The 70695-nt window shown below is 38.4% G+C and overlaps 1 protein-coding gene across 1 annotated transcript; it reads right to left on the reverse strand.

Moving 5' to 3' along the window:
• Positions 1 to 36099: 36099 nt before the first annotated feature.
• POLR2M (RNA polymerase II subunit M) lies at positions 36100 to 58748 on the reverse strand. The gene is made up of 5 exons (XM_020981746.2): positions 58730 to 58748; positions 58040 to 58141; positions 53076 to 53720; positions 38364 to 38571; positions 36100 to 36520 (listed from the first exon to the last, which is right to left on the reverse strand). Exons 2-5 carry the CDS (start codon positions 58138 to 58140, stop codon positions 36380 to 36382), a joined length of 1095 nt encoding a protein of 364 aa, XP_020837405.2. The 5' UTR covers position 58141; positions 58730 to 58748; the 3' UTR covers positions 36100 to 36379.
• Positions 58749 to 70695: the final 11947 nt, after the last annotated feature.

The raw sequence follows: 70695 nt of genomic DNA on the forward strand, positions 1-70695 counted from the left end.
TCCTAATGAGCATATTTTGCTTTTTTAAAGTACTACCAAAGGGTATATATAGCTGATGCTTTGAGCAGCCTATGACCAGTCTGCCTAAAATTCCATCAAGCCTAACTGCTGTAATTCTTGACACCTACCTATTTGGTCAAGAGTTTAAAATGTGCAGAAACATGTTTGCATAGAAGCATCATGGTGATACAATGGACGAAATGCTGGGGGTCAAGAAGACCTGAGTTCAAATTCAGCCTTAGCCACATTCTAGCTGTGTAACCTTGGGCAAGTCACTTAACCTCTATTTGCCTCAGTTTTCTCAATTGTAACATCAGGATAATAACACTTACCTTCCAGAGTCATTGTGAGGATGAAATTTAAAGCACTTAGCATAGCCCCTGGAGCATAATAGGTGCTATATAAATTCTTCTTCTTCTTCTTCCTCTTCTTCTTCCTCCTCTTGTTCTTCCTCTTTTTCTTCTTCCTCCTCTTCTTCCTCCTCTTCTTCTTCCTCTTCTTTTTCCTCTTCTTCTTCTTCTCTTCCTCCTCCTCCTCCTTCTCCTTCTTCTCCTTTTCATCATCATCATCATCATCATCATCATCATCATCATCATCATCATCATTACTTTATTTAAGACCTTAACACCTCATTGTCTCTGTTATCTGTCCTTTATATTCTATAATTTCATTAACTAGCCTAATGAGAAGTCAGTTAATCAAAAGTCTCCTGATCTACTATTCCCCTCTTCACACACCTGCACCCCAACTAACAAATGTGCAGTGGTCTGGGGACAGATTCATTTGACCTAGCATTGGTGCCAAAAAGCTAGGCTTAAATCAAGAAAGGCAGAAAACAAAGTTCCAATCCAAAACACCAAGTTATTATAAAATATACATGAAACAAAGTCACTGCAAATTTGCTTATTTAAGTTCTGTGCACATCTTTAACCAGGTCACAGGGCAATGGATATGCCTAGGGATACTTTCTCAGGAAGCTTCTGGGAGTCTAGGAGGAACTAAACATCTGAAAGGTAAATGAAAAGGAGACTTAGAAATGCAGGTCTCCAACCAAGAAACCGCCAGTGAGGGTCCAACAGGGGCAGGTAATTGAGCTCTCAGCTGCCTCTCATTCCTTCCTGCTGCTACACAGAGACATCTCATAAAAACATGCATACTCAGTTCTACCCAGTTTCTATCTAGTCACCAGACTCCACCATGGAAATAACAATCATTTGCAAAGGCAAGCCAGATGATGTGTTGGACACTTCCAAACACAGCGGCAATCATTTTGTGAAGGGGGGGGTGCTTTGGAATCCTTTGAGAGAAAAGGTTTTTACAAAAGAAAATGCATAGGATCAAGCATTTGTCCTACAAATAGTAAGACAGGATTCCTGGTGGTGAGAAACAGGACAAAGGGGAGAAGTGGAAACCTTGAGTTATGAAATGTGAGTCCATGAGGCTTTGCAAAGTATCAGATTACTATATTCCAGCAGAGTAATTCTCACCATGTTTTTTATGGTAGAATCATAGAATCATAGAATTTTATAGCTGGAAGGGAACTTGGAGATCATTTAGTCCAGCCCCCTCAGGTAGACAGTCAATCATCTCTGTGATTCAGAAGTGGAAAATGGGCACACAAGCTAAAAACTAGAACCCTAAAGCAAGTGTCAAAGCCAGAACTAGAATCTTGACTGTTCAATATTATTTCAGATGGCCATAGAATCAGAGATTTCCAGCTGGAAGGGTCTAGAAGATAGCATGGCCATCTCCCTCATGTTACAGATAAAGAAACTGAGGCCCAGGGAGGTTAAGTAACTTGCCTTAAAGTCACACAGGTAGGATCAGGAGCAGAGTTTGAAACCAGGTCCTCAAATAGTTTCCAATTCTTAAGCCCATGACAATTTTTCTGCCTATATGAATCACAAGGGTTGGCAAGTATCACTTTTAAATGATAACTTCCATTTCTTTAGATAGTTGCCCTTTCCCAAAGTAGCTAAAGACCCAATGTAAATTGAAAATTGGAATCTAGAAGACCTGGGTTCAAAGCCCGCCTCAGGTATTTACTAACAATGCGACCCCATGCAAACTTCTCTGAATCTCATCTGTAAAGTAAGGCAGCTGGACCCAGAGTTTGTATTCCTTTATTTTCTCTACGGTTCCTTCCAACTCTAAATATAATTTTCTGATCCCACTTTGCTCTGTGAGTCTATGGACTGTAATTTCGTTAATTTTGTTGTTGTTGTTCAGTTGTGTCTGACTCTTTGTGACCTTATTTAGGGGTTTAGGGGTTGTTTTGTTTTTTGTTTGTTGGCAGAGATACTGGAGGGGTTGGCCATTAGCTTCTCCAGATCATTTTACAGATGAGGAACTGAGGCAAACAAGGTTAAGTGACTTGCCCAGGGTCACACAGCTAGTGTCTGAGGCCAGATTGGAACTCATGAAGATAAGTTTTCCTGACTCCAGGCCCAGAACTCAATCCACTGCACCACCTAGTAGCCCAACCTGTAATTTAACTTCTTGTTTTTATTTTGAATTTCCATAGGAAAGCCCATGTTGGTATTATGATATCAGCAAATCAGCTTATATCCAGACCTCACATGGGAGGGCTGATTATGTAAGCTTTGCGCAGCCTCAAAGCTCCCCTGGCTCATTCTTGTACCTGTTAAGTTTTTCATAAAACAAGATCCCCTCTAACATTTGCCACTCACTTTAATTCTTCTTCTCATGTTCTCACATCCCACAGTAACCCTACTCCCAACCAGCAATAGAGAGTGTATTATGGAAAAAGTAATGGGGAATGAATCTTCCCATTTAACTACCACCAAGTTCTTCTGGTCCTAGACATCTTTGAGAACCGTCTGAATGACCACTTGCTTGATATATTCTAGTGAGGATTCTTTTTCAAGTATTGTTTGAAAGAAATGGCTGATATTCTCCCATTCTGCGATTCCGTGATCCTTAATTGGGTCTACCTTTTGTTATTGAACTGGTTGACAGGATTACAATGCTATGGGTTGTAAAAAGGGTCTTTCCTAAAAATAAAATACTGAAACATAAAGCTCAGCTGGATCCTGATTTAATAGTATCTGGCAAGGCAACTATATTGTTTTTGTACATACAGAAGTAAATCTGATATGAATGATAAGAAATGAAGTTTAACATAGACAAAGAAAATTTAAAATTCTCCTCATCTTCAAAAGAAATTCTATACTTGAATAATTAACTATGCCATATTTATAAAACTAGAATAATTGAAACCAGGATTTTCAGTTGATTCATATAGCCTCTGAAATATTTATTATTGCAAGTCCAAAAGATCTGTCTGGGTTTTGTCACTGGAAATGTCTAAACTCGGTGTCCAGATGTTTATTTAAGTTGCTCCCACAGAGTTCTAATGTCAATACCAGAGGTTATCAGAGAGCATCACTGTGTATCTTCCTTGACTAATATTCTCATTTATTCTGCATCTTTGATGTTTTCTTTCATTAAAATTCCTGGCCTATATCCACAAAAAAAAAAATCTACTGGGCTTGCATAAAAAATTAGTCTGCAGACTTGACATCTGATGATGCCCCATGTCTCTGCAAAGATAATATTTATCAGCAGCTATCACTTAAGCATTACTGCCAGTAGTGCGGGTTTCTATTTGAAAGAGGGGGGGAAAAAAGGGTACAAACTCCAGGTAAATGAAAGTGCAACTGGCAGGCCCATTCTGACTTTCTACATATACTTTTTCTCTTAAAAGTGTATTATAATAAGGCTAAATAATCCAGGTACAAATCTCCACATCTATGCTTTCTTTTCTCTCCTTCTCTCTTCCTCTGTCAAACATATATTCTCATACTCACGTTCTGCTTTTCAAAACTGTAAGGGAAGTAATGTATAGTGAGAGAGGGGGGAAAAAAGCCAAGGTTTAAAATAAAGAAAATGAGGAAGCCCATCAATACCCAGTGTCCAAAGTTTCAGTGAAATAAATCACCTGGCAGAGAACTGGAATGATATATGCCCTGACTCCGTTTCTTTCAATTGAGGATGACAGACGACATAATGACGTGCCATGGAGCTGATAAGATCGAGATAATAGGATTATTTTTGTTAGCCAGCTAAGCAAGAAAAGAAGATTCCATAAGGTTCTCCCTTTCTAAAATTGATTGAATTTTACCCAGTTTTTTTTTTTAAGTAGTAGCACATCTTCTATAATAGGATGAAGAAAGAAAGCATAGTGTAAAAATCAGTGTCTGGCAATATCGTTCAAAAAAAACCAGAGGGCCAGTTGTAGAACCGAATACAAATCTAATCCTCTAGTGTCCCCTCAGATGACAAATTAGAACCCCATTGAGTTGGGTCCTTTTATATAACTGCTCTAAAGATAACTTGAAATCAATTGAATTTGCTTTGCTCTCCAAGATAACATAAATAATGTCACAAAAAATGTGGAGGTGATTGGAAAAGTACTAATAATACTAGGTAATGGACACTAAAACAAAAACCCAGTCAGCCTTAGATGATCTTGGAGTAGCTACACATATTTCTTTTTATCTACTGGCAAATCTGTCAAAGTTATTGCCTGTTAGCACCTACTCTACTTAATTGCTTGCTCTGTTGACATCTCATCAGTCTGTTTATTCTTAGTATATGCTGCCTATAGCCAGTATTTGAATTTCTTTTAAACCAAATAGCTGGGGCGCCGCAGGCCTGCCTAAGTAGGTGCCTGCACCAGTCCAACACGAAGTAATGACTTTTCTACCTGGGAGGAGTAGGTAGGAGGCTCGGAGTAGAAGGAAGAGTTGGTGGACAGGGAGAATGGTACGAGTGCAACGGCCTGGCAAGGTCGTGATTTGGCCTAGGGTGACTTAGAAAGGACAAATACAGGCTGGGTGTGGTGGCATGTCTGTGATCTCTGTTATTCAGGGGGATGAGGCTGGTGGATCTCTTGAGCTCAGGAGTCTGAGCTATAGTAGGGCTTATTGTTTGTCTTTCCTTTTGAAGGGGATCAATGACATCACGGGTGACGTCTTGACTTGTGCATGAATTTCATTTAAGTGAGGCATAGTTGTACAAAGTCATCAGCCTCTCTCTCTCTCTCTCTCTCTCTCTCTCTCTCTCTCTCTCTCTCTCTCTCTCTCTCTCTCTCTCTCTCTCTCTGTCACTGAAGTCCAGTGGCAAGACAAAAGTCAAGATGACTGGTTATGGATGACCTTGGCATCTTCAATGTCTGACCAAGCTCTAAGCACTCCACAGTGCCTGCTTCAGCTGCCATTATGGCCATTAGAAGAAATTATAGTAGGGTTAAAGTCAATCGGAGAGGCAGCTAGGTGGTGTAGCACTGGACCTGGAGTCAGGAAGACCTAAGTTCAAATTCAACTTCAGACACTTGCTAACTGTGTGACCCTGGGCAAGTCACTTAACCCTGTTTGCCTCAGTTTCCTCATCTGTAAAATGAGCTACAGAAGGAAATGGCAAACCACTCCAATATCTCTGCCAAGAAAATCCCAAATGGGGTCATGAAGAGTCGGACAGGACTGAAATGACGCAACCAAAAGTCAATTGGCTATCCACATTAAGTCTGGCAACTACAAGTATAGTAAGGTAGAGGAAGAAAGTCAAGGTGATTGGTTTAAAATCAAGGAAATGAGGAAGCCTTAGGTACCACCCTGGTGCCTAAGCAGGGGTGAAGTGGCCTAGATCAGAAATGGAACAGGTCAAAGCTTCCGAGCTGATCAATACTAGGATCAATGGAATGGTGTGCTGGAAAATATTTAACAACTGGATCTAGGGGTGAGGGAAAGAAGCATGACACTTTTAAATTCAATCTGCTTTACTAAGATTTTCTCCATCACTTTCTTCCAGGGATGGGGAACCTGTGGCCTCCAGGCCACATGTGGCCCTCTAGGTCCTCGGGTGTGGCCTTTTGACTGAGTCTAAGTTTTACAGAACAAATCCTTTTATTAAAGGGATTTGCTCTGTGAAATTTGGATTCAAAATGCCACACTTGAGGACCTAGAGGGACACATGTGGCCTGGAGGCCACAGGTTCCCCACCCCTGGTTTAACCAGCAAAATAATAAATTAAGCCCTGATTTATGGCATTCCAATTTCCAAGATATAAATGCTCACACTGAATATTTAATAACCCCTCACCTAGAGCTGGTATAAGCTGGTGCCAGCACCCCCCTAGATTGGGGTGCCACACTTTCAGACTGGGCCTTGAGACACAGTCTCAAAAAAATAAAAAGATAGATAAAAAGAGGAAGCAAGAATCCTCATTGTCTCTACTCTGAAGAAATAATAAATCTGAGCCTAGGCAACAACACAGGAAAATTTGGGGAGGAAATTAGCAGTTGTACAAGAGGCATTTGGGAGTGAAACTATGTTTAAGCTTTACTTGTAGTTGCTTAATTACTAGTTACATTTATATAGGGTTTACAGAGACCTTTTAATGCTTTATGCTTTATCATTTGATTCTAAAAAATGTTTTCCCCTCACTCTTCAAAATGAAATAATTGCACTTACTGAAAATGGTTTCATTGTACTCTGCCACGAACAGTGGGAAATTAGGCCCCCTAGTGGTGTGGAAAGAACTTTTTACAATATCGTTCTCAAAGCCTCCTCTGGTTACAAAGAATTGCATGGAATTTTGGAGCTGGAAGGAATGTTTAAAATGACCAAGTTCAATCCTTTCATTTTGCAGATAAGGGAACAGAGATGAAATGACTTCTCCAAGGTGATGAAGCATGCCTACGTGAATATGGCAAGCAAAGATGGGACCAGAACTCGGCTTGTTTTGACATCTCATCCAAGGCTTCTGCCAGTGTCACTGCTGCCTGGAAGGCTTCTGCACTTCCTTTCCTGTTCTAAGATTGGGTCAAAGATTTTGTTTGGTGGTTATGAGATTGCAGGATGGAGCAAAAAGACATAGCAGGGAGGCAGCAAGGTGGCACAGTGGATAGAGCACAAGCCCTGGAGTCAGGAGGACCTGAGTTCAAATCTGGCCTCAGACACATAACACTTACTAGCTGTGTGACCTTGGGCAAGTCACTTAACCCCACTGCCTAGCCAAAACCAAAACCAAAAAAAAAAAAAAAAGACAAGTAGCCTGGGCATCAGGAAATTACCTTCTAGCCCTGTTCCTGCTGTTGTACTAGGTATGCCTCAGTGGCCTCATCTGTAAAACAAAAGGGTTGAACTAGATTTATCCCTGCCAAATACCTTCAGCCATGAAACACTTTTGAGATGGGAATACATTGGCAAAACTTGTAAATGTGGGACTGAGAGTTCTGGTGGCATGGAAATGCACAGGAATAAAGAAGAATCGGGAAAATGCTGGACCAAAATACTTGAAGCTTTCTATATTTAAAGATTGTTGTATATAATTAGAATTTCTAATACATAAATAATTTCACACTTAATCTTTCAGAGCAGCAGTTCTTAACGTTGGGTCCAAGAACTCCAGTTTTTTTTTCTAATGTCTAGATTAACCAATATAATTGGTTTTCCCTTGTAATCATATGTATTTTATTTTATGTTAAATGCATTATCCTAAAATACAGTTCATAGGTTTCATCAGACTTCCAAAAAGGTCTATGGCATAAAAAAAGTTAAAAACCCTAGTAAGTGATCCCTGAGGGCCTTTCTAGCACCAAAATGTGAAAAGGAGTTTCTTTTTCAGTTTAATTACTTCAGTTGCACTTAAAGTCAGAAGAAAACTGTCAGTAACCTTCTGTACAGTGGTGTCTGTACATAAGTTGCACTAGAAAACAAGAAAATGGGCGAATAGTTTTAGGATGCCAAGCCCTCTGATATTTGAAAACAAACTGTCACAAGAACTGAAAAGTATCTGAAAATACATTAACAAAATCTCAAATTAAGCAGCCATTTTCTGAGTGTGAGAATGTTGTCTAGAAAACACAGAGTCAACAGTTTCAGAGCTACTTGTATCTGTTCAAGTGAAGGTAAAGCAAAGTGTGTGCTCCTTGGATCCAGGAAACAAGGAGTCAAGAGGAATGCTGTATGATCTGTTGGTTAAAACAGATCTGTGAGACCAGAAATCTGGATTCAATTCCTGGCTCCATCTCTAACTCATCACATAATTAAGAGGGCAAATCAGTTAATCTCCCTGTCCCTCATTCCACTACCACCACTATCCTCACCACCATCACCACCACCCCCACTTCAAAATGATAAAATCTGGTCTCTCCCTACTTCTCAGGAATGTCATGACAGGATACAGTATGATATGGATGCCTGTGAAGGCCAGTTAGCTTTGGACAGAGAACTATTTCATGCGTGGTCTGAACTGACTCAGGATTTTAGTGAGTCTCTGGGTGAGAGGGAAGTGAAAGGAAGGGATTGGTTAGAGGAGGACAGGAGCAAGTCAGAGAAGTTAAGGGCAGGGAAAAGCATGGAAGGGAAGGTCAAGGAAGGCAAGGAAAGGAAAGGGATGCCCACAACCTAATATTACTACTAGAAACATAGCATAAAGCTCTTGTCCTGGTATAATAAATCAGTAGCATCATCTCTACAATTGAAGTAACAGCTCATAATTCCCTTGAATGGGAGCATAATTCAGAGGTAGTAGGAACTAAACTAGGAGTCAGAGGACCTGTACAGTCCTATACAACCCGGCTTGTGATAGAGCACTCACATGGAGTTGGGAAAGGACCATGGTTGCGTAGGGCCCGTGGTACAGAATGATTTCCTGTCTTAGGACAAAAAAGGAAGGATGTTAGCAGAGTTCCTTCACAGATTAAGTTTTGACGTACAGAATAATTTCTAGATAACAGGACTCGAGTTGACTGGTTGATTATCTAGAAAATCCATATGCAAAATCAGGATGAAGACCAGAGATCCATAACAAGATCTGAGGGGTATACTCCCTTAATTCTACATAACTCTCCCTACCATCCCAGCCATTGTCAGACATGATGAACATGATAGGGTGAGAGACTCATTCAAACCAGTGTCAGCTGAAACACTCTGTACCCCCACTCCCACCTTCAGGGAAACTCTAGGGGAGTGAAGAAGACTTCTGTTCCAATTCTGGCTTTTTCTTTGTACAGCCTTGGGTGGATCACTTTAATCTTCCTAAGCTTCTCAATTTCCTCACCTTTAAAATGAAAAGGTTGTTCTAGAGGATAGTGAAGGTCACATCCATCTCTATGAAACTATGGTGTACTACAAAAATGCAGGAGCTACTATTTGCCAACTTAAACAGCCAGGCTTTGAGAGAGAAAACACCTGACTTCAGATCCCATCTCTGACACTTTTTAATCTATGTAGCCTCACATTTCACCTTCCTGTAAGCTGTTTCCTCAGTTTTAAAATGAAAGGGTTGCCCTGAGGTCCCTTCCAGCTCTACAGCTCTGATCCTGGGATCCTAATTTTCTAATTTTGGAAACTAATTTTCACTCTGACAGTGCCACCACAGAGTATTAATGAGATCTATCTATCTATCCATCTATCTATCTATCTATCTATCTATCTATCTATCTATCTATCTAGGCAGCTAGGTGGTGCTGTGGATAGAGTACTGGGCAAGTCAGGAGGACTTGCATTCAAATCCAGCCTCAGACAGAAGGGTAAGTCACTTCACCCTGTTTGTCTCAGTTTCCTCATCTGTAAAATGAGCTGCAGAAGGAAATGGCAAACCACTCCAGTATCTTGACCAAGAAAACCTCAAATGAGGTCTCAAAGACTCAGACACAACTCAATAACAACAAATCTATTTATCCAACCATCAATCTATCATCTTGGTATAAATGTTTCTGTATATAGCTATCTGTCCATTGATCTATCCATCTATCATCTAGGTGCATATGTATTTGTCTATGTATCTCCCTTTCTTTCTCCACTTATCTATCTATTCACCCTTCTGTTTACCCATCCATCCATCCATCTATCATCTATCTATCTGCTTGCCTATCTCATACACACACACACACACAGACTGCCACAGGCTCTCCATAAATTCTTCGGCAAATCAAAGTTTCCTTATACTAACATCTTTCCAAGGGGTATGTGATGTAGTTGAAAGAGTGCTGATCTTGATGTCCACAGAGGTCTGGGTTCAAATCCCAGATCTGATACTGATTAATTATAAGATCTTAGAGAAGTCACTTCCATAAGCATCACCTCTAAATTGTTGAAAGCAATATTTTTCTCACATGGTTGTGGTAAGCAACATTTTGTAACCTTTAAAGTATCAGTTCTTCTTCCCTCCATCATCATTCATTAAAGACATAAATTCACAGAATGTTAGAGCTTGGAGAGACCGGAGTCAGAGTCCTCTCACTCCTTCATTTTTCAATGAGAAAACTGAGAAACAGAAAGGTAAAAGAAACTTGTCCAAGGCCACACAGCTTGTTAAATGTAAAAAGGTTAGGACTATGATCAAGATTTCCTGAATTCCAGCCTATGATAAGAGGCAGTGGTATAGTGGGAAAATCTCTGGTTTTGGATTCAGAAGAGTCTCAGGTATAAATCTGGCTTTGAATGCTTACTAATTATGTAACCATGGGTAAGTTAACTTTACCTCTCTATGCTTCAGTTTCTACATCTGCAGAATGAGGGTAATACTACCAATAGTCTACCCTACAAAGTCTGCTAGGGATTAAATGAGATTATGTACATAAGCATTTTGCAAAAGTACTTAAAGCACTATGTAAATGTCAGCTACTATAACTACAATGCTCTTTCCACTATATTGTTCATGCTTCTTAGGTTATGGAAAAATGTTCAAAAGTTGGGAATATGTTTTAAGTTCTTGAAAGGGGGTGCCTGCCTTTTGATTCCCACAGTTTAACAATATTCACTAAATTAGATCTTATTTTTCCTCTTAGCACTTTCATTGTATACACATAGACATTATTGTCAAGCTATGTCAATAATTTAATTCATATAATGACTCACTAACACAAGCCCAAGAAGGTGAAAACACTCTCAACTAAATGATGGTATTACATGAAAGTAATAGAATATGATGTTTTGTAACAAATGACAAATGCAACAAATTCAGAAAAGCAAGTAAAGACATATATAAACTGATACAAAGCAAAGAGCCAGGATAATAATATACACAATGATTTAAAATAATGCAAATGAATAGGACGAGCAACACAAAACAATCAAAACTGGATGTTACAGAATTATAAACATTAAACTTGACCATTAAGAAAAGATATGAAAAAAACACCTCTCCCTACTTCTTTGCAGAGGTGAGGGTTAATGGGGTATGAAGCATTGCATGAAACAGATTATTTTGATGCGTTGATTGGTAAATTCTTCACTATAAGTAATGTCTCTCTGAAAGAGAGACAGAAGAAGGATGCCAGGGGAAATGTAGGTAATATAAAACAAAAATAATCCATAAAAACCCACTTTAAAAAATAAGGTTATGATGGCACCAGCTTAGCAGAACAAGTGGATTTACCAGAATTGGGTATATAACTTAATTTAAGAGACACTAGAGTCAGAAGCAAAAGATGGGTTTTAGTCAACTACACACATACTGTACAACTTAATCTTCTATACCTTGAATGTTCCAACTGGAAATTAGAAATAGTAGCTTTCCTTTACTATTTCATAGAGATGATGTTTTTATTAAGGAGGATGACAAAAAGCTGAGGGTGTAGTTGAGAGGAACTCTAGGAAGAAATTTTAAATTTTGTCCTTATATTATAAAAAAAAGCATTTTAAGTACATTTTATGTGCTAAGCATGGTACAAAAAAAATTAAACACATAGCCCCTGACTTCAAGAACCTTATAATCTGCAGAAGGCAGTATTAACCTGGGTCTGTTAACTTGCTTTTAAAAATATTTTTATAACTGTATTTCAAATTCTCCTTTGTAATCCTATGTATTTTATTTTATGCATTTATAAATGTTGTTCTAAAAAGTATGGCTTCACTAGACTGCAAAGGGGTCCTGAACGTATGCAAAAAAGGTTTAATATTCCCTAATCTAAGTGTCTGAAGGGGGCATAATATATACACAAGTAGGTATGAAACAAGTTAGACTAGAAAGGCTGTGGCACATTTGATAGAAAGCCTGCCCAAGAGGCATAGGTGAGTTCAAGGCTTGCCTCTTGATATACATAGGCTATGTGACCCTATGTAATTTTTTAGTTTTAGGAGTTCTGAGTTGCAATAGGGCTAGAGATAATCAGGTGTCCACAGTAAATCTGGCACTAACATGATGAGCTCCCAGGAGTGGGGGGTCACCAAGATGCCTAAGAAGGAGTGAACTGGTACAGGTTGGAAGGGAAGTGGGTTGAAGCTTCCATAATCATCAGTTATGGGATCAGGCCCAAGAGTGGCCACCACACTTTCAGCTTGAGCAAGAAAGAGTGAGAAACCCATTCTCATTGATAGATATGAAAGAGAGAGAGAGAGAAAGAGAGAGAAACATATAAATGAACATATAAATGAAAATTGCAAAGAAAAATGTTGTCTTATGTTGGTAGAAGAAGTTCTATACCAAGATCTCTTTGCACTGATGGAATAACAGGTTGGGTTAAAAAAAAATCAGTCCAAACCTCTCCAAATACCTATAAAAATGGCTCTAAATAAATGCCAGAGCAGCAGAACACACAAAAAGACAGAGTGAAACATATTTCCAGCCCAAGACAACCTGGATGGTTGATTGGAAAGGTCTATTGCGCCAGTCTGGGAGAGGAATGCAGTTTGTGGGCACACAGGCAAAAACCAAGCCTCAGCAAACCTGGAGCAGGCCTCAGGGGACTGAATCATGGACAGCTGTGGCAGTTTCCAGAATTCTCAAGTGACAAATGCCAAAGACAACTTAGAAGGTCAGTAGGAAAGGTCTGTGACTGTGGTGAGAGAGAAGCTCAGTCCCAGCCCCAGCACAGCCCCAGGGTGGTAGCTGCTTCCAGAACTCTTGGCCCACAGACTGAGGGAGAATCAGGTGGCTGATCAGAGGGGGATTGCAGGGATCTCTTTGCTGGTGCTGAGGCACGAATCACTTGCTTTGCCCATGCTTAGATCTGGTCACAGTTCTGGGTGGCAATCCTGGGGCAAGGAGGAGCACTGGCATGGTGGAGCTTGTAGTGATGGTGCAGAGAGAATCCTTCTCACAGTTCCAAGGCAGAAAAGAGTGCTTGTGGTCACTCATAGACCAGAGCACAGGTCAGGAAAGGAGTAAAAACATTGCCCTTGATCATAACTGAAAATTTACAGGCCCCTAGAAGTATCTCTGAAAACAGCTGCACAAAATCCCCAAAGCTTGGGACAGTATATTCTCCACACTGGAAGCAGACCCATACCCTAACAAAAAGTTTATAACTCAAGTAATTGGCTGGGATCATGAACAAACTGCACAAAAAAAAAGGTCAGACCATAGAATCTTCCTTTCGTGAAAAAGATCAAAACATGCAACCAGAAGAAGATAATGTAGTCAAAGCTCCTGCATCCAAAGCCTCTAAGAAAAATATGAATCAGTCCCAGGCCATGGAAGAGCTCAAAAAGGATTTTGAAAAGCAAGTAAGAGAAGTAGTTTGAAAAGCAAGTAAGAGAAGTAGTGAAAAAACTGGGAAGAGAAATGAGAGCGAGCCAAGAAAATCATGAAAAACAAGTCAACAGCTTGCTAAAGGAGACCCCAAAAATACTGAAGAAAATGGCAGAAGAGATCCAAAAAGTCAATGAGGAGAAGAATGCCCTAAAAAAGAAGAATTGGCCCAATGGAAAAGAAAGTCCAAAAGCTCACTTAAGAAAATAATTCCTTAAATGGAAGCTAGTGACTTTATGAGAAATTAAGACACTGTAAAACAAAACCAAAAGGATGAAAAAATAGAAGACAATGTGAAATAGCTCATTGGAAAAACAAATGACCTGGAAAGCAGATTCAAGAGAAATAATTTAAAAATTATTGGACTATCTGAAAGCCATGGTCAAAAAAAGAGCCTAGACATCATCTTTCAAGAAATTATCAAGGAAAACTGCTCTGATATTCTAGAACCAGCGCATAAAATAGAAATGGAAAGAATCCACCAATCTCCTCCTGAAAGAGATCCCCAAAGGAAAACTCCTAGGAATATTGTAGCCAAATTCCAGAGTTCCCAGGTCAAGGAGAAAATATTGTAAGCAGCCAGAAAGAAACAATTCAAGTATTGTGGAAACACAATCAGGATAACACAGGATATAGCAGCTTCTACATTAAGGGACTGGAGGGCTTGGAATATAATATTCCAACAGTCAAAGCAGACAGAATGACAGCCAAAACACCTACCCAGCAGAACTGAGTATAATCCTTCAGGGGGAAAAATGGATATTCAGTGAAATATAGGACTTTCAAGCATTCTTGATGAAAAGACCAGAGCTGAATAGAAACTTCAACTTTCAAATACAAGACTCAAGAGAAGCATGAAGAGGTAAACAGAAAAGAAAAATCATAAGGGACTTATTAAGGTTGAACTGTTTACAATCCTGCACTGAAAGATGATACTTGTAATTCATGAGACCTTTGTCAGTATTAGAGTAGTTGGAGGGAAAAGGATATGTATGTATAGATAGATAGATAGATAGAGGGCACAGGGTGAGTTGAAGATGAAGGAGTGATATCTGGACAATAAAATTAAGGGGTGAAAGAAGATTATACTGGGAGAAGGAGAAAGGAAGAGGTAGAATGGGGTAAATTATCTCACATAAAACAGACAAGAAAAGGCTTTTACAGTGAAGGGGAAATGGGAGAAGGTGAGAAGAAATGAATGAATCTTATTCTCATTCGGATTTGGCTTAAAGAGGGAATAACATACACACTCAAATGGGTGTGGAAATCTATCTTACCCTACAGGAAAATAAGGAGGAAAGAGATAAGAGAGTGGGGGATGATGGAAGGGAGGGCACATTGGAGGAGGGGGTAATCAGAAGCAAACACTTCTGAGGAGGGACAGAGTCAAAAGAGAGAATAGAATAAATGGGGGCAGGATAGGATAAAGGGAAATATAGTTAGTTTTTCACAACATGACTACTATGGAAGTGTTTTGTATGACTACACATGTATAACTTGTATCAAGTTGCTTGCCTTCTCAATGAGAGTGGGTGGGGAGGGAGGAAGGGAGAAAATTTGGAACCCACAGTTTTAAAAACAAATGTTAAAAATTGTTTTCACATGCAACTGGGAAATAAGATACACAGACAATGGAGTATAGAAATCTATCCTGCCCTACAGAAAAATAGAAGAGGAAGGGGATAAGAGAAGGGAGGGTGATAGAAGGGAGTGCAGATTGGGGGAAGGGGTATTTTGAATGCACTCCATCTTGGGGTGGGGAGAGGGACGAGACGGGGAGAAAATTTGGAACTCAAAATCTTGTGAAAGTGAATGTTGAAAACTAAAAATGAATTAATTAATTTTTTTGAAAGTCAGAAAGTGGTAAAAGGAAGAGAAAGTACTCTAATAAAATCTGAGGTAGGAGAGAACACTTTCAACTGGAGGAATCAAGGAAGTCTTCATGGAGGAAGTGGCACATGAAACAAGAGAAGGATTTCTATACGTGAAAATTAATAGATTTTGTTGCAGAAGCAATAGATAAAAAGCTTGTGATCCAGTTTTAGGCTGACCTCTGGCAATAACAGGACTGACTATGGATGCAAGAGAAAATTAGTCCTGGCAATCCAATCAAGTTGTACAGAAAAGTAAACCTAGGAGACCCAGCTGAGAGACATGACTCATAGAAGTGCTGATCCCAGGAGAAAGAAAAGACATCACAGTTCTGCAGTATTGACTGCATTGTTTGTCTTGATGATATATGTTGTGCTACACTATCAAAGTACTCTGAGGGTGTACCCCACTCTTGACATTGTGTTTATGAAAGAATATAACCTGGCTTTATTGTTTAGCTAATGTTCTTACAATGACATCTTTGTAAATGTCTTTGCTTTAAGCTAATTGTGTCCATTGGTTGCTTTCTAAAAGTAAGCTTTGGTGGGGGCTCATGAGCTATAATTTTAGGAGCACAGACCCAAAGAATATCATTAAATCTGAAGTAGCAGCCACCTCCCAGGGAGCATAACCTGAAAAAATATGAGCACTAAATTGAGAAGATACACTAGAGGGACAGTTTAGAAATAATAGTTCCTAAGAAAAAATATTTTGGCAACTGTTGAGGAAGCAGTAGAAAAGATAGAGTCTGGAATCAGGGAATGAGAAAAATACTGTATGAATTGAAGAGTCAAAAAATTGTCTTTGAAAATACATTTGACAGTTGGAGGAGCTGCAGGAAGGTAAGCAAAATAATACACTTGGTGGAATTATGAACTGACCCAACTATTCTAGAAAGCAATGTGAAATTATGCTTAAAATGTCAAACACACTCTAATAAAATCTGAGGTAGGAGAGAACACTTTCAACTAGAGGGATAAAGGAAGTCTTTATGGAGGGAGTGGTACATGAAACAAGCATTTCTATAGGCGAAAATTAATAGACTTATATTTGTTATATATATATTTATTATATATTTTTCATGTTTCCAATATCAACTTTACCGAGGGTCAAGGGAAGGTATCACATCTAGGGTTTTAGTGGGTAATGGAGAGAGGAGAAGCAGCATTGAAACCTGGAGGATAGTGGGTAATAGAGAAAAGAATCAGAATTGTGTGTAATGGGGAGAAAAAATTTCAACGGAGGGGCTCATGGGCAATGGGGCGGGGGGGATTATGTTGGAACCAAAGGGAATATATTTAAGAAGAAAAGCATGAGGAAAAGCATGAGTAAGAAGAAAAGCTGGGGGTAGGGGTGGGGAACAGTTGCAGGTAAGGGTAAGGGAGGGATTGTGAATAACTCGGGGGAGAGGCGGGGGAGGGGGTGGGGGGGGCCGGGCGGAGGGCTTCAGGATCAGAGTTAGGGTGGGGAAAAGGATCCGCCCTAGGAGATCTGTTTAATTGGGAGGGGAGACAATCGCTAGGGGAGAGGGGTGGGCAGCAGCTCCAGAAAGTGACGAGCAGGTAGGAGGGGTCCTAGAGAAGAGGCCAAGTGCCCAGCTCCAAGTCACTGGTCTGCTAGGACCCGACCAATGGGTCAGCCCCTGCCGCCGCTGTTGACAGAGCCAGCTGGGCTTGGGCAGCATGATGATCAGACGGCCTGAAGGCAGGGGCCGGACGGAGGTGTTCTAGGCCAGCGTCCGACTTGCTGAAGAACAGACCGCCAAGTGCCGCAGGTCTCACTCAGACCAGCTTCAGCCACAGCATCAGACCCAGGACAGCTGCATACACAAGCATAGAGAGACTCGGGAGGGAAGGGAGGTGAGGCTGCAGGAGCCCAAAATAGAGGACAGTGACGGCTACCAGAGACTGCGGGAGGGCCTGGTGGATCGAAGGCCAGCCCAGGGCCTTGACATAGAAGAAATGAGCCAGGGTAAAGGCTGCCATGCCAAAGAGGAACTGGTTGGGCCAGGTGAGAACGATGTCCCCCAGGACGGCCCAGAGGAGACCTAGCCATATGAATCGGCCAAAGGTCCCCCATAGGGCAGTGCTGTGGACAGAGAGCCAGATAGAGGATGAGGAGTCATCTGGCTGGGCTTGTATTCCAGCAGCCAGAGGAGGAAGTAGAAGACGCGGGAGGCAAAGAAAGGCAGCAGCCTGCCGGTGAGCAGAGGATCTGGAGTGGTCTTCCTCCTAGACTCCCTTCCACCAGCCTCCATGTTTGTCCAGACACCCCGAGAATTCTGTGACCTCAGAATCACAGCTAGGTTCTAATCGTCATGCCTTCAGGCTTGGACCAATGGAACCATATGTATATTGGAGTGTGTGTGTGTGTGTGTGTGTGTGTGTGTGTGTGTGTGTGTGGCTATATGGAGATCCCATTGCTAGGCATATACCCCAAGGAAGTTAAAAATGGGGGGGGCGATTTCCTATGTAACAAAAATATTCATAGCACTACTTTTTATGTTAGCAAAAAACAAAAAAACAAGGTGAAAACCCATCTATTTTGGCCTCGCTAAACAGATTGTGGCACACAATTGTAATGGGATATTATAGCAACGTAAGAAATGACAAATATGAAGAATTCAAAGAATTGAAAGAAATATGTGAACTAATGCATAATGAAGTAAGCAGACCCAGAAAAATAGTATATGCAATGACTTTGACAGTATAAATGGAAAGAAAAAAAAATTGAATACAGCATGATTACAATAACCAAAGATAAGAGTTGAGGAAATGCCCACACACACTCCTTCTTTGCAAAGGTGAAGGATGATGGGTGTGGAATATTGTAAAGATTGTCACAAACAACTGACATGTTGATTAGTCTTGCATAATTTCTTTATTTCCTTTGTATTCTTTCCTTTCTGTCTTTATTGCATGGGATGATCTTCTGGATAGGAAAAACAGAAGGGATTTATTTGGAATTGAAGGTGATGTAAAAACAAAATAGATCCATTTTGAAAGATCAAAAATACATCTGATTTGTATATATGACCATCCTTTGAATCATGCTGCCCAGCAACCTTTGCTTCGGTAGCCACAGCAGGAATATCCAACACTAAAGACCCTGCTGGGTCTTTACATCAGTGCTTCACATGATCTCAGGGGATCTGTTAGCATATTTTCTTTATTAGCCATTAAGTGATGTGTTAATACCTGGGCAACTTGGCTTTTAAAAGAACAGTAACATCATGACTGTTAAGAAGCAATCAGAAAGATAAAGGCCTCATTTCTAAAATATAGAGAGAACTAAGTAAAATTTGTAAGAATACAAATCATTCCCCAACTGATAAATGGTCAGAGGATATGAATAGGCAGTTTTCAGAGGAAGAAATTAAAGCTATCTATAGTCATATAAAAAAATGCTCTAAATAACTATTGACTAGAGAAATACAAATCAAAACAACTCTGAGGTACCACATCATACCTATCAGATTGGCCAACATGACAAAACAGGAAAATAATAAATGTTGGAGAAGATGGGGGGAAAATTGCAACACTAATGCATTGTTGGTGGAGTTGTGAAATGATCCAACCATTCTGGAGAGCAATTTGGGAACAATGCCCAAAGGGCTACAAAACTGTGCATACCCTATGATCCAGCAATATCACTACTAGGTCTGTGTCCCAAAGAGATCATAAAAAAGGGAAAAGGACCCACATGTACAAAAATATTTATAGCAACTCTTTTTGTGGTGGCCAAGGATTGGAAATTGAGGGGATGCCCATCAATTGGAGAATGGCTGAACAAATTGTGGTATATGAATGTAATGGAATACTGTTGTTCCATAAGAAGTGATGAGCAGGTGGACTTCAGAAAAACCTGGAAAGACTTGCATGAACTGATACCGAGAGAACATTGTACACAGTAACAGCAACACTGTTCCATGACCAACTTTAATAGACTTAACTCTTCTCAGCAATGCAATGATCTAAGACAATTCCAAAAGACTCATGATGGAAAATGCTTCCCACAGTCAGAGAAAGAACTATGGAGTCTGAATGCAGACTGAAGCAAACTATTTTCTCTCTTTTTAAAATTTTTTTTCTTTCTTGTGGTTTTTCCCTTTTGTTCTGATTCTTCTTTCACAATATAACTAATGTGGAAATATGTTTAATATGATTGTACATGCATAGCCTATATCAGATTGCATGCTGTCTTTTGGAAGGGGAGGGAAAGGAGGGTGAAATTTTAGAACTTCAGAATCTTATAAAAGTGAATGCTGAAAACTAAAAACATGTAAATAAATATTTTTTTAAAAGAGAAACAAAAAGAATCACAGAAAGCTTAAACTAGCTTAGCTACCGGAAAAGGCATCTATGCTTATGGTTTTTCTACCCCAGAGAGTTCTAATATCTGGAGAAATGGAATGAATAGAATGACCACTTATATCTAATAGTGTCAGTGAAAGCATCCAGTAACTTAGGAAATTACTCTTTTGTGATTCAATAAATTGATCAAGCATGTGTCTAATGTATGCAATAATTGCTTGCTGAATTAACAAATGCAAGATGTTCTTGGTGCCTAATATACAAAGACAAAATTATAGTCCTGACTATCAGGAGCTTATATTCTATTGGATGGGGGTGGGGGGAGGGCAGAAATGGGTTGATAGATATGCAACATGCCCACAGACAGGTAAATAAAGGATAATGTAAGGGGGAGAATAGAGCAGTAATTGTTAGGGTAGAAGATTTTTTTTTTTTTTGGCTAGGCAATGGGGTTAAATGACTTGCGCAGGGTCACACAGCTAGTAAGTGTTATGTGTCTGAGGCCAGATTTGAACTCAGGTCCTCTTGACTACAAAGCCAGTGCTCTATCCACTGTGCCACCTAGCTGCACCTAGGGTAGAAGATCTTAACCTGGGGTCCATGAGACCCTAAGTGGTCCACAAACAGATTTCAGGACGTCCATAAACTTGCATGCAAAGTTTATGCAAAAGATGCAAAAAAAATCACATCTTTAATTTCACTAACCACTAATCAAAATTTAACACTCTCTTCTATCATGAATTTTTTAAAAAATCTATTCTTTGGAGTTCAAAGACTCCCAAAGGGGCTCATGACACAAACACAGTTAAGAAGCCCTGAACTAGGGTGGATTTGAGAAAGGCTTTGCATAGGCACATGAGTTGAACCTTAAAGGATGGTAAGGATTCTAAGAGGTAAGTGTAAGGGGCAATGTTTTCCAGGCATGCAGGACAGTCTATACAAAAGCAGACAGGCAAAAAATGAAATGCCCAGTTTAGGAAAGAACAAGAAGGCCAGTTTGGCTGGAATACAGAGTACATAAAAGGGAGTAAGAAGAAATAAATCTAGAAAGGTAGACTGGAGCCAAACAGTGAAGGGTTTTAAATGCTAAGCTTAGGAATTTATAGCTTTTCTTATTCCATGCAATTCACCAAGTATTTGTCAAACATCTAAAATGTGTAAGGCACTATGTTAGGCACTAAGGATCAAAAGACAAAAATAAAAGAGCTACTGTCCTCAAGGTGAATATATTCTATTAGGGGGAAACATATACCTAGAAATTTAAATATAAACTACATATAAAGTATAGTCCCTTCTCTTGGTTCATTCTCCCAACTCCCACTGTCAGGTAGGATTTCCAGAGTGAGAGCTGCTACTACTTTGAGGTTTCTAACAGTGGGGAAGATGGTGGAAAAGGTTGGAAAATTCCAAGCTCTCCAGATTTCCTCTCCAAACAAGACAAAATAGCACCTCAGGGTGAATGTAGAGTGGGCAAAAATAAAGAAGAGTTGGGGTAGAGCAGTGATTCTCTTGGGACAACTGGAGAAAACTTGAGGAAACACCCCAGGGACAAAGGTTTGGCCTGAGTGAAGTGCAAACACCTCCAGGCTGTCTCTGCTGACACAAGAAACAAGCCCTGGGAGCAGCCTAAGTCTCAGCCACAGGAATTCTCACCTCACAGAGAGCATGGGGGGTCAGACATCTGAGCAGAGAAAGATTAAAGAACCCTCTGCTGCCGAGGGAGGCCATATCCAGCTACATTGCCGAGATGAGGCAGGAGCTCTGGCTGAAGATGAGAAGGAACGAGCACCTGCCTGGTGAGTGCTGAAGCAGTGGGGCAGGGATGATTCTGTTTGTGGGCACTTACAGGAGAGCTGAATTCCTGGTTTTGGTTCCTAGCCAAAGAGGAGAAGTGAAGGTTACAGCCACTGGAGGGTCCTCAGGGAGCAAGAGCATGTCTAACATAATGTGGCTGGGAGCCCCAGCTGTGGCTTGGAGGAGAGAGTGCTGAGGTTGGCCCCTGGACAAAATTTGGAAAATAACAGTAAGAAGGATCTGAGGCCAGAGGCATCATTCCCCACACGCCAGGACTAGAGGTGATTACGATAACAAGCTGCTAAAAATTAAAATAAATAAATAAATTTAAAATTGAGTAAGCAAAGTAGAAAAAACCCAACCATAGATAGCTACTATGGAGATATGGGTTTATATTCAGAGGAGGATACTGAAGTAAATAAAAGCTTTTCTTATCCCAAAGAGCAATAGCAAATGATCATATTCCAAAAAGAGTTATTGCAAGAACTTAAAAAAAGACTTTAAAAATCAAATAAAGAGAGATTGAGGAAAAATTAGGGGAAAAAAATGAGGCCAATCCAAGAAAACCAAGAAAATTATGAAAAGGAAGTCAACCAACTAGAGACAAAGTTCCAGAATCTTAAGAAAGAAAACAACTCCTTGAAAACTTGAATTGGGCAAGGGGAAGTGAGTGACATTATAAGATACCAAGAAATAATAAAACAAAATCAAAAGAATGAAAAAATAGAAGAGAATGTGAAACATCTCATAAGAAAAACCACTGATCTGGAGAACAGATCAAGAAGAGAATATATAAGAATTAGACTACCTGAAAGCTATTGTTAAAAAGAGAAACTTAATACAATGCTAAAAGAAATAATTAAAGAAAATTGCCCTGAAGTATTAGAATAAGAGCAGAAAGTAGAAATAGAAAAAATTTGCTGATCACCACCTGAAAAAGATCCCAGGATGAAAACCTACAGGAATGTCATAGCCCAATTTTGAAACCCCCAAGTTAAAGAGAAAATATTATGAGCAACAAGAAAAAAAAATTCAAATACTGTGAAGCCACAATCAGAATTACACAAGACCTAGCAGCTGCTACACTAAAAGACTACAGGTCTTAGAAAACTATATATTGAAGAGCAAAAGGACTGGGGTTGCTACTGAAAATAACTTACCCAGCAAAGTTAAGTATATACCTGAATTTAAAAAATGGACATTAAATGAATTGACAGACTTTCAGGTTTTTGTTGCAAAAAGACCAGAACTTAATGGAAAATTTGATATGTAAGATCTAGGAGAAATATAAGGTAAACATCAAAGACAAATTACAAAGGACTCAATAAGGTCAAACTTTACTTTTTATACATGGAAATGTCAGTATTTTTAAGACTCTCATTAGTACTTGGGTAGTCTGAAAGAATGGCAGGGGCTGAACTGAGTACGATGGGGTGAATCTAAAAAGCAAAATTGTGTAGGAAAAGGGAAAAAGGAGCAATTATCTCATACAAAGAGGCAGGAGAGGAAGAACTGAAATGGAGGAAACAGGTAGGAGTGGAGGGCCTACTCTAATCAGAGTGGGATTAAAGAGGGAACAACATATATGTGTAGAAGGGTATAAAAGTCTTCTAAATTTATAAAGAAATAAGAGGGTGAGGGAACAGGATGAAGGTGGATTTTTAGAAGGGTTTATAGATTAAGATTTAGGAGGGTAGGAAAAGAGAAAAAAGGAGGGACTCAGAGGAATGGGTAGAATAAGGAATAGGAAGGTTAGGGGAGAGGATAAAAGATAAATTCTTCAAAAAGGTGTGGATTAGGGAGGTAGTAGAAGTAAACTAGAGAAGGGATAAGGTAAAAAGAGGCTGAGAAGGACAATAGTGAGGAAAAATAGGATGGAGGGAAGTACATAAATAGTAATTATAACTTTGAATGTGAATGGGATGAATTCACCTATAAAATGGAAATGGATAGCAGAATGGATTAAAAATCAGAATCTGACAATATGCTGCTTACAAAAAAACACATTTAAAAATGAGAGATAAACACAGAGTTAAAATAAAGGGCTAGAGAAGAATGTATTATGCCTCAGCCAATACAAAAAAAAAGGCAGGGGTAGCAATCATGATATCAGACAAAGTCAAAGCTACAAAAAAGATATAATTAAAGGAGATAAACAGGGAAACTACATTATGATAAAAAGTACCATAGATAATGAAGCAATATCAATACTAAACCTATATGCACCAAATACTATAACATCTAAGTTTTTTAAAGTTAAATGAATTACAGTTGGAAATGGGTAGTGGTACTATAATAATGAGGGACTTTAATCTCCCCTTCTCAGAAATAGATAAATCTAACCAAAAAATAAATAAGAAAGAAGTTAAGGAAGTGAATAGAATTTGAGATAAGCTAGATATGATAGATATCTGGAGAGAACTGAATGGAAATAGAAAGGAATACATCTTTTTCTCAATGTACATGGTACCTTTACAAAGATTGACCATATATCAAGGCACAAAAATTTTATAACTAAAAGCAAAAATATTAAATGCTTCCTTCACAGACCACACAATGCAATAAATATTATATTTAACAAGGGACCATGGAAACATAGAAAAACCTAATCGGAGACTAAACCTAATCTTAAAGAATGTATGGGTTAAAGAACAAATAATAGAAACAATCAGCAATTTCGTTAAAGAAAATGACAATAGTGAAACAACATGTCAAAACCTACAGCATACAGCAAAATCAGTAATCAGAGGAAAATTGATGTCTCTAAGAGCTTATATCAATTTAAAGAAAGAAAGAAAGAAAGGACCAATGAATTGGGTACGCAATTGAAAAAAACTAGAAAAAGAAACATTTAAAATCCCCAATTAAACACTAAATTGGAAATCCTAAAAATTAAAGATGAAATTAATAAAGTTAAGTGTAAGAAAACCAATGAATTAATAAACAATACAAGGAGTTGGTATTATAAATAAAAACACAATAAAATAGATAAGCCATTGGTTAATATGTTTTAAAAAGAGAGAAAACCAGATTACTAGAATCAAAAATGAAAAGGGTGAATATACCACTAAAGATGAAATCAAAACAATTATAAGGAGTTATTTTGCCCAATTATATGCCAATAAATTTAACAACTTAGATGAAATGGAAGAATATTTACAAAAATATAAACTGCCTAGATCAGCAGAAGAAGAATTAGAATATCTAAATAGACCTGCTTTAGAAAAAAGAGATCAAATAGGCCATAAATGAGCTTCCTAAGAAAAAAGCACCAGGACCAGATGTATTTACAAGTGAATTCTATCAAACATTTAAAAACCAATTAATTTTAATATTAAATAAGTTATTTGGAATGATAGGCAAAGGAGGGGTCCTACCAAATTCCCTTTATGAAATAAATATGATACTGATACCTAAAGTAGGAAGAGTAAAAACAGAGAAAGAAAATTATAGACCAATTTCATTGATGAATATAGATGCGAAAATCCTAAATTAAGTGCTAGCTAAAAGATTGCAACAATATATTACAAAGATTATACAATATGACCAAGCAGCATTTATACCAGGAATGCAGAGGATGGTTTAACATAACAAAAACTATTAACATAATTGATTATATCAATAATGAAAGTAACAAAAATTATATACTTATATCAACAGATGCAGAAAAAAATATTTGATTAAGAACAACACTCATTTCTATCAAAAAAGTTGAAAGTATAGGCATAAATGCACTTTTCCTTAAATTGATAAGAAGCATTTACCTAAAACCATCAGCAAGCATTATTTGTAATGGGGATAAGCTAGAAGCCTTCCCAGTAAGATCAGGTGTGAAACAAGGGTGTCCACTGTTACCATATTGTATTGGAAATCCAAGCAATAGCAACGAGAAGAAAAAGAAATAGAAGGAATCAGAATAGGGAATGAGATAATAAAACTGTCTTTTTTTTTTTTGCAGATGATATGATGATATACTTGGAAAATCCTAATGACTTAATTAAAAAGTCAATTGAAATAATTAACAATTTCAACAAAGTAGCAGGATATAGAGTAAACCCACATAAATCATCAAGAGTTTATTTAAAATAGATGAGATTAGAGATGCTTTACCTTCTTGTCATTCTTAGCGTCTTCTAGTTTGGTATTTATTTTAAATGTTTTTCTTTTTTTTAACATGTAATGGGCTTATTATTATTTTAAATATATTAATAAATATTTTTTAATTTATTTTTTATTTTTTAACATGTGTTTTTAAAACTTTGGGTTACAAATTTTCTCCCTTCCTCCCCACCCACCCTCATTGAAAAGGCAAGCATCTCGGTACAGGTTATAGATGTGTAGTCATGCAAAACGCTGCCATAGTAGTCATGTTGTGAAAAACTAAGTATATTTCCCTTCATCCTATCCTATCCCCTATTTATTCTATTCTTTCTTTTGACCCTATCCCTCCTCAGAAATGTTTGCTTCTGATTATCCCCTCCCCCAATCTGCCCTCCCCTTTATCAATCCCCTGCTCTCTTGTCCTCTTCCCCCCTTATTTTCATGTAGAGTAAGATAGATTTCCATACCCCATTGTGTATGTCATTCCCTCCTGAAGCCAAATCCTATGAGAATAAGATTCACTCATTCCCTCTCACCTTCCCCCATTTCCCCTTCACTATAAAAGCCTTTTCTTGTCTGTTTTCTGTGAGATGATTTACCCTATTCTACTTTTCCCTTTCTCCTTCTCCCAGTACAATCCTCTCACCCCTTAATTTTATTTTCCAGATATCACCCCTTCATCTTCAACTTAACCTGTGCCCTCTATCTATCTATACATACATATAATTTTTTCCCTCCCACTACCCTAATACTGACAAAGGACTCATGAGTTACAAATATTATCTTTCCATGCAGGAATGTAAACAGTTCAACCTTAATAAGTCTCTTATGATTTCTCTTTCCTATTTACCTATTCCATGTTTCACCTGAGTCTTGTATTTGAAAGTCAAATTTTATATTCGGCTCTGGTCTTCTACTCAGGAATGCTTGAAAGTCTCCTATTTCATTGAATGACCATTTTTTACCCTGAAGGATTATACTCAGTTTTGCTGGGTAGATGATTCTTGGTTGTAATCCTATCTCCTTTGCCCTCTAGAATATCATGCAGAAGCTGCTAAATCTTGTGTCATCCTGATTGTGTTTCCACAATACTTGAATTGTTTCTTCCTGGCTGCCTGAAATATTTTCTCCTTGATCTGGGAATTCTGGAATTTGGCTACAATATTCCTAGGATTTTTCCTTTGGGGATCTCTGTCAAGAGGGGATTGATGGATTCTTTCCATTTCTATTTTGCCCTCTGGTTCTAAAATATCAGGGCAGTTTTCCTTGATAATTTCTTGGAAGATGATGTCTAGGCTCTTTTTTTGATCATGGCTTTCAGACAGTCCGATAACTTTTAAGTTCTCTCTCCTGGATCTATTTTCCAGGTCATTTGTTTTTCCAATGAGATATTTCACATTCTCTTCTATTTTTTTCATTCTTTTGGATTCTTTTGGACAGTGTCTTGATTTCTCATATAGTCGCTAGCTTCCAATTGCTCCATTCTAATTTTTAAGGAAGTATTTTCTTCAGTAAGCTTTTGGATTTCCTTTTCCATTTGGCCAACTTTGCCTTTTAGGGCATTCTTCTCCTCATTGGCTTTTTGGACCTCTTTACCCATTTGAGTTAGGCTATTTTTTAAAGTGTTATTTTCGTCAGTATTTTTTGAGTCTCCTTTAGCATCACTCTCAGTTTTTCCTCTACTTCTCTTACTTGCTTCTCAAAATCCTTTTTGAGCTCTTCCATGGCCTGGGACTGATTCATATTTTTCTTGGAGGCTTTGGATGTGGGAGCTTTGGCTTTGTTTTTCTTCTTCTGGTTGTATGTTTTGGTCTTCTTTGTCACCAAAGTAAGATAATATAGTCTGACTCTTTTTGCGCTGCTTGCTCATGATCCCAGCTAATTACTCGAGTTACAAACTCTTTGCTAAGCTAGGGGGTCTGTTTCCAGTGCGGAGAATGTACTGTCCTAAGCTTCGGGGATTTTGTGCAGATGTTTTCAGAGATACTTATAGAGACCTGTAAATTTTCAGTTCTTCCAAGGTGCTATCATCAAGGGCAATGTGTTTACTCCTTTCCTGGCCTGTGCTCTGCTCTATGAGTGACCACAAGCACTCTTTTCTGTCTTGGAACTGTGAGGAGGATTTGCTCTGCACAGCCACTGCAAGATCCACCATGCCAGTGCTCCTCATTGCCCACCTAGAACTGGGACCCAGATCTAAGCATGGGCAAAGCAAGAGAATCCTGCACCAGCAGAGAGATCCCTGCAATCCCCCTCTGATCAGCCACTTGATTCTCCCTCAGTCTGTAGGCCAGAAGCTCAGGAGGCAGCCACTGCCTCGAGGCCAAGCTGGGGCTTCTCTTTCACCACAGAAGCAGACTTTTCCCACTGACCTTCTAAGTTGACTTTGGCATTCACGGGTTGAGAAGTCTGGAAACTACCACAGCTGCCTGTGATTCTCTGTGGCCTGCTCCAGGTTCGCTGTGGCCTGTGTGCCCACACCCAACTGTGTTCTCCTCCCAGCCTGGTGCAATATACCTTTCTGATCAACCATCCAGGTTATCTTGGGCTAGAAATTTGTCTCACTTTGTCCTTTTGTTGAATCTGCTGCTTTAGAGCCATTTTTTATAGGTATTTGGAGAGGTTTGGGGGAGAGCTCAACTAAGTCACTGCTTTTACTCCACCATCTTGGCTCCGCCCCCTAAATATTTTAGATGCATCTACTTTTAAAATAATATCTTATTTTTCCATGTTAAAATAATTTTTAACATTAGGGGTTTTTTTAAGTTTTGAGTTCCAAATTCTAACTCTTCCTCTCTCCCCTTACCTCTACGTAAGATGGTAAGCAATCTGATATACATGTGGAATCATAAGAAAACATTTCCATATTAGTCATTTTGTACAAGAAGATTCAAACAAAAAAGAAAGGGAAAAATAGTATGCTTCAGTCTGTTTTCAGACAATATCAGTTCTTTCTCTGGAAAGGGATAGCATGTTTCATGTTTCATAGCATGAGTCCTTTGGGAATGTCTTGAATCATTGCATTGCTGAGAACAGCTAAGTCATTCACGGTTCTTCATCATACAATATTGCTGCTACTGTGTACAATGTTCTGTTTCTGCTCACTTCACTCTGAATCAATTCAAGTCTTTGCAGGTTTTTCTGAAATCATCCTGCTTGTCATTTCTTATAGCACAATAATATTCCATCACAATCATATACCACTACTTGTTCAGCCACTCCCCATCTGATGAATAGCCCCTCAATTTACAATTCTTAGCCACCAAAAAAAAATTACTATAAATATTTTTCTACAAATAGATCCTTCTCCTCCTTTTTGTTGATAATTTTTCTAACAAGTTGTAGGAAAGATAATTGAGAAAAAACTCCTACATTAGTGTCTAGTCATTTCTGAAACTATATAATCTATTTCTTTTTTTGTGATATAATTCATTATGTACCACATCTAAGGAATCCCTTTTTCTCAAAGAATGTATGCATAGGATATTCAGTAGGGTGACGTTTCTCTGTGTAGTCTACAAACTTTTGCCTTCTCTCATTCTTTACCCTTGAACCATATTTTCCAACACATTTTTTGCCATCTTCCCTCATACCTACCTTTGAATTGAAGTCACTGAATGTGATTTAATTTAGAATTTTATTTATTTTCTTTAGACTTTCTCTACTTCATCATTTACAACAGATGTTCGCAATAAGTTCTCATCAGTTTCATGAAAATGAGTATCATGAGCTCTTCAGTATGAGATAACCCAATGTGCCATAAAAATGACATTTCTTGACTTTGCATCTATGAAAAAATCAAATCATTTGTCTGCCCAAGGACAATCTGTGGTCCGTCCTTCCATTTATTTAGCTACAATTTCCTTTTTTTTTTAATGGTTTCATTAATAGCATGGGTGTCAAGATTATAATGATTCAGTTATTTCATTATATGTCTACTCACTCACCAGAAAGGGATTTCACATACCATCATAAAAATTAATACTGTGCATCATGTAAAAATGAATTTTTAGCACCCTCTATTTCCATTTTTTCCACTATACCATCATTAATAAAGAATAGAAGAGAGATACAGCCCTGAGTATGCTAGTAAATGTTTAACACAACTCTCCAAGAAAAAATGTAAACATGACACTTTTAAGTTTAATCTGTATTAGCACTTTCTCCTTCACTTTTTAAAGTTGAGACAATCAACAAAACAATAAATCAAGCCACGATCTGTAGTTTGCTGATTTCTGAGGTGCAAACGCTCCCAATGGAAACTTAATAATCAGCTCTACTGAGTCCTTACAAGCTGGATCCAGTACACTTCTGGTATAGCAGACTGAGAACCATTTTGTATTTTGGTTTTATAGATTGCTGTGACCAAAGAAATTATCATAAAGTGGCCAATTAATTGGAGATAAGCCTCTCTCTCCTTAGCTAGACTAGTGCAAAGAGAGTAGATGAAATCTGTTGCCAAAACTGTATTCAAAACCTTTACGACATGATGAGGCATCAGAGTAGGAGTGGGGAGGAAAAAGCACAGTACTACTTAAAAAAAAAAAGGATCTTGTTGGTTAATATTTATAGACAAAAGTTAAACATACCAAACCAAGATTCCATTAGGATGATTTATTTGAGTGATTAAGCTTTAAATGAGGAAAGCATCTGATTTATAATTTTGATTCTTTCGCAGTGTTGGTCAAGGCTATCAAAGACATTTTTCTATACAAAGTTGGACCTTGTCATAGCTTAATTTTCAGGCTTCCCACAGTCATAATTCTCAATGACTTTTTAGAGATTTACTCTGTTGAACATGTAATCCAAATTAAAATAATTTAAAGCTATATATGCTGATAATTTAAAAAACATAAATCTTTATGCTTTAAAAAATTACCTCCAAGTATAATGGAAAGAATACTGAGGCTGCAGCCAGACGACTTTGAGTCAAGGTTCTATTCTTCCATATACTAGCAAGGTGAGTTAATATAAGCATCAGTTTCTTTCATCTGCAAAATGGAAATAATGCTTGCTTAATCTAAGTTACAGGGACAGTGTGAAGAACAAATGAGATGTAATACATGTGAAAGCACCTTGTGCATTGTAAAGTATAGGGTACTGTCATTATTGATAATACTATTATGAATATGGAGGGATAGGGATGGCACATGTACTTTTACTGACACAGTACATTCTCTACAATTTATAGTCTCAGCTCTCTAGAGTATTGGAAATTTGAGTGACTTGCCCAAGGTCACACAGCCATTATATGTTAGAGGTAGGACTCATATCACTATATCATGCTGCTACCAGTTACTGCTTCTCCTCCTCATTATCATCATTTTATATGATCTCATTATCATTGTTCATCCTTTGTTCTTGAAGAGGACCAGTGACCTCATGAGAGTGATATCTTGACTTGAGTCAACTGGATTTAAGTGAGGCAAAGCTGCACATAGCTGTCAGCCTCATTCTCTCCTCCAGAGTTATCGAAGTCCAGTGGCAAAACAGCATTGTACAGAAATAAAGAGCAGTTATATGAGACGGTGGATAAAGCTTGGGGCCTAGAGCCAGGAAGACCTGAGTTCAAAATCCAGCCTCAGACACTGACTGCGTGACACTGGATAATCCACTTAACTGCTGTTTGCCTCAGTTTCCTCATCTGCAAAATGAGGATAATAACAGCAACCATCTCCCAGGGATGTTGTAAAGATCAAAAGAGATAGTAACTGTAAAGGACTTAATACAGTGCCAAGTACATAGTAAGCACTATATAAAAGTTAGCTGTCATCATCATCATCATCATCATCATTTATTCTTAAACAAAACAAACCCACAACTGATATATATTTTAAAAGTTGTTGTTAGTAAAGTCTTAAAGGAGGCAAAGGAGTTGCCATAGCACACACCAGAAATTAATGGAGTAATGAAGCAAAGCTCTGTGTCCTTGCCAAGTGTTCATGCTTACCCACCCTTCTCTTTTTCTACTTCAAGTTTTGTAAAAATCACCTGGCAATTTATCACATATAATTGCCCAGCCTTTTACGCTGTGCCATTAGGATCACTTCTGATTTGTGGTCTGGCTCTATTTCAGTATCACCTGACATTAGGAGTATTTCATCCACATATCAAACCATCCTCCCTTTAGCCAGAAATCCAAATAGTAGCTTTGAGTTGCTCTTTGCTATGAAAGGAAGACAGCTAATCACAGATTTTGCCAAAAATACTCCATTTTACAAATGTTTTTTTTTGTTCGTTTTGCTTTCGCTTTTTGGTGAGGCAATCAGGATTAAGTGACACTCACACAGCTAGCAAGTGTCAAGTGTCTGAGACCGGATTTGAACTCAGGTCCTCCTGACTCCAAGGCCAGAGCTCTATCCACTGTGCCACCCAGCTGCCCTACAAATGTATTTTTATTATAAAATCTAGACTATAAACTCCCTTGGCTAAGATCATCTTCCCAGTCAGCTTCTCACCATGTATATACTGAATGGATGTATCTGATCTGAAGCATATATGCCCTTCTTTAGTTTTACTGAAGAGACCAAGATCCTGGAAGGTTTTCGAATCCCAACAGTTGATGCAGTATTCCCTGCCCACATTCCACCTCTGCAAAGAAGAGAGCAAAATGCATTTTCTCATTCCTTCTTTGGGTGCAACCTTGGTCATTATGATGGTCATTATTCAATTTTGTTTCCATTTACACTGTTGTAATTATTGTGTATATATTTTCCCTGGTTTGGCTTACCTTATTTTGCATTGGTTCGTGTAAGTCTTCCCATGCATGCTTCTTCTCCTCCTCCTCCTCCTCCTCCTCCTCATTCTTCACAGCACAATATTTCATTACATTCATATACCATAATTTGTTCGCCATTTCCCCATCAATCTACTTTGTTTCTAGTTCTCTGCTACTACAACAAAAAATTCTATGAATATTATCATGTTTGTGGGACCTTTCTTTTAAAAATAACAAGTATCTATCGAGTGTTTACAATAACCCAGGCACTGTGCTAAGCGTTGGAAAGACAAATACAAGTAAAGGCAGTCCCTACCCTGAACAGAATTAACATTCTAATGGGGGAGACAACACATAAAAGGAAGTTTAAGGAGGAGAGGAGATGATGAAGGTACTCAGCTCAGGGATATGATAAGAGAAATCTGGAGTATAGTCTAGTGAGAAATGAAGACATGGCTAACCTGAGCAGCCTCCTTAAATGGAGGTTCTGAGAGGAGCCATTTAATCAGAGGGTAGTTCTAAGGTATAAATTCCATGAATGGACTGATCTTCCAGGATGAAAAGGTTTCTACATTTGACTTCCTTGGAGGTAAACACCTAGCAGTGTCAAGACCCCAGAATGATGAAATTTGATTCTGCTTTAGCCCTTTTCTTTTATATACGGTCTCTTGCCGTACACAAAAACCCTATCATACATTCACCCTTTTTATCTGAATGATGACATGTAATTCTAAGGGTAGGATTTTGTCATTTTCATTCATACTTCAACACCTAAATATTTTTTCAGGACCCACGAATGACAATAAATGACTTTAAAAGAAAAGGATTCCCATGAGGTGGCTAAAATTAGTTTTACAGTATTTTCATACAAACCTTGGATGACTAACACACACACACACACACACACTCAGCAAAATAAAACCAGAAGTTCCTTTGTAGTATTTTAGTGTATCATATGGTAACATCATGAATACTGATAAAGTAATTGGAATGACTGTGTAAGGGTCAGCAATCTTAATTAGTAATATTTATGTGCAAAGCAAAGCAGTCTAATGCTTGAACGCCTGAGTGCCTGGTTCTGTTCTTGGCTCTACCTCTGCATGACCTTGGGCAAATTACCTCACATCCCAGTTAAAGGAAGCAGGTATAATCCCATGTGTCCATTACTTTATGCATTCTCATTAATCCTCATAGCTCCCCTGGGAATGAAATGTGAGCTATTCAGGGACAGGTGTTATTAAAATACAATGTAATATTATTCCTCCATATCTACATAGAGTAACTATAAAGTAATGAGAATGATTATCTTAAACCACACAATACTAAATAATCCTCAACCATTACTTTTTCTGATGCTTAAGTTCACTCCTCAACTTGAACACTCATTTCACTAGCCACAGTGAAGGCATTTCACTTTCCTGGCCCATTCATTTGTAATCTGTCGGAAGTGTTTTCAGATTTAATTTTCCAGCCTACAGATTCACTTCATTTCCTGTTGTAATGCTAATTTTAGCAGCTATATGGGGTTGTTTTCCTTGATCTTCCTCCACTAACTTTTTTTTTTTGGTTAGGCAATTGGGGTTAAGTGACTTGTCTAGGGTCACGCAGCTAGTAAGTATGTGTCTGAGGCCAGATTTGAACTCGGGTCCTCCTGACTCCAGGGCTGGTGTTCTATCCCCTGTGCAACCTAGCTGCCCTTTTCTCCACTAAATAACCTTTTTTTATAGATGAGAAAACTTGAGATCCATACAAGTTTATTGTGACTAAAATCACACAGATATTGTGTGCAAAGTTACAAATTAAATTCTGGTTTCCTGAATCCAAAGCCAGGGCTTTTTCCTGATCCATGGGTTTTTTCCTTATTTATTCCTTTATTACATCTTTCATGATGGAAAAACTTTTCAGGTACTAGGTTTGAGCTCTCTTCTAACCTGTTTCCATATGATTGCCATCGTAGCTCTTACCCCATCCTCCCTAATTTTTGCTGTCCCTCATTTTTTGAAAGATCAGTTCATGAAGGCCACATCAGGTGGCAGTAGCACAGTGTGATGGGAGTCCCTCTGGGCTCTACATTGGAAGGACCGGTCCAATCCTCTGTTCTCCCTTTGCTTAGTCTCCACTTCTATGGCTGTTCTCCTCTCTCTGGTTCTATGATCCCCTTCCACTTTGGCTGCTGACTGCCGCTGGGTACTCATACAATCTCTCTCCTAGAGTAAGACACTATCCAAGCAAGTACAACCCCTTCCCAGAGAAAGTGGCTCCCAAATGTTTGGATTGTCTCCAGAAAGATAGTCCAGGGCTCTCTCCATAAGAATACCTCAACTACATGTGATTTCTTTTCAGATTATATACATCCCATGTTAACAAAAGATGACCAAACCATGGTTGCACACAAGGTACAGATTATCAGCTTATGTAACTCCAACCTACAAACAGTTCCAAAAGTGGGATATTCTTAGGTGCATAGAAATAAGATTAATACCTTGTTGGGTTCCTTGGATTTAAATGACTAATAGTAGTGTGGTCTTAGAGAACCTTTTAAATAGTCTGTCAGATAATTCTGAGAAAACTATTGACTGCTCTAAGACTTGAAATTTTAAAATAAAGAGGGTATTAAAAAAAACAATGTGCCTTACATTTGACTTATGATCATTAGGAATAGAAATTATCCAAAATAGGTATAGACCTTGAGGCCTTCTTGCCCTCATCTGTAACCCTCCTTCAGAAACAAATATTAAAAAGACCTAGACAGGTGTCTCAACATCTTCCCAACATTAGCAAGCTCTCCTTAAGAGAGTGAAGGAAACTCAAGCAGGCACCACCCATATCAAAGTATCAATAGTAGTATTTTATAGATATTCTAACCAATATTTTAACTCTTCCTCTTACCATCATTTAAAATGTAGCAAAATCAGACAACAGTATTTTATATAGGCCATGGGTAAATAGCTATCTTAAAGACAAGTATCTGTTATCTTAAGATGATCTGAAAACTTGTATCCTATATTAATAGTCTCATGGGTTTTTTTTTAATGGCTTGCTGGCAAATCATCAAAATTCAATGGTGCACAATTCTTTTTTTTTTAAACTGTTAATTTTCCCCAATAATGAAACTTTTATTTCTTGTAAAATAACAGGATAATTTCTTAAGGAAGAAAAGCTTAGTCAGAAGAGTTACTTCTTTCACAATTAGTTGTCTTTGCTTCTTTTTTTCTCCCTCACCTCCAGGACCATCCCAGATAAATCTGCTAAATGCCCCTCACTTTTGTGGGCCTCCTGGAATGTCCTATTCTTTCTAACATCAATTGAAAGTCCATCTCTCTTCATGTTTCTTTCCAGACAAATCAGACACTGATTTTTTTTTCTCCAACTGAATATAAACAGAAAACTTCCCAAGATTGCCCCTGTCTTAATCGAAAAAGGCAAGAAACCATATCTATGTAATTTTTCTTAGGATAGTGTTCAGCACGGCAGAATAGAACTCAATAAAGGCTATTCCACTGTGGTAAGGCATTCATAGTAGTTTGATATAGCTACAGTACTTCTATTAACTGGCATAGTGCTTAGAGTTCTGGACTCGCTGTCAGGTAGACAAGGTTCAAATCCTGCCACCAACAAATAATAGCTGTGTTACCCTGGGCAAGTCACGCAATTCCTCTGTGACTCAATCTTCCTATCTATAAAATGTGAGGGTTATACCCGATTTCTTCAGTCTCCTCAAGCTCCAGATATGTTAGAAAAAATGAAGCAACAAAAAGCTAAACAATTCTCTAACATTAAATTATAGTAACATCAAACTAAACACAAAATACTGCAAAAGTTTATTTTATACAAACAATAAGAAACAGATTTATCACATCCTTAACTAAATCTCTTTTTACTTTTCTGAATGGCAAGTGCACCACACAATCTCCACAGTCTGACTGAGCACTCTTATGTACAGTGTAAATTTCTACTTTTGACTTCTGGTCTAAATAACTCAAAAATAAAATATCTTCCAGAGTCTCGGAGTCTAATGTAATGAAGTAAGAATTCAGAAGTGAAGAATTTAGGAGGCTTAGATCATCTTTCTTCCGAATTAATCCTCAGAAGAATGATAATCATCTTCATCCCTCACTTCTCTGTATTTCACTGATGCATCACCTTCAGGATTATAGCTCTTCATTTTAATATTCAGTCTTTCAGCCAATTTTTGTGCAGCAAGCTTGGCTTGAATTTCCTTTAAATGAAAAAATTGACATCAAACTTTTGTATTTTTCCTCACACAATATTTTCATTGCTTAAAAAATTCTACTGAGCATATACAAAGCCCTTTTCACAAAAACATCCCTATACCTTGTCATTTAACTAATTTCATAAGTCATAGTATCTCAGAGTGTCCCACCCAACGCAGAAATACTCTCCAATTCAATCCACATTTATTGAGCAATCTCTATGTTGCAGGCACTGTACACTGCCGAAACAAAGCCAACCATGAAGACAGTTCCTGCCCTGAAGGAGTTTGTCTTCTACTGGAGGGGAAAAAACATCCCCAACAGACAGCATCTAAGCCCTGCTGTCTGAACAATTCTAGTGATGGGCTCACCATCTCATAAGGCAGCCCCTGTTATCATAAAGCTGTACTGACTGGATCCACTGATAAATGTGTGCCCTCTCACTCACTGGGCACTCATAGCTGCCTTTTCACCTACAAGGCTGATGAATAGAATAGAATAGAATAGAATAGAATAGAATAGAATAGAATACAATAGAATAGAATAGAATAGAATAGAATAGAATAGAATAGAATAGAATAGAATAGAATAGAATAGAATAGAACAGAATAGAATAGATCCAGCCTCCATGAGAGCTGCAACCATGCTCCACTGGCTCTTATGGACTTCTATTAGCAAGCAACAATAGATGGAAATAAACCAAATCTAAGCAAAAATCAGATAACTGGATTTGGGACTTGGAGAGTAATAAATATTGATGGACTTCTAAAGAAGTATACTGGTCAGCAACTTTTGTTATTAAAACACCAATATCACTCTAAGTGCTGTATTGATTCTCCCCCAGACAGAAGTTCCTACACGAAAACCCAGCTCTAAGAGTGTCAAATGCCACAATGAAAGCGAATAGACGAACACGGATATGGCTGTGTGTACAGGTGCCTGTTTAGAAAGTCTGTCTTTATAAATCTTCCATCTCGCCAATCTGATTACATCCACCCAAAGATTATGTAACCACCTGCTAGTGCCTGGTGGCCATATTCATTTCTATTTTCACACTCATGCTATCCCCTGTCAGTTGGATCTCTCTCTCTACCCAACACCCAGCTCCCCACATATTAAAGGAGACTCAAACTGGTAGCTAACAATACTGTAACGAGTAGCTAAAAATACTATAATAAATTCCCATTTGAGGTGGTTCATTTAACTTAAAAAAATTTTTTTTTCAAAAGCAGAACTCTCAACATGGCAGATGAAAAACAGTAAACCAAAACTAGCTATCACAGGCATCCACTGTAAACTAGACAATTTAGAGAACATGGTTCTTTAGCTCCACAGGTACAGGCAGGAACTTTACAAATAAACTATTTAAAGTATTGGAAGAAAAATTGCTTTTTTTTTTAAAGGCACAGACCTTGAAAATGTCATTGCATATAATCAAGTAATATTACACAACTGCTAATGGAACAGCCAGTGTTAATGGCAATATCCCTGTCCATTCATTGACCTATAGCACCTAATTGGAAATGTGATGCTACCAGGACGTACTATGCTAGAAGTTAGAAAGGGTTTGTCTACCTGGCAGCTTAAATAATCTACGACTCTTTTCCAACTTCCATCCTTCTTTGCAAACTTGAATATTTTATCAACATTGTACTTCCTTCCCATTTTTCAAGCTTATCCATGAAATGGTATGTGTTAAAGACTTTTATGCATTGTATATACAAGCTAAATAAAAATGGCTGACTGCAGCCAAAAGCAGTATACTCTTCATAGAGACTTCAAGATTCCACTTTTAAATATCCTCAATTAGGCATCCAAATCAGCAAACAAAAACAATGTTCTTAATACCTCGTAATTCTGTTTTTGCTGCTTCTGGATTATTAATGATTCTTCCATAGACAGCAACTGCGTAGGCATGTGGTGAAGGGGTGGCAGCCGAGCTGCTGTGATGTCATCCAGGTGCTGCCTCTCTCTGCGCCTCCTTTCTTCCACTGAAATTGGAGACGCTTTTCTCTGTGGGGAATGACTAGGTGAGTCATGAGATTCTGAAGGTAACCTAAAGGGAAAAAATGACAGTATTGGAAGTGCACAAGTTATAAGATCTATTTAGGCTACTATGTTTTAGAGAGATCTTATTTTAAACATTAACAAAGAATTTATCCAAAAATTAGGATATTTTCCTCTTGGAAGTAGAAAATTTTCTAAAAATGGCTATAGAAAATGACTTACATATTACAATAGCTTGCATAATTTCCCCTCTTTTCATCTGATACTCTGCAGAAATTTTGCAAGCATTTTATTCATCTTTGAAACCCTCATCTCCACTTACTAAAACAAGGTAACTGGTAAAAGTGAATTGGAATTTAGAGCTAACTTTTTTTTTCCTTCCTTCATTAATTCCTCCCATTACTGAAAAATGGGGGGCAGGTGAGAGGTTTAGAGAAAAAGACTGGTTTAAACAAGGCAACCAGATCATATATGAGCTTGTCAGAGAAACAGAGGGAGTGAAAGATTTTTATAGTAAATCAAGCAGCATTTATACTCAGGATTTCCTTTGAAGCTTAAAGCCTTGAGACTTAAGCATCTTTAACCTAGGAGAAACAGGCAGCTGCTGCAGCCCTTTCTCTTCAACAGAATGCCTATTCCTCCCATTCCTTCAATGTGGGCATGCCTTAAGACTCAACTTGGGGCCCTCTGCTCTACTTGCTGACTTTCTCTTCCTCAGTGATTTCATCTACTCTCATGGCTTTAACAAAGGCTTTTTCATTTCATTTCCCATGCTTCATCACTTTGCCAATAATTCCCAAATCTACATTTCCATTCCTGATGTCTCTTCAGACTTCAATCCCAAATCTTCAACTTTCTGCTATCTCCAATTAGCTGTCCTCTTATCTCATCTCAGCATGAATACAACCAAATTCATCGGACCTTCCCCAAAGCAGCTCTTCCTCTTCTGGACTTCTTTGTGACCAGGATAAGCATTTTTGCAGACACTGAAATGGTCCTATATCTTAAGATGAGCAGGAACATGAGTCATAGATCTAAAGCCAGAAGAAATCTCAAGAGTCCAACTAGTCTAAACCCTTCATTTACCGTAATGTTCAAAGGAAAAAAGTGGTTGGGAAGAAAGATAAGGAATTTGGTTTTAGATATGATTTTTTAGGGTTAGGCCTTCTACTCTCTAACCCCTCACATAACCTTATCTCAATTTCTGATAGTTCCTTCCATCTTAGCCAAAATGGTCTATTCAATACTCAGTGTTTCCTGAACATGCCCAACACATTCTTACCTCCAAGCTTTACTTACTCATAACTTTGTTTTGAATGAGCCCCTTTCTCTGCTTTCCACTTATCTAAATCCTTCAAGGTCCAGAATAAGTTCCACCTTTATAAAGCCCTCTTCAGCCATCACTAGCCCTTCAGGATAGCTCTTTCTGAATTCCTGTAGAACTTATAACCTATTATTCATTTAGCACTTTCCATCCACTACCTTGTATCATTATTTTATGTAAAAGCCCTAGCTCCTCAACTAACTTGTAAAGTCTTCAGAAGCAAGTACTATATCTTACGTGGGCAGTCAGGTAGCACAGTGGATAGAGTAACAGGCCCTAGAGTCAGGAAGACTCATCTTCCTGCATTCAAATCTGGCCTCAGACAGTGATTAGCTGTGTGACCCTGGGAAAGTCACTTAACCCTGTTTGTCTCAGTTTCCTCATCTGTAAAACTGAGCTGGAGAAGGACAAAGCAAACTACTCCAGTATTTTTGCCAAGAAAACCCCAAATGGATGAGTCAGACACAACTGAAACGACTGAACAAAAACTATCTTATGCTTCTCTTTGTCTCCCCAAGGTTTGGGATAGCATCCTACAGACAATAAGCAATCATAAACACTGAAGTACTAAAAATGTGAACTATTATTATTATTCCACATACAAAACATTTAAATCTCAAAAGAATTTTGTGACAGCATTAACTTATCCTAGAGGAATGATTCCACTGGCAAGAATGCCATGCTGGCAATTGCGTTGGGGAAGATGTTGGGATGGACCAATGCTTTATAGTCTGTCTTGCAAAAAGCTATCTACAGAGAGGGCAGGGAAAACAAATCTGGCCCTCAGTTTAATTGCATCTCATCCTGGCAACTGCATTAAGATCAGCACATCCTAGAGAGCAATTTCCCCTTCCAGGAAATCAAATGGCTATTTTATTCAAAGCTGACTGTGGAGGTTAGATAAAGTGGCTAAAGAGCTGTGTTAACACACTTCTTCCTAAAAGGTTCTTCAAATCTGTAAATTATAACAGTTATACCAAGACACTAGTATATGATGAAAATCACAGGGACCAGTAACATACAGACCCAGCTAATATGATGAGCAATATTTCTAAAATTCCAAAGCTTTAAAAAAAGATTCTAAAGTTCCAAAGCTTCCAAAGTTTAAGCTATTGTTTAAAACCCATGCTAGACTTTTGGGACAACCTTCCTATTTCTAAAATTTAAGCCACCCTTCCACATATATATGTCTTCAAGAATTAAAAAAAAAAACTTCCAAGATAAGTTATGAAGTTTGAAAACAAAGAATCTAATTTTCAGTTCAGAAAATATAATTGATATTTCAAAAGGAAGCAATATTTGGAGATAACTGTTTATGATACCTACATAACCCAAATGAATTAACAGGCCATGACCAAAGCAGTATTTTTAACACTTACCTTTGAACTAGGGTCCCTCAACCTTTAAGGAAGGCTTTGAATGCTCTCCATTCCCTTCTCTACAATTGTCCTACTTCTGATGCCCCTGGAAGCCTATAAACACTGAAATGGGAGCTTGCAGGAGCATACTGGTAGTCTTCAGTGCCTTTGGATCAACTGTGCTATCCAGTTCCATTAAAGTGCTACATACACAGTAGGGAAAGATCCTGGCAGAGAATGGCCCATTCCTCAATATCTACCCTGGGTGGCAATCTCTATATAAGAGGGGCAGCTGGGTGCTGTAGTGAAGAGAGCACCAGGTTTGGAGTAGGAAGACTCATCTTCCTGAGTTCAAGTGTGGCCTCAGACAATTCTTAGCTGTGTGACCCTGGGCAAGTCACTTAACCCTGTTTGCCTCAGTTTTCTCATCTGTAAAATGAACTGGAGAAGGAAATGGCAAACCACTTCAATATCTTTGCACAAGAAAATCCCCAAATGGGGTCACAAAGAGTCAACAACAACTGAGCCTCTTTGTAGGTGTATCATTTTTCAGACGAAGCAACAATTCTGGATTCCTCTTATACTCTTTGCGTTTCTCTTCTGTCCCCTTTCATCTCTCCACCATGCCTCCTACTCTACCTCTCGCCCTCCCCTGCCAACTGGCCATATGATAGAAATAGATATCTAAGAATTCATCAAAAAGCTTGGAACTCTAAGGGACCTCAGTGGTCTAGTCCAACCCTTACCTGGAATAGGAATCCACTCTACAAGAACTCACGCTCCCATGACTGTGAGGCCCTGCTTTAGTTCCCCTAAGATTATGAGCTCTTTCTCAAGGGCAGGGACTGTAGTTTTGCTCACCTAACAGAGTACTGAGCACATAAGAGCATTTAAAGATAGAACTGAAAATCTGTTTTTAATAGCTCTGACTGTTCTTTCTTGTACTTAACTGAAATCTGCCTCCCTATAACTCTGCTGTTCCTAGTTGTGCTCTCTGGAGCCAAAAATAATCTAATCTCTTTTCCAAATGACAACCCTTCACATATTAGAGGACAGAGTACTCTCTATTGTGCTCTCCTCTCCCCCAACTCCTCTGTCACATTAAAGCAGCCCAAGTTTCTTAACTAATCCTTGTAGGGCATGGTTTTCAAATTCCATTGCCTTCCTGGTCATCCTGATTTGGACTGCTCCAGCTTGTCAACATGGCACTTCAGAACTGGACACGGTCAGAAACGAAAAGAGGACTAGCCATCCCCTGGACTACACATATCTTCACAAACTATTTGTATTAATGTAGCTTAAGTATGAATTAGCTGTTGACATTCTGAGCTACAGATAAAAGTATAAAGTGCTTTGTAAACTTGAAAGCACTATATAAATGTGAGTTATTATTAATTTTAAACATGCAGGCTTTTTTAACTTGTCCTAGACACATCTAAACCAAAATGTCTATGATTTGCTATATTTATTGACACCTATTCTTAAGTTTCCCTGCCTATAGGTGCAAAAACAGACCTCTCCTTAAAATATTTCTTCTAGGAACTGCAAAAATTGGGAATTAATGTTTTGACTTTCTACAAAAAGAGCCCTTTCCTAGGTCAAAAATTAATTTTTTAAATTTTTTTAAGCCTGTACACTCTTTTTATAGCAAATACTTCCAATAATTTTTAAAATTTAGTGAATTTTTTCAATTAAAGCACTGCTCTTAACAAATGAAAATATTGTTTCTTAGATGTTTGCCTCTCCTGGCTTTTGCAAACATTTATGTTATATCTTCATATTTGTAGCAGATTGTCAATTGTTCCTATTCGGACCTGACAGTTATTTGCACAAAAGGCAGTGGGTTTTTTTTAGAACAGTTTCTATTTTTTTAAGGGCTCACTGAGATGGAAGGGGTCAGGAAATAAACTTTTTTTTTTTTTATGATCCTGCTAGAATCTAGAATCACAGAGTTAGAGCTGAAAGGGACTACAGAAATTTTCTAGCCCAGGGCCTCTCAAACTTTATTATGTCAGGACCCCTTTAGCAGTCTGCTGATGGGTATGGATCCTCTCTTCAAATAATGTTTGTTTTTAAATTTAAAAATTGAAGGAACTGCTAAATTTCAGTTGAGGTTAATAAAAACATGTATTTTTTCCCCTCACGAAAGTTTATGGACCCTCTAAGATCTATGCATAGATCCCTTGGTGGTCAGTGTACCCAGGTTTAAGAATCCCTTAATCTAGTCCAACCCCTTCAACTTTTATTTGGAGATAATTGTTGCTGATGAAACTGAGGAACAGAGGAGCAGAGTATCTTAACACAAAGGTAGCAGACTTGGAATTTGAATTCAGGTCTTTTGAATCCAAATCCAGAGCTCTTTCCATTGCACTGTACTATCTCCTTTACATTTTTGTTATAAGACATCAAAATGACTGCAACACTATTTTTTCATGTAAAGAAGTCTGAATCTAGGCCAGTCAGACTAAATTTCCTAAGGGAAGGGCGTCCCCTTCACTTGTGTGTGTCCCTCCCTACATCACCTGGCACAGAATTTTGTACACTTGAAGGCATTCAAATTCATTGGCTAATAAATCAAAAAAATAGGGAAAATGACTGTCTGTTTGCCGAAAACCAGCTCTGGAAAAGAGCTTAGCCTAGTAAAATCCTTTTTCATAAACATTACACAACTCAAAATATAAATTCAATTGCACAAAAACTTCAGGTCCAGTTTCAGTGTTCATTAAGTGTTTTCCACATGCAGGTGCTATTATGTTTCCTATGAGGGGATACAGAGAGGAATAAACAAAAACCTGTCTTCAAGGAGTTTCCAGTCTAATAGAGGAGCCAAGACAAGAGCACAAATTCACTAATATAAATGAAAATATAAGTACACAAGAGAAGTGTAACTATGTGCTCTGAAATAATCCTTCTGGACTATAGAGCTAGTGGGAGAGGTTGGGTGAAGAATGGGAAGCACTGAAATAGGAAGAGGAAGGGATGCATTCTAGGTTATGGAATGCTGAGAACAAAGGCACAAAGTATAAAGGACAAAATAAATTTGATGAACAGGAAATAACACAGTTTAGCAGGAGCAAAGAGTTACTTTAAAAGAAGTGGCATGAGTTAAAACTAGAAAGAAAGCTTGTAAGGCAGAGCCAAGATGGTGGAGAAAAGCCAGGAAGTTGCCTGAGCTCTCCCCAGTTTCCCTTGTTAAATCAAGTTTCTAAATGGATTCTGGAGCAACAGAACCTACAAAAAGATGGAGTGAAATTAATTTTGCAGCTTAAAATAACTTAGAAGGACTTCAGCAAAGGTCTGTCGCACTTGGATAAAAGGGGAGCACAGCCCAGTGCAGCAGTGTCTGGGCAAGCGAGCAGTAAGCTCTTAGCAAAAGCACAGATCAGCAGCCAAGGCCCCTCAGTCCTGCCTCAGCAGTCTAGTGGTACAGCAGGCCATCTGTGAGGTCTCCAGTGCAGAAGGTAAACTGCCAGTCCAGGAACCCCTGGCACAATAGGGGCTACTAGGCTGGGCCACCCCAGCACAGTGGGCAAGCCTCCAGCACCTAAGGCTCTGGCTTAGAAAGCTAGTGACCAGGTCCCTAGCCCCCAGCACAAGAAGCTTGGGGCAGTGCCCTCCTTTGCCCCAGAGCAAAGCTCACTTTTAAAAGTCACAAAATAGGCTTTAAAATAAGTACAAAATAGAAAAGAGCCCTGACCATAAAAAGCTATTATGGCAACAGGGAAGATCAAAGCACAAACTCAGCAGAGGACAGGAATGTCAAAATGCCTACATGAGAAGCCTCAAAGGGGAAGATGAATTAGCCTCAAGACCAAAAAGCCGTCTTGGAAGAGCTCAAAAAGGATTTTAAAAACCAAATTAAGAGAGGTAAGAGAAAAATTGGGAAAAGAAATGAGAGTTACACAAGAGAGAGTCAATAACTCGGAAAAGAAATGACAACAATTGACCAAAGAAAACAATTCCTTAAAAAATATAATTAGCTGAATTGGTGGGAAAAATTCCAATGAAGAAAACTTCAGACTAAAAAGACTAAAAGGTGGGGGGAAAAAAAGGATTGTACTAGGAGAAGTGGCAGACTAGGGTGAATATATCACATAAAGAGGCACAAAAGACCTATTATAGTAGAGGGAAAGAAGAGAGGAGGTGAGAATTGTTTGAACCTTACTCTCATCAGATTTGCCTCAAAGAGGGAAAAATGTACACACTCAGTTGGGTGCAGAAATTTATCTTACCCTATAGGGAAGTAGGAGAGGAAAGTGGAAAGGAAAGTGGAGGGGGAGGACTGGCAGAAGGCAGGACAGAAGTAGGAGGGGAAAGATGAAAGAAAAGGGATGGGGGGCTGATAGGAGAGGTAGATTGAGGGAGACAGTGGTCAGAAGCAAACAATGGTGAGGAGGGACAGGGTGAAAGGGGAGAGAAAAGTATAAAAAGGGGGAGAAACAGGACAGAGGAAAATACACAATTAGTAACCATAACTGTGAACATGAATGGGATGACCCTCTCATAAAATGGAAGTGAACAGCAAAGTATATTAAAAACCAGAATCCTACAATATGTTGTTTACAAGAAACACATCTGAAGCAGGGGAAAAGTTGTCAGGGTCGCTTAGTGTATCAGGTGAGAGCAGGGTTAGTGTGAGTAAAATTAGTAGTATTAGTATTAGGCCTATCGTGTCTTTAGTGGTGAAGTAAGGGTGGAATGGAATTTTGTCGGGGTTGGAGTTAATTCCTAGGGGGTTGTTTGATCCTGTTTCGTGAAGGAATAGGAGGTGGACTATGGTTAGAGCTGTGATGATGAATGGTAGGATGAAGTGTAGGGCGAAGAATCAGGTAAAGGTGGCTTTGTCTACGGAGAAGCCTCCTCAGATTCATTCTACTAGTGTGGTACCAATGTATGGGATGGCGGATAGTAGGTTAGTGATTACTGTTGCTCCTCAGAAGGATATTTGTCCTCATGGGAGCACATATCCTATGAAAGCAGTTATTATAGTTATTAGTAGCGGAATTACTCCGGTATTTCATGTGTTTTTGTATAGGTATGAGCCGTAGTAGATTCCTCGACCAATATGAAGGAAAAGGCATATGAAGAATATTGATGCTCCGTTAGCGTGTAGGTTACGAATAAGTCAGCCGTAGTTTACTTTTCCCCTGCAAATCCCCTTAGCACACCACAACACATTAAACACACAGAATAAAGGGAAAAGGCTGGCGCCTAATACATTACACTTCAGCTGAAATTAAAAAAAAAGCAGGGGTAGCAATCCTGTTCTCAAAGCAAAAGCAAAACTAGACCTAATTAAAAGAGATAAAGAAGGAAATTACATCTTTCTAGAAGGTACAGTAGACAATGAAGTAATGTCAATACTAAACATATATACACCAAGTGGTATAGCATCCAGATTCCTAATTAGAAGAGAAGTTAAGTGAGTTTTGAAGAAATAGAGAGCAAAACTATATTAGTGGGGGACCCCAACCTCCCACTCTCAGAACTCAAAAACTCTAACCATCAAGTAAGAAAGAAGTTAAAGAGGTGAATAGAATTTTAGAAAATTTATATATGATACACCTATAGAGAAAACTGAATGGGGATAGAAAGGAACAAACCTTTTTCTCAGTGGTGCATGGCACCTATACAAAAACTAACCATGTTTTAGGGCATAAAAACCACACGATCAAACACAGAAAAGCAGAAATATTAAATGCATCCTTTTCAGATCATGATACAATAAGAACTACATGTAATAAAGGGCCATGGAAAAATAGGCTAAAAACTAATTGGAAACTAAATAATCTAATCCTAAAGAATTAGTGGGTCAAACAACAAATCAGTAGCAATCAATAACTTCATCAAAGAGAATGACAACAATGACACACCAAAATTTATAGGATGCAGCCAAAGCAGCTATTAGGGAAGATTTTATATCTCTAAATGCTTACATGAATAAAACAAAGAAAAAATAATAATAAAAAAAAGTTTCATTATAAAAACAAAAAAGGGGGCAGCTAGGTGGCACAGTGGATAGAGCACCGGCCCTGAAGTCAGGAGGACCGGAGTTCAAATCCAGCCTCAGACCAAACACTCGACACTTACTAGCTGTGTGACCCTGGGCAAGCCACTTAACCCCAACTATCTAAAAATAATAATAATAATTTCAAAAAGCTTCATTATGAATAAAACAAAGAAAAAGCAGATCAATAAATTGAGCATGAAACTTAAAAAAGCTAGAAAAAGAACAAATTTTAAATCCCCAATTAAATACTGAACTAGAAATTCTGAAAATCAAAGGAGAGATTAATAAAATTGGAAGAAAACTACTGAACTAATAAATAAAACTAAGAGCTAGTTTTACAAAAGAACCAATAAAATAGATAAACCTTTGGTTAATTTGATTTTTAGAAAAAGAAAGAAGAAAACTAAAGTATCAGTATCAAAAATGAAAAGGGTGAATTCATCATCAGTGAAGAGGAAATTAAAGCAATAATTAAGAGACATTTTGCCCAACTGTATGCCAATAAATCTGACAATCTAAGTGAAATGGATGAATATTTACAAATACATAAATTGCTGGGATTAACAGAAGAGGAAATAAAATAACTCCATTTTAGGAAAAAAAACTGAACAAGCCATCAATGAACTCCCTAAGAAAACAATCTCCAGTGCCAGACGAATTTACAAGTGAATTCTACCAAACATTTATAGAACAATTAATTCCAGTAAGATCTAAACAACTGGAAAATACTAATTACTCATGGGGTTGGCCAAGCCAATGTAATACAAATGACAATCTTACCTAAATTAACCTATTTAATCAGTGCTATACCAAACTACCAAAACAATAATTTATAGAGCCAGAAAAAGTAACAACAAAATTCATCTGGAAGAACAAAAAGTCAAGAATATCAAGGGAATCAATGGAAAAAAACGTGAAGGAATGTGGCCTAGCCGTACCAAATCTAAAACTATTATTATAAAGCAGCAATCATTAGAACTATTTGATACTGGCCAAGAAATAGAATGGCAGATCAATGGAATGGGTTAGGTACAAAAAGACACAGTAGTAAATGACTATAGTAATCTACTGTTTCACAAACCCAAAGACTCCAGCTTCTGGGATAAGAACTCACTATTTAACAAAAACTGTTAGGAAAATTGGAAAACAGTATGGCAGAAACAAGGCATAGACCAACATCTCACACTGTATACCAAGATAAGGTCAAAATGGATACTTAATTTAGACAAAAAGGATGATACCATAAGCAAATTAAGAGAACAAGGAATCATTTACCTGTCAGATCTATGGAGAAGGGAAGAATTTATGACCAAAAAAGAGATAGAAAACATTATGAAATCCAAAATGGATAATTTGGATTATATTAAACTAAAAAGTTTTTGTACAAAAAAACCAATGCAATCAAGATTAGAAGGAAAGTAGAAAGTTGGGAAAATTTTTACAGCCAGTGTTCCTGATAAAACACTCATTTCTCAAATAAATAATGGAGTCAAATTTATAAAAACATAAGTCATTTCCCAATTGATAAATGGTCAAAGAATAGGAACAGGCAGTTTTCAGACAAAGAAATTAAAGCTACCTATAGCCATATGAAAAATGCTCTAAATCACTATTAATTAGAGAAATGCAAACTAAAACAATGCTGAGGCACCACATCACACCTAACAGATTGGCTAACATGACAAAATAGGAAAATGATAAATGTTGGAGAAGATGAGGGGAAAATTGCAACACTAATACATTGTTGGTGGAGTTGTGAACTGATCCAACTATTCTGGAGAGTGATCTGGAACTAAGCCAAATGGTTATAAAACTGTGCATACCCTTTGATCTAGTAATACCACTACTAGGTCTGTATCCCAAAGAGATCATAAAAATGGGAAAAAGTAACCTACATGTAGAAAAATATTTATAACAGCTATTTTTGTGGTGGCCAAGAATTAGAAATTGAAGGGATGCCCATCAATTGGGGAATGGCTGAACAAGTTGTAGTACATGAATGTAATGGAATACTATTGTGCTATAAGAAATGATGAGCAGGAAGATTTTAGAAGAACCTGGAAAGACTTACATGAACTGATGCTTAGTGAACAGAAACAGAACTTTGTACACAGAAACAGCAACACTGTTCAATGATGAACTATGACAGACTTAGTTCTTCTCAGCAATACAATGATCAAAGACAATTCCCAAAGAAGACTCGTGATGGAAAATGTTATCCACCTTCAGAGAAAGAACTATGGAGTCTGAATGCAGATCGAAGCATACTATTTTTACTTTTTTCATTTTGTTTTTCCCTTTTGTTCTGATTCCTCTTTCACAACATGACTAATATGGAAACACATTTAACATGATTGTACATATATAACCTATATTGCTTGCTGTCTTAGAGAGGGGAGAGGAGAGGGAGGGAGCAAGAAAAATTTGAAAGTGAAAATCTTATAAAAATGAATGCTGAAAACTATCTTTACATGTAATTGGAAAAAATAAAATGCTATTAAGTGGGTAAAAATTTAAAAAAAAGAAAAGGAAACTTAGAACCAGAATGTGGTGAATGCTGGGTTAGGAAGTTTGTACTTTTTTCTATAAAGAATGTACAAATAAAGTGGGGGGGAGGATGAGATGGGGAGAACAACAATTCTACTGAGATCCCCTTTGCTAGAGATCTTCAAACAAAAGGTAGATAGCAACTTCTCAAAGATATTAAAGAAAGAACTCTTATTCAAGTATCAATTAGACTACAAGGCCTCTACAGGCCTTCCAGGTCTGAGATGCTGTGATTTTGTGAATTTAGGAAACAGAAGTAATAAAACTTTTCTTCACGAAAAAAAAAAATAAAGAATATGCAAATACTAAATATTTTTGAGCAAGGAAGTGATATAATCAGCAGTACACAGAGATCACTGACAGGGGTATGAAGAAGAACTAGAGCAGAGGTATAAGTCAAATGTTATAGCCCAGACCAGGGACAACAAGGGTGTTTGAACCAAGGTAGTGGCCATGGGAATGGAAAAGGCCATGGTAAGAGAAAGCTATCACAGGAACAAAATCTGATGATGAGAATCGATTGGGTATGGGAGAGAACAAAGTTTCAAGGGTGACTGCAGCTAGGCTAATATGTTCCATCAGCAAAAAGTGAGACAATTAGAGGTAAGATTTAAAGAGTAAAATGAATTTAAGATGTGCTAAAAGCTTGTGCTAAGATGTACTAGGTCTGGTGTCAGGAAGACTTATCTTCCGGAGTTCAAATCTGGCCTCAGACATTTCCTAGCTGTGTTACCCTGGGCAAGTCACCTAACCCTATTTGCCTCAGTTCCCTCTTCTATAAAATAGGCTGGAGAAGAAAACGGCAAATCAGTTCAGTATCTTTGCCAAGAAAACTCCAAAATGGGGTCACACAGAATTAGACACAACTGAAACAAATGAACAAGTTTGACGTACTGGTGGAAAATACTAGTAAAGATATCGAATAGGTAGGTGGGAACACAGGTCTGGAAACTGGGGAGAAGGTAAGCCTAGAGATGTAGAATTGAGAGTCATCCAAATAAAGGCTGAAGTCATAAAATACATGAACAGTCTAAGGAAGAAAGAACAGGAAAGTGAGGAGCAAGCCATAGGGAAAGTATTTTTAAAGTAAAAAGAGAAAGAAGTCAAGAAAGGGAAAGGGAAGAAACTGTCAGATACAGGAAGACTATAAATGCAAATAGAAAAGGGGGAGGTCAACACTGCCAAGTCCTGCAGAGTGTCAACAGAGATGATGAGAAATTAAAAAAAGGTCCTTTGGTCCAGAAATCAGTAGTCAGTGATCACAGAGAGAGATGTTTTAGTACAGTGAAACTGAAGGCAGAGTGGATTGCAAGAGCTAGGAGTGTAGAGTGTATAGGTAATGAGGAATAAGGTACATCAAGTATAAATTATTTTCTTTTAAAGGTCTGGCAAGAAGTGGGGAGGAAAAAGAACAAATCTTAGTAAAGTAACTTTAAGGAAATATTACCTGTACTTTTTTTGACACATTCCAATAGCTCCAAACTACTCCCTAACATAAACCCCTCACTCAAGCCAGCAAATCTCACTCTCTTAAATACGTCATGCTCATTCCTGGCTCCAAGTCTTTGTTCATTCTCTTCTCTCCTCCCTCATACTATTCAAATCATCTCTTCTGCATCTTGATCCTGGTCAATTCAGAGCCCTGCCAGAAATCCTTCCCTGGCCACCTCAACACTGACTGCTTTCTTCCTCACCCAAACTTCCATAGCATCCACTATCTATACATTTATTTTGTCCTTTAATACCTGCACTGTTAATGACCTGCTCTATTTTTACTATTAGATTATAAGCTTGTATACATCTCATACTTTTTTTCATAAATCATCTCTACCTCCAGTGGCTGACAGTAGTTTGACTGTAGTAGGTATTAAATAAATACTTGTTGCATGAACTGGCTTTGGTACAGGCCTGCTGCTTTTTACTCATTAAAAGAATGTAAAGGCTCAGATTCCTAAAATCTAACCACTGCTCAGATTCTCAGAATCTAGCCAATACTTGCAGACTCAGCAATACGGCGGGTCTTTAATAAACCTTGTCTTTGGCTGAAAAACAAAAATAAAGAACGTAAAACTGAAACTGAGGGAAAAAAATCTAAGAAATTATGAGTATCCAATTCTAAAATATAATTCAAAAATATATGAAGCGAAACTGGACTACTTTCAAGTCAAAGTACTGCGCTTTACCAGTGTTTTTCCTGGAGTATCCAATTCTAGAATATAATTCAAAAATATATGAAGCTAAATTGGACTGCTTTCAAGTCAAATTACTGGGCTTTACCAGTGGTTTTCCTGGACACTTATACACAGGATTAATGGGTTGTTATCATCTCCCCAAAGCCACACACTCCTATACTGTGGTCTCCTTCCACTAGAGTGTGAACTCCTTAAAAGCAGACACTTAATCATTTTCTAACTGTATTATTTAAAACCTTGCTTGGCACAAAGTAAGTTCTTGATAAACTCATTCATTCATTCAATCCTAAAGTTTCTTTTCAATTAATAGTTTCAACCTCCTCCTATATTATATAACCTTTTGCCAAATCTGCTAAATAAACAAATAATTTAATTACTAAATGATTTAAATTTGATCTCTTAATGTCTCATTCACTTGACAGAAATGCTATAGGTTTCATTAGCTAAAAATCAAGAGCTAAAGAAAAACCAAGTAACTTAGAATCTGCATAATTCCACAAGGCATCTTTAAATAATAACTAGTTATAATAACTTACAATAGAAAGCACATTGGATATGGAGTCAGATGACCTATAGTCAAATTCTAGCTCTAATGGACTACTGTGAAACCCTGAGTAAGTTACTTTTCTTCCCTGGTCCTGCTGTCTCATTTGCTTAAAAAAAAAAAAAACAAAATAGAGAGGGTAAAGGATATACTAAGAACTTTAGAAATTTTTTTTTCTGCAAAAGTACATAGTAAAGGAGAGGGTGAGTCAAATTCTGAAACAAGCTAAAAGCTGCATGATTTAAGAAACCGGCTGAAGGCATATTATTACCCATCATAAATGAATATTGCTGGTGGCTATAAAATGAAGAATTTGACTAGCAGTAAACATACTAGCAGTGAACAACCCTGAGTGACTGGGAGTTCAAGAAGTGTATATTTATATTTTATTTTAAGATGTTAATTCAAGTCCCTTACCTTGTAGGCAAAGCATTAGTACCAAATAGGGTAATTAATCTAAAGCAATTTTTTTAAGATAGATTTTCTTCTAAAAAAATCAAACAACTTAAGTACATTCACCAAGGCTTTGAGCTTTCAGATTGAGCATTTACTGAGAGATGTTTCCCTACCATACTTACAGATTAGTTTTAAATTTATTGTGGGGAGGGATTGGATTCTTTGCTCTCATTTCCAGCACTTCCATGTAATGAGGTTTTCTGGGTGTGTTACCGTGATAACTACAAAAGTGATCCATGTTTGTGTCTTCTTCTGACTGGTTTTCATCATCACTAATTGTGATTCTTTGTAAACTATCAATAAACATGTCATCAGTGCTCCCTGAAACATCTCTTGCATGATTTAGAAAACCAGGTTGGTGGGACTGCTCATTTGTTTGTGAGGGCAAAGCCACAACAGTTTTATTGTTATTACACATCCACTTGTTGCACCGTGTAGCACTTTCTGACTCTCTGGCTTCTTCAAAACTTTTAGGAACAGGTCTTTCCATGGTAGATTCAATTCCCTGGTTTCTTGAGGCAATTTTAGATGACTTGCTTATAACTGTAAGAGAAGAATCAAGATCTGATGAAGTTTCCCTTCTCTGGTCAGGAGTCCATGGCTTATCCAGACCTAAACTAACTATTTCATGTGCTACAGTTTGCTGTGAATCAAAGTCCAATCTGTTAGTTCTTCTGAGCTCTTCATGTTTTCTGATGGCCAATTTCACTCTCTCAACGAAGTCAGAGATCTTTTTTCCTCCATCTGGCAAACTGCGAATGAATTTTCTAGGAAAAAGAAAGGTAAAAATATATTATTAAAAGCTATATTTTTAAAAAATCATGAGACAAAAAAATTGACATTATATCAAAACACAGGAGTTAGTAAGCTGAAAGTTTAGGTAAAAGGACTAATTTCTAGCTGGCCAAGAACTAGGAGCATTAAGTAGAGTAAGAATTGCTGAGGCTTCCAATGAAAATATTGGGGAGTGGAGACAGGGAGGCACAAGATAAAGAAGGGAGCCCTCAGCCAAACAGTTAAAGTATTTTAAGTTTATCACTATCATACTAATTAGATTAAGGGCTCAATCTCACAAATAGTTCAGAACACTAGCTTCTGTCTAGGGAGAAAAAACAACTTTTATACCCTTTCAGTGAATGTTCCCCAAGATACACACTCCCTTCTCCCTCCCCATTTCTTTTCCTCTTTCTTTTAGAAATCTCACCTATCCTATTTTATTTCTCACTCCCTCCCTTTAATATAGAATCAATATTATCTAAACCTATATCACCAACCTCTCTCTTGACCTTGAAGCCCCTTTTCAATTGCCCTTCAGAAGCTTGGATTTAAATATCCCCTCAGCTCAGACTCAGCATATCTAAAACCAAATTTTTTGTTTTAAATACAAAACCAACTTTCCATCCTGACTTTCTTATTATAATGATACCATTATTCTTAAAACTTTTAGTTAATCTCCTATTCCTCCCTCAACTCCAGATACAATAAGTAACCTACCTTCCTTTTTTCTCTTCTACTTTTCTTTTCATTCTACTGACTTCACCGAACTCCTACAGAGCCAACCTCCTAACCTGATCAGACCCCTGAGGACCATAATATACTTGGCCTACTACAATAACATCCTCACGTCTTTTCTACCAGACTTCCACTCCTCCAGTCGTTCCTTATATCACATTAATCATAATCCTTTCACCTCTTAAAAACAAATTGTTCAATAAGGTTCTGACCTTGGCCCTTTTCTATCTTCTCCCTACACCCTCTCCCATGACAATCTCATCCATCCACTCCAGTCTTCAGTTATCTCTACAGAGATGACTCTCCAACATACATCTTCCACCCATTTCCCAGAACTATGGTCATGTGTTTCCAATTGCCTATTAGGCATTTCTACCTATAAGTACCAATACCTCAGCATATCTAAAACAGCAACTGCTTCTTAACAGATATTTGTACCTCTATTTTTTTTTACAAATTTATTTATTTGTTTTTAGTTTTCAACATTCAATTCCACAAGATTTTGAGTTCCAAATTTTCTTCCCATCTTTCCCCTTCCCCCACCCCAAGATGGCATGTAAATTGATACAGGCTCAACATTACACATTCATATTAAACCTATTTTCACATTAGTTATGTTGTAAAGAAGAATTAGAACCAATGGGAAAAACCAGGAGAAAGAACAAAAAAGAGAGAGAGAGAGAGAGAGAGAGAGAGAGAGAGAGAGAGAGAGAGAGAGAGAGAGAGAGAGAGCGCAAATAATATGCATCGATCTGCATTCAGACTCCACAGTTTTTTTTCTGGATGTGGACAGCATTTTCCACCATGAGTCTTTTGGAGTTGTCCTAGATTCTTGCATTGCTAAGAAGAACTAAGTCTATCAAGGTCAGTCATTGCATAGATGTGGCTCTTTCCTACATGGCTGCATTTGAGTTCAAAAGACCTGCTATGAGACTGTCTCTGTATTTGTTCTTTCTTACATTTAAACGAAAGAGTACCAGAAACAGCCAGGACTTAGAGAACTTTGAAAAAGTCAGAATGATAAGCTTATCAGAGGTCCTGGAGTCAGAATCCACATCAGAATCTGGGGTCAGTCAAGCCCAGTTCACCACCCCAGACTAGCAGGGCTGGGCCCTAAGAGCAAGGGAGCAACTCTATCCATCAGCTTTTAGTTAATCTCGAAGCAAATGTAGTGGGGCAAATGCTTTGTAGAAACTGCATTAAGTTTGAGCCCACTCTCCCCAGGGACCAAGTTGGTAGAGAAACTATGCTTCCACGGCCTTGGGGAAAACCATTTATAATTTCTATTCCTGTTTCATCTTCTTAGTAAATTTTTTTTGTTAAAGTTAAACAGAGAAAGAGAGAGAGAGAGACAAAGGGAGAGAATCATATACACATAGAGGCATCCTGTATAAACATATGAGAAGAGAAAAAGTAGAATTCCACAAATTATATATATTCTATAGTAGAATACATCTGCACATCTGAGTAGTCACATGAGTTAAAGATCTAAGTAAAGAATATAAGATCCTACTTAACGTGTATTATTGTTGCCTATCCTCCAGTAAAGTGTCTTCCATGCATGTCAGAATCATATAAGATTCCTTGGAAAAGATCCCTTTGTTCAATGACCTCTGACTATTCAAATTAAGCAACACATAAAACAAGATAGGTTCATAAAAGGAATTCACTACTATTACAAAGGATGGGCAGCAAAAAGTCCAAATCAAAGAAGTATTCCCTAGAGATGACGAGGTCCTACAGCTATCTACAGTCTGTAGGTGATGTTGTGCTGACTGCATCAAGTCCTGGAATACTGCACAGAGATTAAGTAACTCTCCCAGGGTCATAGAGCTGGTAAAAGTCTCAGATGGACCCAGGTCTTCCTTACTCTTGGTCTAGCTCTCTAACTAGAGTTTAAAGGTAAAAGGGACATCCTTCTGCCTTCTATTCTGCCTATCTAAATTCCACACGCCCTTTAAAGGACATGCTTACACCCCATCTCCTCCATGAAGCCATTTCTGAACATCCCAGCTAGACAATCACTAGCAATAACAAGCAAGCAATCACTTTTTTCTCTATATTCCTAGAGCACATATTGTCTGAGCCACATCATTCCTCCATTCAATAAACTCCACGGTTTCCTCATTGCCTCTAGGGTTCAATACAAACATCCCATACATTTTAATTTTAAGCTCTTCACAACCTGGCTCTACTACGTTCCCAACTTTATCAGACATTACTCCCCTGCTTCATGTACTCCTTGGTCCAGCCAAATTAGCCTTACTGCAGCACTTCCAACACAACATTTTTCTGTATCCCATTTCCATGCCTTTATACAATCTGAACTCTTCGGTCTGGAATATATACTCCTTCCTCACCACCTCCAGGAATCCCTAACTTCCTTCACAGCTCAGCCCAAACACCAATTCTCACAGGAATTCTTTTCTAATTCACCTAATTAATGCCCCTCCCACTAATGGGGGGGGGATCCTTCATTTTACATATTTTTCACATATACTTATATGTGTGCATGTTAAAAAAAGCTCTTTGAGGAGGTCTTATACAAGATCGTGCCAGAAAACAACTGCCAAATCTTGCCAGTTTTTGGTGCAATTTGTTCTTACTGTAAAATAAGAGAACTGGATTCAACTGGCCTCTAAGGTCCTTTCAAACCATAAAGCTAAGATTCCAGGCACTTCAAGAAGCACTATAAATGCTCAGCAGCTAACATCTAGATAGCACTACGCTAAACGCTTTAGAACTATTATCTTATTTGATCCTTACAACAACTTCGAGAGATAGATATTGTATTCAGCATTTACTTACTGTTTGGCAGTACTCTATATAAGTCTCGCACGTATGTCCCCCCCCCATTTGAATACTATCTACCACCACCTTAGCCCCTCCATATGCAGGCAGAGGGAAAGAGGTCCCAGTGTTTCTCTGTAACATCTGGTTTCCCACTCCCAGCATAGTCTTGTTTAGCAAATGATTTACAAATACCATCTCACTTGACCCTCCCAAAAAAACCTCTGGGAGGTAGGTGTTATTATGATCCCCATATTAGTTGAGAAAACTGAGGCAGAGGGATTAAGTGATTTGCCCGAGGGTAACCCAGCTAGAAAATATCTGAAGCTGGGTCTGAACTCAGGTCCAGCGCTCCAAAAAGGGGAAGAGAAGGGAAAGGATAAATCACGTACATAGCGTCTTTATTTACATTTATATACCACACTTACATATAACTATGTTTTATGTATAACTATGTAACAGGCACTATACTAAGGACTTTACAATTTATCTCAATTGATGCTCACAACAGCCCTGTGAGGTAGGTGCTGTTATTATTCCCCATTTTACAGTAGAGGAAACTGAGGCAGACAGGTGAAGTGACTTACCCTGGGTCACCCAGATAGAAAGTGTCCAAGACGCATTTGAACTCGGGCCCAATGCTCCAGCCACAGCGCCCCCTCGCTGCTCATTTGGGGACTATCGGGAGTGACCCGATCTCGGGAAGGTCAGCAGAAGGGGCAGGTGGCACCGCCCTCCGCTTTCCCCGGCCAGGACCCTCCCGCCTCGCGGTTCCCGCACTCACTCGTTCCGCAGCAGTTTCTCTTGGCGCCCCAGCATCTCCCGAAGCTCCCCGAGGCTCCGCTTCCGGAGGTCCTCGGCGCTCCCGGGCGGCGCCAACGACATCCTGCCGGAGAGAACGTCAGCCAGGCGGAGAGCCCTCAGCAACCCGAGCCTGCCGAATCTACCAGTCCCACGGCGACCACTCGCCTCGGTCACTGGGGGACGCCATCTTACCGGAAGTCGTCATAAGATTCAATACCTGGAGAACTTTATTTGTATCGAAGGCCTGGACACGGACAAAGCCAAACAGGCCACGAGACCTCAAGCGAGACAAGGGAAAACGGGGGAAAAAATGGGGGAGTGCGCAGGCGCAATCAGACCCTCCCTGTGCTGGGAACCTGCAGCACCTGGGAGCGCTTTGAGATTGTGGCAGAGAGAAGTATCAGTGCATGTGGGCAGGATTTTGGATGGCCAGATCGCATTTAGAGCGGGAAGGAATCTTAGACATCGGCTTATCTAACCTCATTTTTACAGATGGAAGAAAAAAAAACCGAACCCCAGAGAGGAAGAGTGACCCTGCCTTAGCCCAAAGTCACAGTCAGAGCAAGGATCCGACCCAGTCCCCAAAGTCCAACCCAGTGCTGTTTCTTCTGCACCCAGGATACCTCGCTTCAGTACGCCTTTGCATTTCAGGGGACCTAAAAAGGATTACCTGTTAGAGGCAGCCTCTGCTACCCTGGGGTAAACATGGGGAGTCAAATGCTGGCCCTGGAAATTTTACATTGAATATGTACTCTGTGCTCATCATCTCTCTCCTATTGTGACAGGGTGTATTACCAAAACTGGCTCTCCCTGTCTCAAGAGCATGGATACATTTGCCCGTGTTAAAAATGCGTTTTGGTACAAGGGTGATTTTAAGGCAGAAGAAGTTTAGGAGCACATGTAGAGAACACGTATGTCACAGAAGGGCTGCATGATGAAGTGACAGGTGACCTGGCCCTGAAACCGTGGTTTCAGCATCCATTTCTGATACATATCTTGGACAAGTCTTGCTGATGTATGTAATTATCAGAATATAATTTCAGAGATTGCTTTCTTTCCTTGGTAAAAGGAATTTCTTCATTCAAGAGTTCCCTGTACCAATGAAATCAAAAGTCCAGTCACATTTATGTAGACTTCTGTAAACTTTTCAAGTGCTATCCTCGCAACAACCCTGTAGGGTGCCTAGCTCTTATTATTCCCAGTCTGTAGAAAGGAAACAGGGAACTATAGGTTAAGTGACATATCTAGTATGTGATGAAACTCAGTGAAGTCAACAAGAATTTATTTAAGCATCTACTGTGCTAAGAGGGAGGAAGCCAAAGATGAGAAGGGACAGTGTTCCAGACATTAGGGACAGCTAGTGAAAATATCTGGAATTAGGAAATAGCAATGAAGTTAAGTGTAGAGTATACAGCAGCCAGTAAGGTGTAAGAAGATTGAAAAGACAGGCCATGTTATGGAGGTCTTTGCATAACAAACAGGGTATTTTATATGGGAGAGGAGAAGAAATAATCATTTATATAGCACCTACATGCCAGACCCTTTACTAAAAGCACTTTACAAATATTACCTCATTTGATCCTTGTAAGTAGGTGCTGTTATTATTATCCCCATTTTAAGTTGGGGAAACTGAGACTAAGTGACTTGTCCACAGCTAGAAAGTATCTGAGGTGGTATGTGAACCCACAAGTCTTCCTGACTCCAGGCCCAGCTCTATATCAGAAGCTGCCACCTTGTTGACTCATTTTATTTGATGATATTTGATCCTGGAGGTGATAAACAACACCTCAAGATGATTGACTGGGGAGGGGGCAGCATAATCAGAACTCTAGGGAAATCAATTTGACAACTGAATCATGTCTCCTGATTCCAAGCCCTGTGAAGCTGTTTAAAGCCAATTGTATAGATCAATAATATTCCCTGCTAGGGTATAGATGTGATCCATCCTACTTCTGCATCCTGTGCTCAAATTGTTATCATCTTTCTGTAACTCCACAGTGGGAGCTAGGTACCCATCACCTTGGGGCCTCCCTTTGGGTTTCTTAACATTAGATGAACACTGGTATGGAGTAGGGGCTGTCTCTCCATATAATGGACATAACACTGGAATTAGAGTCAGGTTAGATGTGGGGTTCTAATCTCACCTTTGATATCATCCCATTCTGACAATGGACAGCAAATAAACACCAAATGAAATTCCAGTTAATGAGCATAGATTGTCTACTACATGCAAGGCACCAACTGTGCTAGGAATACAAAGACAAAAAAAAATCTGGCCTCAGAGAGCTTTACACTCTACTGGAGGGGTACGACAAATGCACAAACATTTAAATACCAGGTAATTTGTGGAAAGAAACAATCTTAACTATGAAGGATCAGGGAAAACTTAATGAAAAAATAATACCCAAACTGAGCCTTATAGACATACAAGGATACCAGAAGGAAGGTAAGAAAGGAGAGCATTCCAGCCACAGGAGCATACCTGATGCAGATGTATGAGGAAGTATAAGATAGAATGACAAGTAAGGGGAACAACCTAGTAATAATCTAGGTTGGCTGGAAGTTTAATTGTATGAAGGGGAGAGGTAAGGGCTAAAAAGATCAATTGAACCCAGATTTAAATGCCAGGCTAAGGAGTTTACAATATATCTTGGGGGGAAATTAGGGTATTAGTAAAGACTTTTGATCAGGAAAGTGAAATGGCCACACTTTTGACTTAGGAAAACTGTTTTGGCAGCTGTATGGAAGACAGTTTGGAGAGGGGACCAGTTGGAAGCCACCATAATTATCCATCAAGAGCTCTTGAACTAGATTGGTAGTAAGTGGAGAGAAAGGAAGAGATTTGAGAGGTATTATGGAGAGGAATGCAGTTGGCTAAAAATGAGGGAATAGTGAAAGGGAATCATCAAAGATGACTGAGTTTACAAGCTTAGTGACAGAGAGGATGGTAATTCCCTGTATGTAAATAGAAAAGTTTTAAGGAAGGATGACGTGCAGGGGAAAAATGATAAGTTTCCTTTCAAATATGTCTTATTGGAGTTGCCAAAGGAGCATATCTACATAAAGAGTTCCAGAAAGGAGCTGGAGATAATGGAGTTCAACATAGAGACTAGGAGTGGATATTTAGATTTGAGAATCATCCAAATAAATATGATATATAAATCCACAGAAGCAGATGAGATCACTAAGGGAGAGAATATATACCAAGAAGAGTACCCAGGACAGAATACTGAGGAATATCCACCTTTTGGCTATGTTTGGTTTTTTTCCCTGGATGTAATGAGACAAGAATAGGACCACTCTGTTTATGCAGAGACAACAAATCCATCACAAAATGTCATAAAAAATCTGAGGCTTGGAGTATAGAGGTAGCAAAGGGATGGACTGCCCTTATGATGGGGAGAAAATTCTACTAGATAGAGCTCAAGACTTGGCAAAGTGCTTCCCACAATAGGACTGGAGCATAAATCACCTAGGTTCACCCTCTGGATCTTGCCTATGCATCCTAAATAACCTAATGTGCCACAGTTGCTTCTCCTCTAGAATATGAAGGAAGTCTGGTAATGGGAATATTTTAATGGTTGTCCTGGGTATTAAAGCAGATCCCCCCATCCTCTTCTGAACACTTTGGGGCTACAATTGTCCTCATGTTGGGAGCAGGAGTAGAGTGAGGACCAACAGCTATACTGACATTTTATCCAAAAAGAAAAAGTAGGTACTGTGGCATGATGGGAATTGGGTGCCACTATGAATGATGGATTGCACTCCCTCATAATGATAAATAGGTTTGGGTGCGCCCCCACAAGGGGAAATGTTTTAAGATAAGGAAGATATGGTCCCTAGTCCAGAGAAGTATCAAGTAATGTGATTCCTAAATAACAAAATTTCTTGTTAGTGTCTCCTAATGTGACTGGCCCTATCTTTGGTCTAGATATTTTGAAAGAGTGGAAGAGGCACTAGAGTGGTGGCAGGGAACCTGTGGCTTTAAGGTAGTTTTGTTCTGCAAAATTTGGATTCAATCAAAAGGCCATACTTAAGGCTCTAGAAGGCCACATGTGGCCTCACAAAGCCACAGGTTCCTCACCCCTGCACTACAGGGTCTGTACCGAAGAGGATTCATATGCTTCAGAAATGCTTAATGATTCCCACAGAGATCCCAAGTCTCAGGGTCCCGAAGAGCCTCTGGATTTCTAGAACTCAGACATCAAGAAGCAAGTCTTTGCTTCATGTGCAAAGTATGTTGTGGATATGCTTCATCCCTAGCCATGTCAGGATGAGGCTAAAGAGCTAGTGCTCAGTGGGGGAGTTCAGTTCAGACACCAAGGTCAGTAGAAACCAACCCAAAAGGTATAGGAAGAATGGCAATTATAAATATCACAAGAATGTTGTGATGAACATACATCTTAACTTTTATGTTTCTAGATGTCATTAATTTTGGTAAAGACAATAAAATAATTTGTTTTAAAAGTCACTTTGTAAAAAGCAATTCAAAAACAATCATAGATAACTGAAATTTTCAGCAGTTACATCTCAATACAATTGTCTTAAATTTTTATAGTCATTTTAAAAAGTAAAATAATGTGCTATCATAATAATCATAACCAGTTTGAAGGAAAAAAAAAGTCTATCAGAGCAGCTGAAACTAGTACAAACAAAAGCAGTAGAGATAACTTCAGTGGTAGAAATATAGAAACACGAAATCAGAATCCAGAAAATACAATCTATTTTATTTATTGTTGGAATTCACAAGAACTGTTCCTAATGAAGAAGAAAGAGCTGTTTGCTTTTGCGTGAATGCTTTAGCAGCAGATAGTATGAAACTTAATAAACTGAAATGGAATATCCAAAGTATACATGAAGAGTTCATTGGCAAGAAAAGAGAATCTTCCAGAGAAAATTAAATACTTTTAATAAATAGCAAAACCAAAAAATTCTCAGAAACCATGTCTGCAATATCATAAAGATTACAAAGTTGCTAAGTATAAAAAAAGCCTCATTCAGAAGGAAAAACAGTAATGCTACTTAATATCTATTGATATTCAAAATAATGTTTGATGAATCGTATATAAACCCACAAATAATTTGATGGAAAGGTGAACTGGCCATATGTCTGAAGACCTTTTGTTCATTTAACTAAGAAACCAAAATTTCTTAGTTTTCATTTTAAGTGAATAATTCAACAGATATAATCTATTTATTCAAGTACATATATATGCTATGCTGTTGAAACTGATGTTGGAGATTTCTGACTTTAAAAATCTATTGATAGCAATCCTACATTAAGATATTTTCACTATAATGGGTAAAATTGTTTTTTACTGAAAATGACAAAATTTGGGAGAATTGTATTGGACTCTACATGAAAAGATTACAGTCAATGTCCAGATGATTAAAATGTGGCCTCTTAGGGAATCTGAACACATTGCATACTTCACAAATAATCACTTGTATCAAGGATTCAAGTTGTTACAAGTGTAACAGGGCGTGCACAAAGCTGACCTTCTTCCTTCTGGTCAACCCCTTGGGTATGACAGCTCTGAGTGGGCTTTGAACTTGACAGATTATAAACTCCCTGACTGCTCCCTGCTGCCATGTGTGATTCAGCACTCTTGTAGTCTTTGAGATGATGGAGCATTTATTGACTACTGAACAGGAAGAGCTAAAGTCTCTTTCACTTTTGACCCACTTCTCTTCTAGACATTTTATTCCAAAAATCCCCACAAAGCAGTCCTAGAAGTCTTTATATAGCCCTTCCCAAGTATCCCACTTCCTAAACATCTATAGCTGGTAGATTCTGGTGCAGCAACTCCATTGCAATGCAGATCTAAATAAAAGATGAAAAGGTCTGCAAAGAATTTTATAAGAATCACTTTTCACACTATCAAGAAAAATGGAGCTATCCCACTTAAACTCTGAAACCACAATCTCAGATGTGCTTACAAAGGTACAAATGTCATAAAGACAACAAAAAGAAATATATCTGTATTAAACCACATGTATATAGAGGCAATCTGTGCTGGAGTCAACACAATTCTGAAGGCTTTGAAGAATTATTCACAAGATATCCAAAGGAGCAGAATGTACAAAAGATATGGAGAAAAATTTGTACCTTATTAAAAGCCCCCCCCAAAAAAAGTGATATAGAGAACAAGGACCAAATGGTTTTTTTTCTCCTATTTTCCAATCTGTATGAATTCTTATGAGAAAAATCTATACACACATCAAGGCATCCTCAGTGGAGGATACCAGTAGGAAACAGGCTTTTGTAAGCAATATTCCACAGTGGACGACATCTTAACCATCACACAATTAACTAAAAGGTATAGAGAATATAAGATTCCACTGCGATTATTATGGGGGGCAGTGTTAGCTTTTGATTCAGTAGAGCCAACTTAATGGTTCTCTTCCAACAATGTCTTCTATGCATATGTATCAAAATTATGCAAGATTCCTCAAAAGCTATAACAGAGGTAGCTTTGTTCAGTGATTCTCCAAACTTTAATAGCAAGCAAGAGGCATATGTTGGTATGACCAGTTTGTAGTGGATAACAGAGCTATGAAGAACTGCAGTAAAAAGATGCCATTAGTGTAATAAATGTGTGATCAAAAAATTTGAGTTGGTCATATGGTGAGAGTGAATGATGACCATTGCACAGCCTGCATGCTCTATTAACATACGTACTTGTGATGTCAAGAGGAATCAAGGAAGATTGCATGTAATCTTCCTTAGAAATCCTATGTTCAGCTTATAGTAGGGTTTGGACAAGAGTCACACAGAATGGATAGGCATGAATGAGTTGTGATCTGCATTGCTGACTGGAACATTTCCATCAATGCAGTCAAAGACTTATTTGAATATTTTCATATTATCAAGCTATCTGCATAAATATCATGAAACTTATTATTTCCATTCTTATTAACATGTCCAACTAGTTGGCAGTTTTCGGTATGGCATGTAGGAAGCAGACAGTAGGACAACTATCCACTGTATCTATCAAACATATAAATCTCTCTAAAGCTTCCAATACAGTAAAGAGAAAGAAAAATAGATAAATCAATGGCAATAATATGTGATACTGCTACAGCAATTCAAGGCTAGCAAAGCATTTTCTATACATCACTATACTAGCTTTTGAAGCTAAGACCTCCTTAGATCAGTTTGGAAACTTTTAAACTACAATTTTATTGAGATTTCTATTCTAGCTATATCGAAAACTTTTCTCAATATTCTCTCTGGAGTAGACAGTTATTGCTTCATTCCTCATATCCTTTCAAGAGAAATGGCTTCAGAGGGATTTAATTACATTAACAAGTAAAAATCATCATTAAATAGTTTTATGCTTTGTCTTGGCTCCGAGTTAAATTATATGGCTACTGAGGTCTCTTCCAACTCTAAAATTCTATGATTCTATAATAGTCACTCCCATAAAAGTAGTCAAAATTAACAAAGGTCAGGGTTAGAAGTGTGGAGTCACAGTGCCACTGCTGGTCAGATTCTGAAATCCCAATTCACTAGAGATTCTGGCTATAGAAAAATTCAATTACTAATGTGACTGAAGTCCCTACTTCCCCTACCCAGATTCATTTTTTAAATGTTATTATTTTTCCAATTTATTCTCTCCAAGTTTCCACACTCTTAAATGAACAACAAAAAAGAAAAAGAAAATCCACACAACAAATCTGCATAGTCAAGAAGCAAAATAAATTTCTCCGTTGGCCAGATGCAAAAATACAGGTTGCACTTTGCATTTTAACTTTGTCATCTCTCTGGCCAGAAGTCTTCTAGTATTGTGGTTTGTCATTGCATTGATCAGAGTTCTAAAGCCTTTCAAAGTTGTTTTTCTTAAAACAAGATATCATTTTTTGGTGTCAGAGGCTATGTTCATAGATTCATCAGTTATTCTCACTGTCTGTCTCACTGACTCACTGTCAAATTCTTTTCTTCTCCTCCCTTGGGGCAAGAGACCCGCTCTGGCCAAAATGGAGAAATACTCTATGGGTGCTTTGTGTGTAAAATGGCTAAATAAATTATAGTATGCTGGCATAATGAAATATTTTTGTGCCAGAAAACTATGAAGAAAAAAGGAAATATGGAAATTCCTATACAAATTGATGGAAAGCAAGGTCAGCAAAAACTAACCTGTATAATATCTTAACTACAAGTATAAAAAGATAAAATAAAACAAAGCCAGAAGCCATAGAAGTTCAAGATGCTCTTGAGATGCAGAGCAAACATAATTTTAATTGTTTGTTTATAAGCAGAACAGAAGCAAATGAATCCAGTAGCAAAGTGTTTGTTAGTCAATTCATTGATTACACTTCATTAAACAAGTACTTTAAGTAAGATTTTCTTCCTCCTTTTGTAGGTATATTTGATTGTTGATATTAAGTTGATAATATCATATTTGTAATTAGTAATAAGTTTATGATAAAATAACTTTATTAAGTTTATAATACTAAGTTTATAGTAAAAATTATTTTTTTAAAAATCCTCAAGCATAAGTCAACAAGCATTTATTAAATGATTACTATGGGTCAGGCACTGTGCTAAGCACTGGAGTTGCAAATGCAAGCGAAAAGAAAGGCAGTCCCTGCCTTCAACAAGCTTATATTCTGATGGGAAAAGATGATATATATAAAAGATATGAAAAGGGCAATGGGAAGGAGGAAGATCAAGGGCTGTGGTAAAGAAGGTTGGAGAGTCAGGAGCAAAGACAGGGAAGGAGTGAAAGAGTGAGAAGGGTTGGGTACTTCCTCAAAATGGAGGTTCCAAGAGGAAATCAATGACAGTAGAGGGCCTCAGGTGCAGAGGGATCTTTCAGGACTAGAAGGTTGCAGAAGAGGGATCCTCCAGGGTGAAAAGGCAGCTGAAACATGGGTGAGAAGTTCCCAGAGTTAGAAGCAGAACTGAGAGAGGAGTGAAGAAGATAGAATAAATAAATGGAAAGTCCTACACTTGCATTAAAACATCAACTTAGTGAGTACAAGATGGGAAGACAGTAAGTCACTTAACCTCAAAAGGCTTTAGTTTCCTCAATTGTAAATGGAGAAGTTGGACTAGAAAGCCCCGAGGCCCCTTCCAACTCTAAGTCTGTTATTGTATTACTAGACAATAGTTCAAATGAAAAGAGATGTGGGAATTTTAATACACTGCAAGCTCAATACAAGCCAATTTTGTACTATGACAGCAAAAAATAAAAGAGTAGAGAAGAGAAAAAGGAAAAGAAAAGCTAATGTGATCTTGGGCTGTTAAATGCACAGTGGATAGAGTGCTGGGCCTAGAGTCAGGAAGATTCATCTTCCTGAGTTCAAATCTGACCCAGACCCTCACTAGCAATGTGAACTTGGGCAAATCACTTAATTCTCTTTGCCTCAGTTAGCTTATCTGTAAACTGAGCTGGAAGAGGAAATGACAAACCACTCCAGTATCTTTGCCAAGAAAACTCCAAATGGGGTCACAAAGTCAGACACAACAGAAAAATGACTGAACAAAAATGTGACCTCATCCTGTATTTAAGTAGTATAGTGAACAGCATGCTAGCCATGGAGTCTGGAAGACCCAAGTTCAAATCCTGGCTCAGCCACTTAATAGCTGTGTGACCCTGGGCAAGTCCCATAACCTGTCTCAGAATCAGTTTCTTCATCTGTAACATGGGGATTATTGGGTAATATAAATAAAGTACCTTGCAAACCTTAAAGCACTTGTATTAATGTTAGATGAAGGGGAGAACAGGGTACACAATGAGGAAGATAATAGTTCCACTGTATTCTACCCTGTTCAGACCACATCTGAAGCATCATATTCATTTCTGAGGATTGAATATATCTCATCCAGCCCAAGCAGGTACCCTGAAGCATAGCTCTCTGATTCCTAATTTGTGGAGACGCAAGAGAAAGAAGTGGAAAAGAGAGAAAGCTGTGAGAGAGAAGGCTTAGACTTTGGAAAAGCTAATGGAAGCTCACAGAACCTCATACGTGTGAGAAAACCAGCCCTGCCTCCCCCCAGCATGGCCCTTGGTACCTACCGCCTGCCCCTAGATACTGCTAAACACACACTTCCCCGGTGACACCATTCTCTCCTTGGCTGCACTAAGATTTTACCTTGCTTCTGAATAAAAGAATCTATACTATTTACTCTGGTATGTTCTCTTGTCTACCCTAATCAGTATAACATCTCCAATTTCTGTTTTACTGTTTGTTTAGATAAATATATTTGCTCACTCTCAATGATCATCTTTGTAATAATCATTTGGTGGAGGGAGCTAAGCTGGCCAAGAATATACTAACTGCTGCTCTCCCCTTTAGAAAGACCAGAGAAAGTAACTTTATCCTGGACCCCCTGTAAGAGCATCATACCCCTAGACTGCTAATATCTGATATGTAGTAGATAGACATCATTCTAACCACAATACCCCACTTGAAGATAGGAGACAAAGGAATACTCACTCAGTCACAGTCATTTTCCTACTCTTTACAAAGATAGAAATTGCAGCCAGCCTTGAAGACTTGGAATAGGTCTTTCCAAATGTCACCTGGGTTCTTTGTGGCCATGGCTGAAGTCATTACCTATATTTTAAGAAATATATTAATAACCTAGAGAACATTCAGAACAGAGCAACCAAGATTGGAAAAGGCCTCAAGTTTTTATCACATAACTGGCTAAAGGAATAGGGAATGTTTACGTGGGAAAAAAAAGACTTGGAAGAAATTGATAGCTATCTTCAAAAATCAGATGAGGGACTAGACCAGGGGTGGGGAACCTGTGACCTCCCAAAGGGCAGAACTAGTGAGTAGAATTTCCAAAGAGGCAAAATTAGGTTTGATGAAAGGAAAAACTTCCTAACAATCAGGGCTATCACAGAGTAGGCCTAATGGCCTTGTCAGGTAAAAGGTTTCCTCCTCACTTGAAGCATCCAAGCACAGGATAATGTCCACTTGTTGGGGATGTCATCAAGGAGATTTTTAAGTGGGTGTTTTTAACCTTTTCATATGTGTGATCTAGACCTCTTTGGTAGTCTGGTGAAGCCCATAGATGTAATTTCAGAAAAATGTTCTTAAATATATTGTATTACAAAGGAAACCAATTATATTGAAATATGGTTATTGAAATATTAATATTTTAGGGTTATGGAGCCCAGGTTAAGAGCCTGGCACCAGGTGATCTCTGAAGTCCTCCCAAACTCTAAGATTCTGTTATTCTAGAAAGTTCTTCTCATACCAACTCAGCTCCCTGTTGTCCTCTCTGTCCCAGGAAGCCTCACTGCTCCCTCTGTCCTCAAGTCCTGCTTTTGCTTGGACTTCCTGTCTTTTTCCCTGCTTTGTGGCTTAAGGTCATCTGGTCTCTATTTAAACCTCGTCAACACCTGATTGATAGTGAGCATTTTTCCAGGAGTAGGCCAAGGAAAAGGTTTTTATTCACCCATTCCTGAAATATTCTATAAAGATGAAGAACCAGACAGAATTCCTCTCTATCTTTAATTTGCAAACTTATACACAGCCAGCGCCATAGAATTCAGGATTAACAGTTATTTATTTCATTCTCATTCATTTTCTTTCCTCGGATATGTTATATATTATATATACCGTGAAGGCAAAGACTATGGCCAGCCTGTGTAACAGAGGTACTAAAACAACTGACTGACTCCGAGGTCAGGCTAGTATTCACTAGTCCATGCTGCCCTACTTCATTATATATAGATCTATAAGTATAGGTGTGTTTATATATATACACATATGTACATATATACATATATATGTATATATAATATATACATGAGAGTAATGGGGGAGAAAGCAGAAGGGAGAGGAGGAGAGATAAAGAGGGAGGGAGAGAGGAAAAAAGAGAAACGAGAGGAAAGAGAGAGGGAGAGGAGAGAGAAAAGGGAGGGAGGGAGAGAAGGAAGGAGAGGAAAAGAGAGAAAGGAAGGGAGAGTGAAAAAAGAGAAAGAGGAGAGGGAAGAGAGAGAGAGAAGGAGAGAGAGAGGGAGAAAGAGAATGAGAGAGAGGGGAAAGAGGGAGAGAGGACAGAGAGGGAGAGGAAGGCAGAGGGAGAGACAGAGACAAAGAGAGATAGAGAAAGGAGAGAGAGCTAGAGGTGGGGAGGGAGAGAGAAGGGAGAGAGTCAACAAAATATGAAAAGAACAAATCATTTTTCATGTTATGGGGTCACGAACATTTGACATATCTGAAGTCCTCAAAATGTATGACACTACCCTGAGTTCCTGACAGGATCTCTGCACAAATGCCTTCCAGCTCTCTCACCATTCTTCAGAGTGCTTGCCAAAGTGCGAAACTGAGCCCTAGAAGGAAAGCAGACTGTCATTAGATCAGATTGAATCTAGACAAGAAACAAATACAGTTTCAAATGAAAACAGGCAAATTAATTTTTAAAGGCCCATTTGAACATAAAAGTGAGAGGATTGGAACACAGACTTTTAGCAGCAGGGGAACTATCTGGGGAAGGAGAATAAATCGGAGGAACTGAACAACAGGGGGAATAAAGAAAGCAGAGTGGGAACCTTGTACGTGGCTAGTTTCACCTGTTTCCAGCTGAGCTGTGCAGATGTTTGAGAAGATATGGGGCTCACAAACCACAGGCTGCTGACCTCTACTAAATAAATCAAATTCCATATCAAA

The sequence above is a fragment of the Phascolarctos cinereus genome, unplaced genomic scaffold, assembly GCF_003287225.1.
Source record: "Phascolarctos cinereus isolate Bilbo 61053 unplaced genomic scaffold, phaCin_HiC Scaffold_3;HRSCAF=262, whole genome shotgun sequence".
Taxonomy (NCBI): domain Eukaryota; kingdom Metazoa; phylum Chordata; class Mammalia; order Diprotodontia; family Phascolarctidae; genus Phascolarctos; species Phascolarctos cinereus.

Bases quoted from the DNA above. Each gene is read 5' to 3' on its own strand.
- POLR2M (XM_020981746.2), bottom strand. From the start codon at position 58,140: ATGTCGTTGGCGCCGCCCGGGAGCGCCGAGGACCTCCGGAAGCGGAGC. The intron at 53,721-58,039 runs GTGAGTGCGGGA...TCTTTTTCCTAG, and splicing joins GAGAAACTGCTGCGGAACGA to AAAATTCATTCGCAGTTTGC. The intron at 38,572-53,075 runs GTAAGTATGGTA...TTTTCCCTTTAG, and splicing joins AATAAATTTAAAACTAATCT to GTTACCTTCAGAATCTCATG.